General features: G+C 36.8%; 1 pseudogene; it reads left to right on the top strand.

The window, feature by feature from the left end:
- Nucleotides 1–48863: 48863 nt before the first annotated feature.
- On the top strand, nucleotides 48864–52327 carry LOC113928465 (annotated as a pseudogene).
- The last annotated feature ends 19762 nt before the right edge of the window (nucleotides 52328–72089 follow it).

Here is a 72089-nt window from a genome sequence, read left to right on the forward strand (position 1 = left end):
TGATTACCAAGTCAAGGAGCTTGGATTTGATCATGAAGACAATGGGGACCCTTTAAAGGCATTTAAGCAGACATCTGATATGGTTAGATTTGCCTAAGGCTGGCCTGTGCTGAGGAAATACAGAAACTTGGAATGATTTTTATTTTTTAAATTTTGGGGGGAATGATTTTTAAATATCATCATTGCTGTATTCCATTCAGAAGCATCAAACCAATAATAGGAAAATTTGAAGGTCTAAATCTAACTCTTAAAAATCAATTTTTTTAAAGTGTAAGTTTTTCTTGTCATTTATGATATTATAAAACAGCATGGAGACACTGTTATGAATATATCGATTTGATCTTAGACATTCCAGTTATATTAAAAAAGGTAAGTTACAAATAAAAAGCATTACAACTGCTGAAAACTAAATCAGTAGAAATAACTAAAGTTAGGAAATGGAAGAGCTAACTTTGCAGTGAAGTATTATATGTAACTGAATTGATTCTAAGGCTTCAGAATAGATGTCCATAGTCAAAAGTCATGTAAACCATAAATGTTGTGTAAACATTCTGTATATCTGTAGTCAGTTTCTTCTGTATCAAATTCTCAAAATAAGTATTTTGTAGATATACTGTTTTTCTTACTTAAGATAATGCAAATTATAATACCTATATATCAAGTGTAGGCAACTTTGAATAATATTTTTTATGTTAATATGCCATGCTTTTCAGTTTGCAAAGTTCTTTTCTATCTATGTTTGCTACTCCCAACATCCCTGTGATACAGACTCTGCAGCTTACTTTATAGATGAGAACACTGAGGCTCAAAGATGATGGTAGTAACATCCTCAAGGGCACAGAGGGAAGCTGGCCACGTTGGGATTTGCATCTGTGTCTGAATCTAAAGCCCAGGACTTTCTGGTTTGTCTTTGCTTCAAATGCTGTATCCCTTGCTTTTCAAGGCAGCCTAACAGATGACCCAGGACAGCCAGCTAGCTAAGTCAGGACTTAGATCTAGCCTGTACCATGGGTGCATAGGATGGGTCTGGCACAGTCTCGTAGAACCAGTGCCTTCTGCAGGCTTTTGATTCCATTTCCTCTGCTATTTCACTTCCCTGAAAGAGAGTAATTTTGCCCTTGACTTTCTTATCTCTCTACTTCTCCTTGCCAAACCAGGTAACAATTGGAATCTTATTCTAGTAGTAATGTGACTAAAAGTCCAGTTCAGATGAGTGACTGCATTCCTTCCAATGGGCTGATTACCAGGTATTGCTACTCTCCACCCAACTTGAGGCATTTCTCCCTGACTGATCTCTTGCTGTAGACTTGGTGAGGTAAGAAGGCCAGCCCGCATCTGCATGGGGCCACATGGCCTTTTGGATGCTGCATTTTCAATTAATGACCATGCCTTCAGGGATGAGTATGGAGCTCTACTGACAGGTGGATTGCTTGGAGCTCCCAGATTCCCCCCATGTCTTGCTCGTGTTGGTGCCAGCAGGACCTTTCCTCCGTTTTACCTGGCAAATTCCTACTCCTTCTCTTCTCAGCTCTTGCATCTCCTCCCCCAAACCTTTCCAGACAGCATTAGGTTTAGATTCCAGACGGATGTAGGTTTCTTTTCCATGAGTTCCCAGTTATGTTACTGGGTTTCTGCATTGTACTGTAAATGTCTCTTTCTCAGAATCAGCACCTTCTTAGATGGAGGGCCTGTGTTTTCATCTTTCCAGCTCCATTGCCAGCAACAAGGAGTCTGGAACCAGTGGAGGCTTGTCCAGCTCAAAACTGACTGAATGAACGAAAGCAATGGGTCTTTGAAATAATGAAAGTACAAATCCCTAAATATATATCTTCCATGCATAGGTATTTTCTGTGAATGACCTCTGCTTTTGGTCTTACTTTAAAATTGTTGGAAGAGTCTCAGTTGGAAGTGTCCTAGGAAATACTGTGGCCATTCAGTAAAAGAAAATCAAGAGAAGTGGCCTAATATTTATTAAGGACCACATCCTAGGACTGACTAGGACTGGCTTATGTATGTGTTATTCCATTTAATCTTTACAGCAATTCCATAGGCAAATATATTTTATCTTCATTTTGTGGATGAATAAGCTAGGTTTTAAAGTTGAGTTACCTTCAGAAAATCTAACATTTAGGAAAGAGTGAAAATAGGACAGAAATCCCAGGAAACAAAGGGCTCAAAAGTCTGTTAGATTTAAGTTTAAATGCTCACTCTGCAATTAAATATGTCTAAAATGTTGGTCAAGTATTTATTCTTCCTAAACTCTTCTGTGTATGTGCACATCTGTGTGAAGAGGCGCATCTGTGTGCAGGAACCGTGGAGCCTGAGAATGCCTGATCATATGCTTTTTGCAAGGATAAATGAGCAAATACACATAAAGTGTGTAGCAAAGTGCCAGGTATTAATAGCCTGGATGATGATTGTTCTGCTTTCATAGCCTAATAATTACTGAGTATACAGTCTTCTCTCTTATCACCTTACTATGCTCCCATTAGAACAAGCAAATCACTGTCATATTGTAGATATCAGTAAACAGTATATGGCTCCTAGCTAGCTGCAAAGTGGGCACAGAAACATCTTAAAGAGAAATTTTACTACTAAGATATTCCTTAAGGAATGACAGGAATCCAAGCAGACCTAGAAATGAGGTCCTGTCTGTAATGTTCCCTGGTAGATCCAACCCTGGTAGATTCTTATCCGCAGTAGTCTGACATTTGGGGCATCTGACTGCCTTGGATCATATTTGAATTATCTTTATTATGGTCTCTGCATGTTGGGAATCATTTGAAGTATTTGGAATTCTCCAGAGCAGAGGATTCAGCAAGGTATTTTCTAAGCATTCCCAAGCATAAGTAGATGCTTTCTTATCTTGTAAGTTCAGAGTTCACATTGAGATAGGCCTCAGGGACTGTGTCTTTATTTTTGGAGGGTAAGGATCAAGGCTGGGTTTGGGTTATTCTCTGCTGTTTCTTTAGCTTCCCTCAAACACAGGGTACCAGCTGACTAACTCACTAAGGCAATTTGCAAAAAAAGAAGAGGAAAAAAAAATGCCTACCTAGTACATATGGCATGCCAATACTACCTACATGTGGAAAAAGTTAAAAAATGTGACAAAGTAATAAAGTCGTTTATTTTTGTAAATTGGAGAAGATTCATCAGACACAGTTAAGGGGAAAAAAATCAAGGGAGATAAAAATATTTCTCTATCTATAGTGGCTGTCAGAGCATTGTGCTTACGGATGCTACATTAACTTCTTAAGGCAGTAGAATCTTTCAGGGCCAAGTAGAGCTGCACTTCACAGTTCCTCTTAATGAAGTCAGTGAGAGCCCTCTGAATAAAAATGCCTCAAAGGATGTGGAATGGAATGAGAATCAGGTTCATCAAAAATGATTAAAAAAAAAAACATACAGATTAAGTAAAAGAAATTTTACCTCAGAGCATTGACAAGGATTGTCTCGGCTCCTTGGGGAGCTCAGTCCTGTGTCAGCAGCATTCACGGTAGAATTTCCTTTCTGAAACTTGGCTTTTAAAAAGCTGCTGTAACTTGAATCAAAGGGTCTTGTGAAAACAGAAGTTGACATTTTTTTTTTAAACTTTCTGAGTTATTAGGGAAGCCCCTTCAAATGAAATTAACTTTAGATCATGGAAAACAGTGTTTTGCGTATGAAACACAAGTCATGCACTTCAGATGAGCTAAAATACAGTATTTTATCCATTGAGTGGGTGGGGAGGGTTTAGGAATTACTTTAAAAAGAACTAAAACAGTTCAAAGCTATTTCTTAAAAATATCTTATTTCATTGTAGAAAGATCTCTCACTGCTCTTATTGAAGATTTGGTTCTGTTAGTAATGATTTCTTACCCTTGCCTACAAATTCTATGATTCATTTCTTTTATAACATTCTCTGTTTTATGAAAAGGTTTTTTTTTTCTTTTTTAAATCCAATCTTACCTGTGATTAGTCCTGCCCTACTTTCCCATGTCACCTTCAACAAAGTGATAAAGCCCGAGTTTCCTCCAAAAATAGACATTATTTGAGTCTCCTTGTTCTTTAGCTGTGGTGTCATTAGGGACTTATGTGGCAGTGCAGAGATGAAGAAGAAATATGTCATTCGGTTCTGAGGTCAGCCTCTTCTGGGGAGGAAGGAGCAATTTGGTGGTGAAACACCCCACAAACTAATATCTCTGATTCAGTTCGCAGGAAGCTCACTGGGATTCAGAGATACCAGCAACATTTTTTTCCCGGTAAAGAGACCCGTATCTATGTGACCTAGATTATTGACCATTAAAAGTAGATATGCATCCTCTGCAAAGTACAATCATAAATTTGAGGGACTAAGAAGCACCTTAACAGCTTTCCATTGCAACTCTTCCAGTTCTTGAATCTGTCTTCAATAGCTTCTCCAGTGGTTCTCTAGTCTTTCTAGTTACATTCCCTAACAGGAAAACTCATACTTGAGATTGTGAGCTCTTTGAGGGCATGGGCACTGGGTTTTTGTCGTCATTGTTGTTGTTTCTGCCTTCACTATCTCCTGAGTCTAAATAGTGGCTAATACTTATTAAAAGCTCACTAAAGTTTCGCTGAATAAATTAATGAATGAAGAGCCACTTTAAAGTACCCTTAACATAACTGTATACTAATTGTGACATGAAAACATATCTATGACCTACCTTCTTTCTACTCCTTCTCTCTCCATCTCTTCTTCCCTTCCTCCTCCTTGTGGCACCCATGCTGGAAATGAGAATCTAACATTTAGCTCTTTGTACACTGAAGGTAACTTACCTGTTCTTATCATTAATGTGATTGAAGGAGGCCTCATTTAATGCATGTTAAGGGTTTACTAGCTAGGTGACCGTTTTACTTAAGTTCCACACATCTCAGTTTTTCCATCTATCAAATGGAGATGATAATTGCATCTACCTGAGATGATGATGTGAAGACCCAATACAATCTTGTATATAAAGTACTTCAGAACAGTATCTGACCTATAGTTAAGCACTCAGTACACATTGAAAAATTGATGCCTTTTGAAAAAACCTTTTCTACATGTATTCATCTTTGATTATTCTGGTTATCTCCTGCTGCATAACTGCATCATTGTCTTTCATTTTTTCTCACATTGACCGAGCTCACATGTGTGATTGTCACTTGGATTCCTCACATGTGTGAGTAGGAACCCAGAGACATCTGAATATTTGCCCTAGTTGGATGCCCAAGAAGGCACACACCAAGGCTAGGAGTTGAAGCTGGATATTCCCTGGGAGCTCAGCTGAAGAGTCTCAACTAGAGTGTCTACATTTAGCCTCACCAGGTGGCTTGAGCTTCTTGCACCATGGTGGCTGGATTATAAGAGGGAGTATCTCAAGAGCAAGCATTGTAGGAAACCCAACTAGAAGCAACAAGGTTATTAAGATCTAGCCTCAGAAGTTACATGGGACGACTCTGCCATACCCTGTTGGCCCTGTAGGTCCAGTCACAGGGCTTGCCTAGATTCAGAGGGGTAGATAAACAGATTCCATCTGTTCAGTGCAAAAACTGGAAAGTTTCATCAGCTATATTGACTATAATAACTTTTTCTTTTATATTTGAGATTAAACTCACTTATGTATTATTTTTCTTCTGAAATGATTAAAGCCATATAGAAAAGTTTAAACCCTCAAATCCCTTTTTCATGGGATAGGCTTTCAAAAGTCAGAAGATTGTTAATTGATTTTAGTGAGTATTTCTCTGAATAAATATTTCTAGATTCTTCAATTTTTCCATAGAAAAACATGGTTTAAAAGTCTTTTGATTTTGTTCTTGGTCTTAGGGATTGGATGTGGTGACTGAAAGAGGTAAAAAAAGTGGTTAAAAGCAATATTATCAGTCATGGTTGGTTTCACTGGGTTGGGTTGAATGGTGTAGCTAGTCATCCATTTCACTCTTTTATCTTCAGATCAGCCAATAAAGGAAGATATGTGCTATGGTGAGCGCTGTGAATTGTGTAAGACTGTTGAATCACAGATCTGTACTTCTGAAACAAATAACACAACATATTTTAAGAAAAAAGAAAAAGAAGAAGATAGCAGGAGAGGAAGAATGAAGGGAGTAAGTCAGAGGGGGAGACGAACCAGGAGATATGATGGACTCTGAAAAACAAACTGAGGTTTCTGGAGGGGAGGAGGGTGGGGGGATGGGTTAACCTGGTGATGGGTATTGAGGAGGGCACATTCTGCATGGAGCACTGGGTGTTATGAACAAACAATGAATCATGGAACAGTACACCAAAACAAATTATGTAATATATGGTGATTAACATAACAATTAAAAAAAAAGGAAATTTGAATCAAAATCATTCATATGGGGCGCCTGGGTGGCTCAGTCGTTAAGCGTCTGCCTTCCGCTCAGGTCGTGATCCCAGGGTCCTGGGATCGAGCCCCGCATCGGGCCCCCTGCTCCGCGGGAAGCCTGCTTCTCCCTCTCCCACTCCCTTTGCTTGTCTTCCTGCTCTCGCTGTCTCTCTCTCTGTCAAATAAATAAATAAAATCTTTAAAAAAATCATTCATACTGTGTATTGCTTGGTTATTCATATTCATATCTCTAGCCTATCATAGTTCCAACATAATAATAAATAATATTTTATAAGTCTCCTTTAGCTCATACAGTATTTTTATATAAAATATTGCATTTGATCTTTATAATACAAGCTGTGTTACCTTGTGTATATTATTTCTGCATTCCCATGAATATATGGAAGCTAAGAGAGTTTAAAACATTTTTCCAATAAGGGGATGAGGATATAGGTATTCACTTTGTGTAAATTCAAAAATATTCATTTATCAAATTTCTTATTCTTTTTCATATAGTCTTCAAAATCAGTAGTATGCCCAACAGTCATTGTCAACATCTTTCCACTTAACACCAGTATAGTATCTAGAAAAGCTGTAATTATTTTCCCAGCTTCCCTTGTAGCTAAGGGCTATCATGTAGCATATTTTTGGCCATTAAGACATAAATGGAAGTCTTCTAGGAGGATTCTGGAAATATTTATTAATTGTTAAAGAGGAAAGATGAAGCTGATACTGTCCTTTGCACTTTCTCTTCCTGCCATGAATGTAGTGAAAATGTCCACATATATTAAACTAATACAGGCTTCTTGGTTTAAGCTGATAATGGTTGCGTATTGTTACCAGCAGCAGAACACACATTTTTAGCTAAAAGTGCCTTTCTGCCTGTCCTTCTCCCTTCCCTTCCCTTCCCTTTCCTTCCCTTCCCTTCCCTTCCCTCTGCTCCTCTCCCTTTCCTCCCTCCTCTCCTCTCCCCTCCCTTCCCTTCCCCCTTTTCTTTTTTCTTTTTTTTCTTTTCTTCCACATGTGATGAGTGTTGAAAAGTGTGAGTGATACTAAAGGAGAAATAAAGCTGTTTTAGAGGAGTTTGATGACTATTGTTAAGAGATTTTACTATAGACCTTTCATTTTTAGGAAAAGAAATCTACAAAAACAAAGCAATTAGAATGATAAAGTACTGAACCTAGACATACTCTAATTGGCTAAGAAATTACAGAAATACTTTTTTATCTTCTTGTCTTATTTACTCAATATGAATATTCAGTATGTTAACTGTTTAATAATTAGTTAGTTATTTACAACACCAATAGTAAATTGGCTACAAGTGAGTCATAAGATTGGGAAAGATATTTGGAAGTATTTTGTTGTTATTTTAAGAAAGCACAAAATGAACCACTGATTCACTGGTCCTTTAGATAAACCATGCTGTTGTACCCAAAATATTAATGTCTGTAAAACAACCAAGAGGAAGCGTATGTTCTGATAAAGATGGACAATGCGTTCATCTCAGTTGGTTACATCTCTTTCCATTACCCTTTTCCTGTCTACACTTCAGCTCAGGGCATGTAGAGTTTTTTACTGGACACTTGCTCAGTGAAGTTTCCTTTGCCTGAGATGTATTTTCTTTTTTCATTGGTTAGGTTCTTTTAATTCTGCAAATCTCAGTTAAGGCTTACTTCCTCTGGGAAGATTTCCCTGATACATAAGTTTAGCTAGTTTTTCCATATGGTTCCATAGGGCCTTGACTTTCCTTTATCATAACTCACAGTTGCTTGTTTATTTGTCCATTTTTGCCATCATGACAGAAAGAATAATCTTTTTTTTCACTCTTTTTTATATTTAATACAGACTCCTGTCTAATTTTCCAATTTCTTCTTTGACATTCTTTATATGCCAGAGAGCTATCAGTCTTCTCATTTTCCAAATCCTTGTTTGCCAAGTATGAATGTTCAAAGCCAGAATAATTTCCACATAACATATACTGCATTTTCCTACCTAAAAGATCAAAGAAAGACACTATGCTTGACATGATTTATTTTTGACAAATATGTGTAGCCTGCTTTAATATGTGAAGACATTATTCATTAGGTTCCCGAGGGGGAGAATTATGTCTCACTGGATATATAGCTCCATTTTAACAAAGCGTTTCTCTTTCCAATTTTGTTTTGTTTTGTTTTATCACCTCGTATCTCAAAAGAATACATATTCTTAAGTATAAATGTTCCTGAGATGGATTTCACAGTATGTAATATAGGTGATTTTAAAACTTCTAACACAGTGAAGTTACTTAAATCTAATTTGAGATTCATTCTTGGGTTTTCTTTTGCAAGATTTTTGTAAGAGTTGCATAACATTAACTAATAGCCAAACCGGTATTCTAAAACTCAAATTTCCTTTATTCACCTTCCAAAGTAGCTAATTGACCTATATTTTCCTTTGTTAATGTCATATTTTTCAGTTCATTTACACAGTTATTTTCATTTTATTTTTGTGTTCTATTTTGCGTTGTGGCATCTCTGACATTATTCTTCATATTATTTTTATGACATCTTGCACAATTGTGAGTCTTCAATTATTCAGCTCTTAGAAAAATTCAAAATTGAAACTCATTAGCCTGCTTGCTTCTTTTTATCATATTTTTAGGGAATATATGATGATATATATCTCCTTTTCCCCCAGTACTCCTTTGCTAACAAAGAGCATCAGACACCATCGGGTTGCTTAAGCAATAGTTGGAGAGCATTTATTTTTTTTTAATCCGTACCTTTCATTAACTCTCCATATGAAATAAATCTCAAAATACTCTCCATATGCTTCCTCAATATCTCTTGTATTAGTCTATCTTTCCTCCCCATTGCTACTGTCCCACTGGGCTTTTGTCATTTCTCATCTAACTTAGTGAGAAGATCTCCCAACCATTCCTTCTTTCCCATCCCATCGTATCTCCTCCGAAGTGATCTTTCCAGAGATCACCTTGGAAACTTCATGTTTTAGTTCTTTGTATGCAATCACAAATTATTTACAATTCTGTGGGAAATAAAGTTGCTTAATGTGTGATTAGGCTCCAGTCCTACTGAATTTGTCTTTGTGTTTTCAAACAAATCTTACTCTTCTGCCTTCCTGATCTCCTGACCTTTGGCATATAATGGTTCCTTTGGCTGAAAAACTCTCATCCCTAACCCCCCTGCCCCACCCACTTTCTGTTTCTTCCCAAGGCTAACTCATCCTCAGGTCTCAACTTCAAAAAGCCTTTGAAGCCCACCCTCTCCTTCCAAGTAGGAGGTTCAGTGTTTTCTCTTGATGTCCCATACTTTCTTTCTCCTTCCTCTTACCCCACTGAACTCATATGGTCCCTTGTGCCTTCCACCTTACTGGAAATTCTGTGAGACCATTTATATATTTTTTCCTGCCTTGTCTCTGATTCAGAGCACGTAATTGTTACTTATGAAATTTGTTAATTCATGAAAGTTATTTCCTGAATAGTTTTGATTGTTTTCTCTTTTCCCCTTGGGAACATCTCTCAGAGAGAAACCATTCCTTTAAGGAAATAAAATGCTGTAATTTTTTTCTTCTATCAGTGTTATGAGCTTTCTAAAATTATGAATTTGAAGTCTATATTTTTTTAATCTTTCTCACCCCTCTCTTAGTATTTCAAACTCCACAACCTTATGATCACTATCTTCCAAATTGTCTTTCTTGAGAAAAATGAGTCACTGTTTGATTTTTATGTGCACTGACTGTGACCTTAAATTGTTACTTTATTATGTATAACTCATAGTGCCTTAGATTTATTTAATTGGAAAAGTCCAATTGTGTGGTTTCTAATTCTGCTACTGTAATGCTGTTGGGCCAAGGGGAGGTATAGAGAAGTTTTTAAATTACTTGCTATTTCTATTAATTAATAATTGGTTCAGTTCTCCTTAGTAAAATGTAATATCCCTTTAATTGTACTAAGATCCCTCTATTATGGAGTGAAAATAAGGTAAAAAGCTATATGATGTGCCGTTTTACAGATAAAGCCTTGCACAAAACGATCTAGAAAATTAGTAACTGGTGCTTTGTCAAGACATGAAATGATTACTAACTCTCTAATCTAATAGAGAATATTTTATATGATAAGAAAGTGAGATTAAATAATTGCCTCCTCAAATACAAGTTTTTCTTGACTTGGAACTACCAGTATGAGGGAGAAGAGAAGTAAATTTAAATTGTATAGCATTAAAGACAATAATTTATGGTAACAATATTTTTTAGAGTTTCATAACTCTTTAGACTTTCATAATCCATAAGAACATGAAATAGGATGCTTACCTTTCTTTCCAACTTTAAATCCTTCAGGATGATGAATTTGAATTTATTGACCCTGAATTCATTTACCAATAGCGACTCATAGATGCATGAAAAAATATTAAGACATTGAATTCCAATATCTAACCATGAAGTGGCTTCTTAGGATTGTTTGGCAAGCAACTCACTCATCTCCTCAAATTCTTTCCTTTGTCCAGCTAACTAACCACACACTAACTATCAACTCTAGTCTTTTAGTACTTACCCATTAATCAAACTTTGCCTACCTAAGTCATCATATCCATGTCGTACACACCTATTCCGATATCATCATCAGGGCATATCTTTTCTGCTCCCCAAGAGTAGGCCCTAGATAGCCATGTTTCTGCTGTGTAGCCCTGCTCAACCACGCTCATGGCCATGACATGCCTGCATGCTACGTTGAACCTCAATATATCCAATACTTACTTCAATCACTGTACACGGTAGATGCTCAATTCTTTTCAATGAGTGCATAAATGAATGATTGGGTGCCTGACTCAAGCTGGACTCCTCAAATCCTCTCACTTGAAAATTACAAGTGAGAAACTTGGAACTGGGGATTGGTGGCTTGATCCCATTAATCACAGAGCTCGAGAGGGAAAAATCTACAAGTTGCTGATTCAAAGTTAGTCTATTCCACTGAAGTATGGTTCCTACTCCACTGAAGTATGGTTGCCCAGCTCTACTTTAGAGTATATATTGGGTAATCTATTGTGTGAGTTATGTTTCTTACAATTGCTAATTCACGTACTCTGAGGAATCATTTTGATTTTCTGAAAGTGTTTGTGTGTGTGTGTGTGGATAGGAATAGATTGCACATATGCACGTATATATGAGTATGTATTGTGTTCCTCTAATTATAGCAGACAGAAAGGAAATACGTCAGTTGGGTATTTGTGAATTATATCTGTGAATGTGTGCTGTTATCGACCTGAAATTACATATAGATCATTACTTTTTGTATGTTTTTCTCAGCATCAGATATGTATATATCTGGACATAAAAGTTTGGGAAGGCATATGTTTAAAATTAGTATGAGTTATGTACATACAAATAGATGTATTTAGGACAATGTGTGATTTTACTGTAACTTACCATTTTTTATATGTTCTCATGGATTGAAAGCCACCAGGCCCTCTTTTATCTTTTTCATATTATGGAGGGATTTTATTACTCTGTTTATTTTGTGTCTCTGTGTTGTTTTTATTAATTTAAAGATCAATCTATTCTTTTAAAAGTTCTGACTAAAAAACAACAAAAAACAAGAAGGAAATCAAGGCATTTCTTAGCTACTTATTCTTTGTGTCGTCCTCTTTCTCCTCCTCCATTTGCCACATTTGTTCTGGTTCATTGGTCAAAGTAGGCATCTTATGAGAAAGATGTTTCTATTTAGAGTTTCTTACACTTGAGAGATGAAAGTATTAAATAATGTCTAATTTTGAGGTTTCCATTTCCTTTTTATTATATTCTTTCATATTGAAGGATTGTAGCCATTTTTACTGATACCATTTTGATTAATCTTTCTTTAACATCAAAGACTGTTTTAAAAACAGAATATTCAGTTTGCTGATTATAAAATGATATTTGGAACTCTAATTTCTGTTTATTTTTCATAAGCTGGAAATAATGAAGAGATAACATATTACTCTAAATTTGTACTTGCTTCTGAAACAGAAACTTAAAACATTTCTTAATAATTATGAATATGAATGGATGTTTTCTTGATATGAAGCGGTGTTTTTAAGATGCATAGATGAGAAACTCAGGATTCACTGATTTCTTGCAGGAGGTCCCATTCCAGGCTTGGTAATAATCCTTTAATGGAGAGAAGCTCCAAGTGTCTGGATCCCATATGACTTAGAATTCTAATTGCATTGTTGTGTTTTATTTTACATGAGTGATGAAATGACTGCATGTGAATAGTTTGATGTTTTATGCTAGAATTTTTCCCATCTCTAGTGTCAGAAACAGTGTAGGATGTTCATTTTTCCCCAAACCTTAACATATTTTGGAGATGATTTCAATGGGGGTAGGGATAGGAGTCATTCAAAGGGAACTGGCTTATACTTTATTTTGGTGTGAGGAATAGTGTTGTTGAGGTCACTTGGTAAGTAGTTTTAATATTGGCAATTTCTTTATTTGAGTCTTTTCTCATCTTTCAAATTACATTCATTACTTCATAAGGGGTCTTTAAAGGATGGTGAGGCAATACAGAGGGTCACAGTGTCAGATTAGACCCAGGGCAATCGTTAAGACACAGGCAATTCCTTCTTCCTTTGGGGAAGTCTGTCCCCACCAACTCAGCTCTGAAAATGTCCTTCATCTCTAGCATTGTTAAAGCCAGTCACACCCCACTAAATCCATGCATTCCATGTTTTTCTTTTATAAGTAACCTTGAAAAATCAAGTGTATCCCTCTAAAAGTATTTCATAGATAATTAGTCTAGTTAAGAGTCATATTTACACTGGCATTTGACTGGGGTCATTCTTTGTGGTTTTATCATTTTAGAAAAGTTTATCTTTCTTGGTTTAAGTTGGTTTATTATAGTAGTCTATCTTGTTTTGTTGTCTTTTAGGGTATTCCAAGATGGGCCAGGAATTCAGGGTCTTCAAGGTTAACATGGCAGTCTGAAAGTATGAGGGTACATTTCAAATGAGGTAAGACTGATTTAGGTGCTAAATCATGGTAGTCTGTGATGTAGTTTTGATCTGTCACTGTGTATGCTATCCTGTGCCATCATAGAGTAAAGGCAAAGTTCATTATATAATGGAGATGACTGTATCAGAAATATGTAAGAAATTCTGTTTCTACTTAAAAATATTCTTCTTGAAGTTTTAAGACTGTTTTCAAGGAAATTTTTTTCTAAAGAAACAGGCCTTTATTGAAACACCTGGGAATAATGTCAATAAATTGAGAAAAATGCCACAAGCCTATTTTTATTGATCGTATTTCCATGGATTTAAATGTAGTTTTTAATTAGTGTTATTACCAAAAATATCCTTTTCTATTTATTTTTTAAAATATTAGATCATACTGTGACGCTTTTAACGTGTAGCTGGCGTAACACATCCTGTGAGGAGTTAGAAAAATTCAGTCTATGATCTGCCCTTGACATGATGAGTCAGTTATTTCCTACATAAGTGATAATAAATGTTAAAGAACAGGTTATACAGCTGATGCTTTCTCTCAAATCAAGTATATTAATATTTAATTTACTAAATTGTTAAATTGTACAAAACACATTTGAAAAATCTACTACTATCTTCCCATATTTAATGATGTTGATTTTAGGAAAAGATCATCACATAAACACTAAGATACATTGATGAGTATATGTAAAGTATATTATTGTTATACTTATCCAAATAATTTAGTGCAGTCCTTATCTTTGTTTGATAAACTACAGTAAAAATAGGCTATGAGAAATGTCTAAAATTTTCAGTGGTGCAATTTTTCTTTAATTTCAAAATTCTTTTGTTTCTATTTTTTGTAGTGTGGCAGTGAAATTTTATATGAATCTGGAATTTCAAGATAGTCTGTTGAGTTTTAAATAGTTCAAAGCCTGACAAGTTATTATATAAAAATGTTATATATCTGTTTTGGTGCTGGGCCTGTTTCCCCTCTGATCAATTCTTGTTTGTTTTTGTTTTTGTTTTTTTCCCCCAGAAAGGAAAATCAAAGGCGAATTGCCCCAACAGGAGGTGTTTCCCCTGTGTTAGCTGTCTCCTGGCCTGGTTTATTCAATGAGAGTTATCAGTTGGCAACTGGTGGGCCCTGGAAAGGATTATTTCTCCCATTTGCTCTGCTTCAGTTTCTCAAGCAATAGGTGTATCTCCTCCATGGGTCCACCTTGATCCCAGTCTCCTGGTAATCCAGGGCCCTGGGCCAGATAACATCACCACTCCTTCCTGTTATCTCTCTAGTCTATGGGTAGAAGTGGCTTCATGCTTTTGCTAATCTCAGTGTTGCTTCCTCTCACCTGTCTGGTCATTCAGCAGTTCCATCATATGTATAACCAATTCCCTGCATTAAATTTTATCAATTTCAACTACTTAGTGATTTCAGTTTCCTGGCTAAACATTGGTGGAAACATTATTGATAATAATGTTTTAAAGAATACTCACATATAACCCAAAATCTTTTTTTATTTTTTATTTTTTACCCAAAATCATTATTATAAATTGGAAGATTTCTGGTAGATCAGCACTTAAGAAGTCTGCATAAGGTTAGTTTAGATTAGATAATATAAAACCAAGAAAGCAATTGGGGAATTCATCAATATTCTTTTCTTTTATAACAGATTATTTGTTTCTCCATTACTGTAAAGCCCTGGAACTATTTCTGTACTAGGAATTGCAGTGCTGCTGGTGCTGGTTGTGTGAGAGTTTGGTGTGTTTATGTGTGTACGTGCATGTGTGCCTGTGTGTGTGTGATCACGTTCAGGGAACATTTGTTTAGTGGGCTTTAATGTTATCACAGCTAACATTTGTGTGTGTTTGTTTTCTTTATCTCAGCTCTGGTAAATCCATGAAAAACAGATGAAAGCCAAATCTTTCATTATTCCTAAATCCCTGATTATGACATGTTTCTCCTAAAATGTGTCCCCAAAGAGTGAATGAGGCATCTGTAAGTACGCACAGGTTATGGCGCAGTCCCCTCAGCACCATTTTGTCCATATGGAGCTTAATTCTGTAAACTACCTATCACTAGGTATAAAATTCAGACAGAAAATAGCAATTTATCACAAGTGACCAGCTGGTTTCTTCTTCTAAGTGGTTATTTCCTGATCTGAAATCCAGCCCATTCACTGCCCACTTACGTTTTTGAGCTATAAAATCAATAATAAATAGCAAGAACATTCCCTGGAGAGATCAGCCATGCATTCCAACTGGGAAGAACAAATGAAGGGCAATGCCATAGCACTTAGTGCTTGGATTTTAATGTAAAAAATAGAATGTGGAAACATGGGAGTGCTCTTTTAATCAAGTTGATCAAGAATGCAATGTAAGATTAAATTTAAAATTCCCCTAAATCTCGAAATGCTCCTTAAAAGCAAATTTTTAGAGAAATATGCTTTCAATTAGTATAATCTTACAAATTATTTTTGTGTATTTTACTGACTTATTGATTTACCTTTAATATAATTGAAACTGATCAGTTCAAAATATACATTTTGAGCTCGCTTCAAATTGAAGTCTTGAAATGCCCCTTAAAATGTTGATAGATTGCCCTCTGAGGAAGTGCATCATTACTTCTAAATGCAAATCCAACAGAACTGTGCTGTCCAGAAATACTTCAACCCAAGATAATCAGTTTCTTATCTGGCTTAATTATTTTTGTGTATGTGTATATACAGATGTTTGAGAGTGTATTTTTGTTTATATAAATCTATATATACAAGTATACATGTACATTTATATATATACTATCTATAAACTTAAATACACACATATACAAAAGTACATGCATACATGCACATGCACATAAAATTTATCTTAAATTATTTAATGATAGGATATTATCTTTCTAACATGTTCTTATTTCTTTGGTTTACTCTTTCCCATAAGTGTATTATAGGAAAATGAAATAAATGATCTATTGTTAAATAAATGTTTCCCATAATTCTACTTTTTATAACAGTATATGAAATAAAATATGATGAAACTCTTGTTCTTAAAGGCTTGCAAACTAGGTGGTAAACATAAACATATAGAAAAATGTAGGATTGTAGCAAAATCATAGTCGATAAGTACTGATGCTATTTCACTGAATTCTTACCATCACACTAGGAAATAGTTATTACTAATTTCACTTTAGAGATAAGGAAATTCATTCAGAAATTAATTTAACCAAAATCACATGGCTAGTGTATATGGAAATTTGAACACAAGTATGACCAATTCGAAAGCCCTATTCTTTTCAGCATATAACACTGACCTTCATAATAAAAAATTGATACAATAAAATGAAATATATTAGAAGGTAGCCTGTAATTAAAAGACAATCAAATACAATAGAAAATAAACTAGCCATATTCAGAATAGCTTGTGAAATTTTCATAAAAGAGAAGTTTCATTATATCTTAAAAATTAGGTTAGGCTGTAAAGAAGAGAGCAGCATTAATGTGAAAAATGTGGAAAGTGGGAAGGCACAAGATATGTGGAAAGGAGCCAAGAAGAAAAATTTAGCTAGAGTGTAAGATCCAAGAGGGTCAGAGTTCAGAGATATTATTGAAAATGTTGATTACAGCCAAATTCAGAATGATGTGAATTCCAGTTCATGAGGTTTAAATAATATCTTGGCACATAAGAAACACTCAATAGATGTTTTCTAGATTGAATTAATTTATTTATCCTATAGGCAAGAGGGAGTGTTGATGCTTCTCAGTGTAGAAGCATGGCATGATGACAGTATTCCTTCATAGTGATTAATCTCGTGGCATTATTCAGCATGGGCAAAACTAAGTTAAGGGACTTTTAAGTATGAGATAAAGTCAGAAGAATTTTAAGGAATGGGTGGATAAAGGACACATTTAGAAGTTATATCAGGAAGTCAAATGTTCTGAGTCTCTGGAAATGGAATAGTTTATTAAGTACTATTTAAAAACATGTACTGAATACCTACTAGGTGCTATGTAAACAAAAGGGAACAGAGTAATGAACAATGTGGGAAAGGTACAGGAACATAAGAGGTGAAGTGATTCACTATGACATTAAGAGTAATAGATAAGTCATAAGGGACAGCTGGTTTTAATAAACTTGACCTTTACTGAATATTGAACTTGTTCAAAGGATGCGTAGTGCATAGTAGGAAACATCTGCCTTCCCATAGTACACAGTTTTCTTGTAACAAAATCATTGTGATAAGATGAAAACACTGTAAAGCAATGCTGTTTATATAATTAGACATATATGTGTGTGATTATTTGTAGATACTATGAAATGCAGTCTGTTAGCCATTTGTAAATTCTTTGAAAAGGAGAATTTGTTTTATTTTCAATTTCTATACTGGAATCCATAAAAACCTTAATCTATGTAGGAATATATTTTATATGTTTATGTACATTAATATTTGTATAGTAATATATAATATTCATATAATACATATTATATAAATAGGTACTAGTTATATATAATATTTATATAATCTGTATTATATAAGTAATAGCTATATATAGTATTTATATAATATACATTGTAGAAATAAGTATAACCTTGAATAAATTATATAAATAACTTTATTTTATTTTATTTATTTATTTTTATTATGTTATGCTAGTCACCATACAGTACATCATTAGTTTTTGATGTAGTGTTCCATGATTCATTGTCTGTGTATAACACCCAGTGCTCCATGCAGTACGTGCCCTCCTTAATACCCATCACCGGGCTAACCCACCTCCCCACCCTCCACCCCTCTAGAACCCCCAATTTCTCGGAGTCCATAGTCTCTCATGGTTCATCTCCCCCTCCAATTCCGCCCCCTTCATTTTTCCCTTCCTTCTCCTAATGTCCTCCATGCAATTCCTTATGTTCCACAAATAAGTGAAACCGTATGATAATTGACTTTCTCTGCTTGACTTATTTCACCTAGCATAATCTAGTGTATCTTCGGATTCCGTGAATTCAAAATTTTGATCTGTGATGCTTTGGAGTATGTAGTTTATATATATAAACACTGTTCTTATACATAGAAATATAAATGCATTATATAGTATATAGTATCTATAATAAAATAACACCTATTGCATATTAGGTCTGTTAATATGTGGAGAAGGAGCTGTCATTAGAAGAGTAAATATATGAATTTATTTTGGGATTTAATTCAATTTAGAATTTCATTCACTGAACATTTAATGAATTCAAGTATGAATTCAAACAAAATATGATTGTAATTCTTTGAAATCAATATTCATAACCTCTCTTTTGTTAGAAGGTCCGTGATGTTTGACATTTGTTTCTACATTGATAACTTTCTAGAAAACTACATTCTAACACTAAAAATGTCACCAGCATAATACTGTAAAAACCACATTTCAAATGTAACAACATGGCACATGTCATTCAAACATAATTGCTAGATATGATTAAGAACATTTATCCTTTCAGGGAATGGAAGTGGCAAACATTTTTCTTTTACAGAGGTGTCCCCTTTGTTCTTGTGAACAAATAGAGTGAATGTCTAATGAAGTAGTTTGTGTGTATTGTCAAGTAATAGTGTTCCTTAAACCTGCCTCTAAATTTCTGAATTGGATTATAAATGTGGCATGGTGATTTTCAGATGCTTCTGCTTAGTTAATAAGGAATTCTACTTATAAATTTTTCAGCTTACTGTTGAGAGAACTTAGAATTCTCAGTAAGATGCTCCATTCTCATTCTATAATCAAAGGCTATTAAACAAGTTGATAGAAATGTATGGAGAACAATGAAATCTGGCCTAGAATCTTTTTTTTTTTTTTTTTTTGGTAGAAGTTGATGAAATTTCTCCTGTATTTCTTTGCTTAAGTGAATAATTTAAGAAAACCAAGCATTGACATATTTGAAGGGTTGACAAGGGAGTAACTGGAAGGTGAATATGATAGTGGTAATCCCGCCGTGTTAGATGATGTGGACCATATTTGCTTTCATAGGGTGATGTTATAGTCCTTCAAATTTTGTGCAAAGTGCTTGAACACTGGCCATTTTTATCTCATACAATCTGAAAAGACCAATTTGCTATCAATGAATACAACATGAAAATAGAGGGAGGGTGCCCACCTTTATTCAATAAGTAAGATTGTGAACAAATTTCTTTATATTTATTTGTCAGGATATTTCTGAAAGTATAATATAAAGCTATTACAGGAAGTGTTCATTTAAAAGGAAACCCTCTTGGGCAGAGCAAGATGGCGGAGGAGTAGGAGACCTGGATTTCATCTGGTCTCAGGAATTCAGCTGGATAGGGATGAAACCATTCTGAACACCTACGAACTCAACAGGAGATCGAAGAGGAGAGTAGCAACAACTCTCTGAACAGAAAAGCGACCACTTTCTGGAAGGTAGGACGTGCGGAGAAGTGAATCCGAGGCGATATTTGGGAGGATAGACGGCGGGGGAGGGGGCCTCCATCAGCCGCTCCCAGCAAACGATAGAGCCGCGGAGCACAAAATTGGAACTTTTAGAAGTCTGCTCCACTGAGGGATGTCGCTCCAGTGGCTAAGCGGGGGGTGGAAACTTCGCGGGCCAGTGTGGTCTCAGGACCTTCGGGATCACAGAAAGACCGGGGGTGCCTGAGTGCAGCAGAGCTCCCAGGTATCGGAGCGGGGAAGCCGGCTGCAGAGACGGAGCCGAGGCGCAGGCTCTCAGCTCAGGGTTGCCATAAACCGTGATCCCCGGCACAGTCAGACCACTGCTCCTCCAGCAGGGACCCAACAAGCGGCAGATCCAGGGAGACTCCCCTTCCTCCCCCGGGAGGACCAGCGCGGGAGCGCACTGCAGGGATCTGCTGGGTTTGGAGACTCCACACGGGGTCAGGTGCCAGAGATAGAAACGCTTGGTCACAGGCCGGCTGAGCACGGAGTGCAGCCGGAGACTGGAGACGGGAGTGGTTGACTGCTTTTCTCTGGGGGCACACTGAGGAGCGGGGCCCAGAGTTCTCGGCTCCTCTGGGCGGAGATTGGGAGGCCGCCATTTTCACTCTCATCCTCCAAAGCTGTACCGAAAGCTTGCAGGGAACAAAATCTCCAGAGAGCAAACCCGAGCAGATTACTTAGCCCGGACCAGGCAAGGGTGGGGCCATTCCGCCTCTAGCAAAGACATTTGGGAACCATGGCAACAGGCCCCTCCCCCAGAAGATCAGCAAGAACAGTCAGCCAAGACCAAGTTTACCGATCAATGAGAACGGCAGAACTCCAACCCTAGGGGAATACTGCACATAGAATCCATGGCTTTTTTTACCATGATCCTTTAGTCTTTCAAAGTTAATTGTTTTAACTGTCTTTTTTTTTAATTTTTCTTTTTCCCTTTTTCAACCATCTTATCAACCCCTTTTTTAAAAAAACATTTTTATTTTTCATTTTTAGAGTCATATTCTATCCCTTCATAGTAGTTGTCCTTATTTTTGTAATATATATATAAGTTGTTCTCTCTTTAAAATTTTGAGATACAGTTTCTTCTAACAGATCAAAATATACCCTAAATCTCTAGTGTATGGCTTTGTTCTAGTCTCCTGCCTGATCACATTCTCTCCCTTTTTTTTTTCTTTTTTTTTTAAATCCTCTTGTTTCTTTTTTCAAACAACTTATCAATTCCTTTTATAAAATTTTTTATAATTTTCATCTTTACAGTCATATTCTATCCCTTCATCATATCAACCCTTATTTTTGTACGTATGTAAGTTTTTCTTTCTTTAAAATTTTGGGAGGCACTTTCTTCTAACAGACGAAAATACACCCAAAGTCTAGTGTGTGGCACTGATCTATGCACCAGCCTGATCATATTTGATCATATTCTGTTTTTTTGTTTTGTTTTGTTTTGTTTTTGTTTGTTTTTATCTTTTTCTTTTTCTTTTTTTTCTCTTTCTTTTTTCTTTCTTTCCTTTCTTTTCCCCTGGTTTCAGGTCTTTTCTGATTTGTTTAGAGTATATTTTCTGGGGACATTGTTACCCTGTTAGCATTTTGTTCTCTCATTCATCTGTTCTCCTCTGGACAAAATGACAAGATGAAAAAAAATCACCTCAACAAAAAGAACAAGAGGCAGTACTGACTGACAGGGACCTCCTCAATACGGACATTAGTACAATGTCGGACTTAGAGTTCAGAATCATGATTTTAAAGATACTAGCTGGGCTTGAACAAAGCATGGAAGTTATTAGAGAAACCCTTTCTGGAGAAATAAAAGAACTAAAATCTAATCAAGTCGAAATCGAAAAGCTATTAATGAAGTGTGATAAAAAATGGCACTAACTGCTAGGATAAATGAGGCAGAAGAGAGAATCAGTGATATAGAAGACAAAATGATGGAGAATAAAGAAGCTGAGAAAAAGAGAGATAAACAACTACTGGATCACGAAGGCAGAATTTGAGAGATAAGCGATACCATAAGAAGAAACAACATTAGAATAATTGGGATCCCAGAAGAAGAAGAAAGAGAGAGAGGTGCAGAAGGTATATTGGAGCAAATTATAACAGAGAACTTCCCTAATGTGGGGAAGGAAACAGGCCTCAAAATCCAGGAGGCACAGAGAACCCCTCTCAAAATCAATAAAAATAGGTCAACACCCCGACATCTAATAGTAAAACTTACGAGTCTCAGAGACAAAGAGAAAATCCTGAAAGCAGCTCAGGAGAAGAGATATGTAACCTACAATGGTGGAAACATTAGATTGGCAACAGACCTATCCACAGATACATGGCAGGCCAGAAAGGCCTGGCATGATATCTTCAGAGCATTAAATGAGAAAAATATGTAGCCAAGAATACTATATCCAGCTAGGCTGTCATTGAAAATTGAAGGAGAGATAAAAAGCTTCCAGGACAAACAAAAACTAAAGGAATTTGCAAACATGAAACCAGCCCTACAAGAAATATTGAAAGGGGAAAGCGGTCCTCTAAGCAAAGAGAGAGCCTAAAAGCAGCATAGACCAGAAAGGAACACAGATAATATACAGTAACAGTCACCTTACAGGCAATACAATGGCACTAAATTCATATCTTTCAATAGTTACCCTGAATGTAAATGGGCTAAATGCCCCAATCAAAAGACACAGGATATCAGACTGGATACAAAAAATAAGACCCATCGATATGCTATCTGCAAGAGACTCATTTTAGACCCAAAGACACTCCCAGATTGAAAGTGTGGGAGTGGAAAACCATTTACCATGCTAATGGACACCAAAAGAAAGCTGGGGTGGCAATCCTTGTATCAGACAAATTAGATTTTAAACCGTAGGCTATAATAAGAGATGAGGAAGGACACTATATCCTATTTAAAGGGTCTATCCAACAAGAAGATCTAAAAATTGTAAATATCTATGCCCCTAACATGGGAGCAGCCAATTATATAAGCCAATTAATAACAAAAGCAAAGAAACACAACGACAACAATGCAATAATAGTGGGGGACTTTAACACCCCCCTCACTGAAATGGAGAGATCATCTAAGCAAAAGATCAACAGGGAAATAAAGACTTTAAATGACACCCTGGAACAAATGGACTTCACAGAAACATTCACAACATTCTATCCCAAAGCAACGGAATACACATTCTTCTCTAGTGCCGATGGAATATTCTCCAGAATAGATCACATCCTAGGTCACTAATCAGGTCTCAACCGGTACCAAAAGTTTGGGATTATTTCCTGCATATTTTCAGACCACAATGTTATGAAACTAGAACTCAATCACAAGAGGAAAGTTGGAAAGAACTCAAATACATGGAGGCTACAGAGCATCCTAAAGAATGAGTGGGTCAACCAGGAAATTAAAGAAGAATTAAAAAAATTCATGGAAATCAATGAAAATGAAAACACAACTGTTCAAAATCTTTGGGATGCAGCAAAGGTGGTCCTAAGAGCAAAGTATACAGCAATACAAGCCTTTCTCAAGAAACAAGAAAGCTCTCAAATACACAACCTAACCCTACACCTAAAGGAGCTAGAGAAAAAACAGCAAATAAAGCCTAAACCCAGCAGGAGAAGAGAAATAATAAAGATCAGAGCAGAAATCAATGAAATAGAAACCAAAAGAACAGTAGAACAGATCAATGAAACTAGGAGCTTGTTCTTTGAAAAACTTAGTAAGATTGATAAACCCCTGGCCAGACTTATCAAAAAGAAAACTGAAATGACCCAAATAAATAAAATCATGAATGAAAGAGAAGAGATCACAACCAACACCAAAGAAATACAATTATAGAACATATTATGAGCAAATTAGATAACCTGGAAGAAATGGATGCATTCCTTGAGGTGTATCAACTACCAAAACTGACCAGGAAGAAGTAGAAAACCTGAAGAGACCTATGACCACTAAGGAAATTGAAGCAGCCATCAAAAATCTCCCAACAAACAAAAGCTCAGGGCCAGGTAGCTTCCCAGGGGAATCCTACCAAACATTTAAAGAAGAATTATACCTATTCTCCTGAAACTGTTCCAAAAAATAGACATGGAAGGAAAACTTCCAAAGTTATTTATGAGGCCACCATTACCTTGATCCCCAAACCAGATAAAGACCCCATGAAAGGAGAATTACAGACCAATATCCTTGATGAACATGGATGCAAAAATTCTCACCAAAATACTAGCCAATAGGATCCAACAGTACATTAAAAGGATTATTCACCACGACCAAGTGGGATTTATCCCTGGACTGCAAGGCTGGTTCAACATCTGCAAATCAATCAACGTGATACAAAAATTAACAAAACAAAGAACAAGAATCATATGATCCTCTCAATAGATGCAGAAAAAGCATTTGACAAAGTACAGCAACCTTTCTTGACCAAAACTGTTCAGAGTATAGGGATAGAGGGTACATACCTGAATATCATAAAAGCCATCTATGAAAAACCTACAGCGAATATCATTCTCAATAGGGAAAAACTGAGAGCTTTCCCCCTAAGGTCAGGAACGCAGCAGGGATGTCCACTCTCACCACTGCTATTCAACATAGTATTAGAAGTCCTAGCCACAGCAATCAGACAACAAAAAGAAATCAAAGGCCTCCGAATCGGCAAAGAAGAAGTCAAACTATCACTGTTTGCAGATGATATGATTCTTTATGTGGAAAACCCAAAAGACTCCACCCCAAAACTGCTAGAACTCATACAGGAATTCAGTAAAGTGGCAGGATATAAAATCAATGCACAGAATCAGTGGCATTCCTATACACCAACAACAAGACAGAAGAGAGAGAAATTAAGGAGTCAATCCCATTTACAATTGAACTCAAAACCATAAGATACCTAGGAATAAATCTAACCAAAGAGGCAAAGGATCTGTACTCAGAAAACTATAGAATACTCATGAAAGAAATTGAGGACGACACAAAGAAATGGAAAAACGTTCCATGCTCATGGATTGGAAGAACAAATATTGTGAAGATGTCAATGGTACCTAGAGCAATCTACACATTAAGTGCAATCCCCATCAAAATACCATCCATTTTTTTCAAAGAAATGGAACAAATAATCCTAAAATTTGTATGGAACCAGAAAAGACCCCGAATAGCCAGAGGAATATTGAAAAAGAAGAGCAAAGCTGGTGGCATCACAATTCCGGACTTCCAGCTCTATTACAAAGATGTCATCATCAAGACAGTATGGTACTGGCACAAAAACAGACACATAGATCAATGGAACAGAATAGAGAGCCCAGAAATGCACCCTCAACTGTATGGTCAACTAATCTTTGACAAAGCAGGAAAGAATGTCCAATGGAAAAAAGACAGTCTCTTCAACAAATGGTGTTGGGAAAATTGGACAACTATATGCAGAAGAATGAAACTGGACCATTTCCTTATACCACACACAAAAATAGACTCAAAATGGTTGAAAGACTTAAATGTGAGACAGGAGTCCATCCAAATCCTAAAGGAGAACACAGGCAGCAACCTCTTCGACCTCAGCGGCAGCAACTTCTTCCTAGAAACATCGCCAAAGGCAAGGGAAGCAAGGGCAAAAATGAACTATTGGGACCTCATCAAGATAAAAAGCTTTTGCACAGAAAAGAAACAGTCAACAAAACCAAAAGACAACCGACAGAATGGGAGAAAATAATTGCAAATGACATATCAGATAAAGGGCTAGTATCCAAAATCTCTAAAGAACTTATCAGACTCAACACCCAAAGAACAAATGATCCAATCAAGAAATGGGCAGAAGACATGAACATTTTTCCAAAGAAGACATCCAAATGGCCACAGACACATGAAAAAGTGCTCAACATCGCTTGGCATCAGGGAAATCCAATCAAAACCTCAATGAGATACCACCTCACACCAGTCAGAATGGCTAAAAGTAACAAGTCAGGACACAACAGATGTTGGCAGGGATTTGGAGAAAGGGGAACGCTCCCACACTGTTGGTGGGAATGCAAGCTCGTGAAACCACTCTGGAGAACAGGATGGAGGTTCCTCAAAAATTTGAAAATAGAGCTACCCTATGACCCAGCAATTGCACTACTGGGTATTTACCCCAAAGATACAAATGTAGGGATCCGAAGGGGTACGTGCACCCCGATGTTTATAGCAGCAATGTCCACAGTAGCCAAACTGTGAAAAGAGCCAAGATGTCCATTGACAGATGAATGGATAAAGAAGAAGTGGTATATATATACAATGGAATATTATGCAGCCATCAAAAGGAATGAAATCTTGCCATTTGCAATGACATGGATGGAACTGGAGGGTGTTATGCTGAGTGAAATAAGTCAATCAGAGAAAGACATGTATCATATGACCTCACTGATACGAGGAGTTCTTAATCTCAGGGAACAAACTGAGGGTTGCTGAGTGGGGGTGTGGTGGGAGTGATGGGGTGGCTGGGTGATAGACATTGGGGAGGGTATGTGCTATGGTGAGCGCTGTGAATTGTGCAAGACTGTTGAATATCAGATCTGTACCTCTGAAACAAATGATGCAATATATGTTAAGAAAAAAAAAAGAAGATAGCAGGAGGGGAGGAATGAAGGGGGGTACATCGGAGGGGGAGATGAACCATGAGAGACAATGGACTCTGAAAAACAAACTGAGGGTTCTAGAGGGGAGGGGGTTCGGTCGATGGGTATTAAAGAGGGCACGTTCTGCGTGGAATACTGGGTGTTATGCACAAACAATGAATCATGGAACACTACATTAAAAACTAATGATGTATGGTGATTAACATAACAATAAAAAATTTAAAGAAAAAAATAAAAGGAAACCCTATTTACTGAAACTTTTGGAAAAAAAATATTTTCTCAAACTGGCCCATTAGAGATTGCACTGTAGAATAATAAGTAACACAAAAAATAAAATCTGAGCAGAAAATCAGTAAGGGCAACAGGAGTGAAATACTCTTCCCCTCAAAGAAGCGATTTCTCTTTTAGAAAAGATTTTGTTTTGGCATTTTAATGATGCTATATCTTGGGAGTATCTGAGAAAGTTTTACTTCCAATACTAAAAGAATGCAGTAGTTTCAAATATGGATCCCAAGCTCCAATGTTGCCTGAAAGTTAATAGTAACAAATAAGAGGTAGGAGTATGGACATTAACCTTTTTTTTTTTCGTATTAACAAATGATCCATGGACTATTTACAATCAAGATTTTGAAAGATAAAGTTTGAAAGTTAAATTGTTTCATCCCTTAATCAACCTTTTTATCATATTTTATCATATAACAGGGGTTTCTTATTTATTAAATATTTTGACGACTTAGTAAATGGCAGGCATAATGCTACTTGCTAGGAATTGAAACCCTTAGGAGATGATCCCCAGACATTGAAGGATATAATGAAAGTTCAAAATCCTATTCGATTAAACATTCTCATAAATTAGAAAAGATGGACTTTCATTGCTATCAGGCTTTAGAGAGTGAGAAAGAAGAATACTTATATTTTACTACAAAGGGACAAAAAAAGTTAGCTGAACTAAATCATATGAATTTAATATAGCAAACCTATCACAAACTTCACTTTCTTGGTGAAAATGAGCTTCCAAGGCCTCACTATTTGAGTTTTCCAAGCTTGATTTTTTTATGCTAAATTTGGTATCTTAGTGACAGCATTAAAGGAATGCCGGTGTATGCTTCTAAAATGGGCTGCAGCTACTTCTCAAACTAACTTCTTGGCTTAGTTTCCACATTTTTCTATTTGAACATGAAATAATATTGGAGTCCCAAATACTATTAATCCTCTCCTCCACATATTCGGCAGTTCTAAAATTCTGAATGGCTTGCTTTTAAATTCTTTCACTCACTTCCCATTTGATTAATAATTGTTCCTTTTATGTACCTTAAACAATTTTTTTTCAAATACTTTTTATAAAAGGCAACTCTTCCTACTTAAGTACTTCCATACTGTAGCACTTTGTACATAGCATTTCTATTTCCAAATGTTGGAGGTATGGGAGAAGGAAAAACATGTTTTTAAAGTGATTGAGCCTATATATACTTGTGTGGTTGTTTTTTTCTGTTTTTATGTGGACTTGTCATAAACCTTATCTTCCTGCTTGCATGAACTTTGCCATCTAGAAATGGAAGATAGGTGAAAGAAAGTGCTTAAAGGTTGGTTACTACTCTGAGATCTGAGGAAGCTCAGACAAATTTTACCAATGTTTTTAAGTGGACACCAGAACTGATTATACAAAGGCCATGTATATACTTAAAAGCCAATTATTAGGTCAGTATATTTTTTTAAACCATTGGTTTAAGAGTAAGCCATTTTCCAACAATAAGATAAATATACAACATTTCATAATAATTCCTATATTAAGACATTCAGAGACCAATTTCTCAATTATATGAGCTATAATGCACAAAGAAAATGTGTCTTCTTCAGGTCATTGCAAAAGCATACCTGAGGGTAGAGGAAAACCAGTGATGATATCTGGAGCAGATATCTTTGCATGCCTTATAAAAAGGTATCAGAAATAGTTGAAAATAAGATAGATTTTTTTTTTTTAAAGGTCTATTTATTCGGGGCACTTGGGTGGCTCAGTCAGTTGAGCGCTCAACTCTTGATTTTGGCTCAGGTCATGATCTCAGGGTCCTGGGATTGAACCCTGTGACAGGCTGTGCTCTCAGCATGGAGTCTGCTTGAGGATTCTCTCCCTCTGCCCCTTCCCCCGGTAGTGTTCTCTCTCTCTCTCTCTCTCAAATAAGTAAATACATCTTTAAAAAAGTTCTATTTGTTCTATAATTCTCATATTTGAAAATCTGGTAGAAAATGCAAAGAAATTTATTTGGCTTATTTATTCTAGGAATTCAACATGAGATTAACATTCAAAAATCAATTAGTGTAATTGGCCATGTTAACAGAATTAAGGAGAAATGTATCATATAATAATTATAATAGATGCAGAACAGATATTTGATAAAATCCAACATCTTTTCATGATAATAAGTTTTAACAAACTAGGAATAGAAGGAAACTTCCTCATTTTCATAAAAGGTATCAACCAAAACCTACAGCAAACATATCCTATTTAATGGTTAAATATTGAAAGCTGCCCCTTGAGACAAATGAGATAAGAATGCCACTATCTCTTCTATTCATTGTTTTTCTGAAGATCTTGCCCAATGCAATGGAACTAAATAAATAAAAAGGAAGAGTATTGAAAGAGAAGAACAAAATTGTCATTGTTTGCATATAATTTTTAAAAACTAGTATAAATGAATGAGTAGATTCAGCTTCTGAATATAATGTTTCTGTATATGATATTAACTGTAAACAAAATTTATTTCTAATTATAAGCAAAATTTAAAAAATTATATAATGATAACTTTAAGAATAGCTTTAAAATATATCAAATAACCAGGAATAAATCTAACATAAGATTTGCAAACTCCCTATAAACAAAACTACTAGGTGTGAGAGAAATTAAGGAAGACTAAATAAATGGAAAGATGTACTGTATTCATAGACTGGAAAGATCCAATATTGTAACGATATGAAAGTCACACTAATTGGTCTATAGGTTTAATGGAATTCCAATAAAAATTTTATCTTTTTTTGGTGGAAATTGACAAGCTGAATCTACATTTTATGTGGAGAAGCAGAGGATCAAAAATAGACATGATAATCTTGAAAAAGAATATAGTGAGGAATCTTACATTGTGAAATATCTAGACTTATAAATCTTCAGGTATTCAGTAATTATTCAGTGTATAATGGAGAACAGATAAATAAAACAACATACAACACCAAGTTATAGTTACTTGAATTATGATAAAGTTCCCCTTCAGTGCAATAGGGAAAAGATGTTCTTTTCAATAAATGGTTCTAGGTCAACTGGCTATCCATGAAAACAACAACAACAACAAAAAACAACAAAACAATCTTTAGCCTTACTTCAGATGATTAAAAAAGAAATCATGTCTTAGTGGACCATAGATCTAAATGTAAAGGTAAAACGATACATCTTCTAAAAGATGATGAAGGAGAATGTTTCCGTGATTTGGGAGTTGATAAATATTTCTTGAATTATCTACCTGAAACCATTGCTATAAAAGTAAAAGACTTATAAAATGGACTTTATTAAAATTGACTACTTGTGTTCATTAAAAGTCACCATTAAGAAAGAGAAAAGACAAACCAGAGTGGAAGAAAATGTTGGCAATATAAATATGGCTCCTTTAAATCATTAAGAAAAATACAGATGACTCAATTTTAAAATGATGGGCGAAAGTATTGAAGAAGCATTTCACCAAAGGAGATATTCATATGTCCAATGTGCATATACAGAGCGGCTCAACATCATTAATCATCAGAGAAATTCAAATTAAAACCCAAATGAGATATTAAAAATGAAGCAGAATGAATTAACTTAAAAATGAAAGTTGAGGGTGTCTGGGTGGCTCAGTTGGTTAAGCGACTGCCTTCAGCTCAGGTCATGATCCTGGGGTCCCGGGATTGAGTCCCACATCGGGCTCCCTGCTCAGCAGGGAGTCTGCTTCTCCCTCTGACCCTCTTCCCTCTTGTGCTCTCTCTCATTCTCTCTCTCTCAAATAAATAAATAAAATCTTAAAAAAAATCTTAGACTTTAAAAAAAATGAAAGTTGAAAATTTTAAAAGATGAAAATGAAAATTTTTGATGAAGTTATTGAGCAACTGGAACTCTTGCATTCAGATGGTGGTTTTGTAAAATGAGTCAGCCACTTTGGAAAATTGTACAGAAATATCTACTGAAGCTGGATATGCACAAATGCTGTAACCTGGTGTTCTACCATAGGCGTATACGTAACAGAAGTGAAAACCTGTGTGCATCAAATGACATGTACAGCAAGGTGCATAACAGCAGCCTACAATCTGCTATGAGCAAATAAATTGTGGCATATTCCCATCAAGTGTTGCCATAAATAATGTCAGCTGCGGCACTACTGCTACACAGAGCATAATGGATGAATTCCACAAACACAAGGTGGACCAAAAGAAGAGTCATAAAAAGACTAGTCATAGTGTAGACCTATTTTCCATGTAGGTCAAAACCAGTTAATAAGAGACGGCCATAGAAGGCAGCATATTGGCTACCTTTTTGGAAGTAATGTAATAACCTGAGCAGACAAGAAGGAGGTTTCTGTGAGGCTGGAATTGTTCAATTTATTTATCAGAATGAGATTACATGGGTGTGCTCACTTCGTGGTAATTCATCAAGCTGTACATGTACACTCTGCTCACCTTGTGTGTGGAAGAGGTTTCAATAAAAAGTTTATTTTATTAAAAAAGAAAAGATATTTGGCATTTCTATAGAGAAGAAGTCACTGAATTATTTCCTGAAAGTATATAAAGGAAAAAAATGCATTTCAAACCAAAGCGGTGGTGTCCTTGGGTAAACATTGGATTGTGGGGGGAGGATTATGTGAATTACTTGGTAGATAAATAGAATCTGTAGTTTGTACAACTGAAAGTAATTTCTCTGGTGTCAGAAACAATTCTTGCTCCTTGTTCACAGACGCTAAAATAAAACTATAAATGGGTTACACAACTTACTAATCATCACAAGCAGGGGAATATGCAAAAAAGGAGACAGAATTTTTAAAATCCTACAAGCATTCTCTGTTCAGTCAGAAACTCTGTTGGCAGGTTCTTTCCTCTTTTAATTGACATTACACTATTTTTTTAAATTCTAATTTTGAAGGAGACAATGGCACTAGATAATTCTCCCAAATATGAGAGCAAATTTCCATAGATCAACCTGTAGGCATTTTGCAGTTGGTAAATTGATGTTGCTTTTTAAACTGATTTTGAACTTCAGAAGATGAACTACAGAAAAGAAAACTTCTGTAATATCACATTACAGGGAGAATGGCAAAAAGGACCCTTTTCCTTCAACAGGCCATTGTGCTCTGTGTTCTTTAGCTGTTCTGGGCTGTGAACTTTATGTGGTTTTAATTATTATTGTTTACAATGATGATGTCTTAATTGTTGATGTGGCACCCTGAGCTTCTTGGTGGAAACTTCATAGTAATTAAAGATTCCTGGAAAGTAAAGAAATAGCCAGGGCTCCTTAGGTAGGTTCTTGTGGGAGCTAATTGCACAAAGAATCAACATTTTCTATGGGACAGTAGGAGGTAGTTTTAAAAAGCACTTTTTTTTTTTTTTTTTTTTTGCTGCCCGCAGCCCAGTCCCTGCTGCTCCCACTGCCTTTGTGACTAACAAGGTTTACTTGTTTGTTTTTGTTTTCATTTTAATTTGGTCACTCACAGTGTCACCCTATTTATCCCGAAGCCTTGATGCCATTATCTCAGCCTGGGCAATACATGAAACATGTACTAAACATGCATGTTTCAATGGAAACATTTCTTTTTGATGAGCATTTTAGTTTTTTGCAATGTCTATTACAATGAAAAAAATGGAACTTGTTTATTAATATATTTAATGGAGGAAAGAGTTTTACGAAAATGTGAGCATTTCTGTGCACTGTGGTTTGTTCATTGTTATTATTGAGCATCATGTCATAGTAGTTTCCATTGCTATGAAAGTGATTTTAATTGAGGGGTACCTGGGTAGTACAGTTGGTTAAGTGTCTGACTCTTTATTTTGGCTCAGGTCATGATCTCCGGCTCTTGAGATCGAGCCCCACCTGTGTCCATCTCTGCACTGAGCACTGAACATGGAGCCTGCTTAAGATTTTCTCTCTCCCTCTTCCTCTGCCTCTCCCCTACTCTCTCTCAAAAAAAAAAGTGATTCTAATTGAAATTTTCATTTTTTGAAAGGTAATAGTTTATTTGTGCTTTTGTTCATGCTTTTTTTTTTTTGAACAAGAAAATAGTGGTTGTTCTGGGGGAAAGCATGATGAGTGAGTATATTATTTCAAATGTCTTTCTGTTCTTTATATTAAAGTGCAGGCATTATTTAATGATTTCAAAAACTTTATCTGACCATATAGGTTAAATAATTCTTGTGTTCCTTCTGTTATTAAATTAATGACCATGCACTGGATATGATCATATGTAGACCAAAACTCTTATTCTTAGGATTGGATTTTATGATGTCTGCCATAAGGAAAAGATCTATCTAATATTTATTTATTGACTTTATTTCTTACAGGAAATAGAATATGAACTATTCCAACTGATCAATTTTTCAGGAAGATGAGAATATAAAATAGAATTTCATGCTTTTTAGAGATTTTAAACTATAAATAACCACATCAATCTCAACTTGAGAATCCTGTGAACCAGCAAACAAATGTTCTGTTACTAGCCTTTGGATGTCTGACAACTAAAAATGATTTAATTCTACTGATGGTTACTTTAAAACAAAAATGTACCACAAAATAGAATTTACATATCTGAGAACATGAAAATCATCAAAAACTTTTTAATAGAAAGCATTAGCAATTCTTACCGTAGTGCTACAATTTTATCCTGAATTTGTTTGAAGGATTAGAGATGAGGAGCTATAGCACCAAGATGTGTTTCACAGAGAATATTTAATATATAATATTTTAAATTTTATATTGATGAAATAATTTGAAAATATGCTTTTTAAAAGAGAATAACTTTAAAGGAGAATAAATATACAAAAATTAATCTCCTAAGCATAATTCTAGCAGGTGAAAATGTACAGAATGCATACATTTCATTGACTTCCTTCTAAAGTGAACATAGCCATTAACCATTCACTGGAAAGATTGACTTTATTACATTCTGTCGGGGAAGTAAAACACAATGGTGAGGAGACTATGGGAGTGTCTGGAAGAGACAGTAGGAACCAGGTATTTGTCTTTATTTTCCTGATTGAGATCAACATTTTGCAAACTGTGAATTCACCTGGATAGGGGCAAGGGTAAAGTTCTGAATATCCTATTTTGGACATTATTCTATATCTTCCGAGCTTCAGTTTAATGACACACATTTTAGCTACATCTGAAATTCTTTTAGTGGTACTCCAGGAATTTTTGAGCTATAGAAACGGCCACTCCCTCTCCCCAGTTAGAAGTGACCATTCCTTTGTTCTCCTGTGGTATCCGTTTTTACAGTGCCTATCACATGTTGTACCCATTGGTTTATGTATTTTTCTCTCTTCCCCAGATTGTAATGTGATTAAGCTGTGTCTTACAGCCTCAGGCTTATCACACTGCCTCACCACAAATGTGTGTTCAGTGATTGTAAATGATTATGTGGATGAATAAAAGCTTTAGTAAACCATACCTCATTGACCCGGAAATGTGTATATAACACCTTAGTGGCAACTCGGGAAGCTATTGTAGAGGATTATCCAAGAATTAAGTATAATCAGTTAGCTTCTGGGTAGTTGGAAAGGAACTCAGAAGGCAACCCTGTCTAAGCAATAAGTTACTGAGAGCATGTATGCAACACCAATCGGGAATTAATGAACCGCCATATGTTTTGGCTTTGAGTGTGTCAAATGAGGAGTAACTGTGCTTAGAGCCACAGAGGTTTAATGAATACAGATTCTACACAAAGTCTGTAAAATTGAACCAGTGGCTGTCAGACAAACTAAGACTGTTATGAAAATATGTATCAATACAAATATAAGGAAATGCCTGGCATGCTGTGGCTTGATGTTGGTCATAGTTAATAGCTTTACAGTGATGCAAAACAACCAGGAAACTTACATGAGACAAGCATCTTGAGAGAACCAAGATAGAGGCATCTCCTACAGCTGAGAGTTGTACCGATTCTGCAGGACTAAGGCACTAGCCTTGATGTAGGAACTTCACTCTACACATGTTTTCCACTAGAGCTCCAACTAATGATACTTTTGTTTTGGAACTTTGATATGTGACACTGGGAGGGTTTCTTATGATACTGATGCAATTTTAATATTTCTCTTTTCTGTACTAAGCCAATTATGTCTTTCTAGATCTTGCATGACAGTTAAAGGAACAATTCATTAGTGTGGTGGTTAGTAGGAGAAGAGTCAGGAATAACCACATTCTTCAGAAGTAGAGTTGGAGCATATCACAGTGGGCACAGGATCAAGGCTGCTGTGCACCAACCCTTAATGGGTGTTTTGGGTACATGATGGTAGGATTGGGGCTGATTATTTGGACCATTTGGACATCTGCGTCTGCCATACGGTATTGCTTTTTTGGCAGAAGCTGCCAGAGCTACTTTCCAAGTTTGCACCTGATTACGGACAGGAGTCTGCTTCTTGTTCTTTTATGTCTTACCTCTTTGTGCCCTATTAATTGCACTCTGGATAAATGCTTTCTCTAGATTCTGTGAGCTAAACCCTTTACTGCCCAATACTGAAAATTAACGATGGGATTGTACCTAGTCCCTAACTCTCTACTGCATCCTTTAATTCTCTCACAGTTTTCTTGTAACAAATTATGCAAGATACAAATGCAGAATGATAAAAACTGTGGTAAAGGGGAGAAGTTACACATATTAGACAAATGGAACCCAGACCACTTCTAATTTCCTGCACTCGTGTATTTCTTTTCATTCTCATTTTTGATACTTTCCCTACATTTCATTTCACTTTTGTACTTTGGCAAGCATACACATTCAGCTGCAGATATTTTTTCGTTTGACCTTAATAAGAGTGAATCCCAAATTTTTATTCAAATGAAAGCAGAATTTCCAAATATAGGGGTTGGAGTCAGTTATGAACACACAAAGTATAATGAAATGAATAAAATGAGAATAAAAAGTAGACAGGAAATGAGGACAGAAAAAAACCCTACAAAATTAATGAAACAAAATGTGAAAGCATATGATAAAGTAATAAGTGATGGTAGCATGTTCATTGTAAATTAGGTGGCATTTCTTCTCATGTCTGCATCTTTCTCATCTCTGAACCTGTTACAGATACACAGGTTCAGTTTATGCTACTCATTGTGGTAAGCTGATTAAGAGCTCTGAAACCCCATCCATCACTAACCATCGCGATGTATTATTAAAACAACAGAATGACTTTTCCTCCAGGCAGACAATAAAACAAACTGCAACAACTTCCTGCTGTGTCTATACAACGGAGAACGAATGGAAGTTTCTCACTCTCCACTTATTTTGATCAATGTGCATCAGTAAATGAGAGAGCTGGAGCCACTTGTTTACTTTGTGGCCTGAAGAACCTGCATAGTTGTCATCTTGATCAGATCAGAGCACTAAGGGTAAAAATTTTTTGGTTGCTTTTGTTTTGCCCCAATTATGTATTTCAGAGAGATTTTAGGTTTTTTAAAATCTGTTATCTCTTCTTTAAATACACGGACCCATGAAATAATGTGACAGAGGAAAATTGGGTATGTTTGAATGGAGGGAATGTGAAGAAATAATATGTTCAGAGATTCTTAGATCGGATGGTGAAAAATATGTGGAAGAATTAGAGCACTTTGGGATCTGCTTTCTGCGTCTCCATTATTTGTTCATTTATAAAACATGAATAATACTAGGTACCTTCCAGGTACTTCTGCAGATACATATAGAAACTATAGTCCCTTCTATCAGGAAACTTGTAAACCCAAAGAGAGAGAGAGAGAGAGACAGAAAAAAAAAATGATTGCTTACAATATAACGGGAAGGAATAATGAATGAGTCGTAAGACACTGTAAGATAAAATGGGGGTGGACTTAGGATTCAGAGGTTTCCCACTGAGGTTAACAATGACAATTATCATGAATGTTCACTATGTATTAGGCACTGGATTAAATTTTTGCATGCATTAATTCATTTAATCTTCAACAAAATTTTGAGGTCAGTACTGTCAGTGTTTTCATTTCACACATAAGTAAACATGTTTAGAGAGACCTTTCCCCGCAAAACCCTAAGTTGAAAAACATAATTTGAATCTAGGTCTGTCTGTTACAGTAGCCCCTGCAAACCTCACTTTCCATATACACAAATTCCCTAGAGTCTCACTTTTCCTAACGCCCACTAACTAGAAAGTATATAATCCTCATCACAATCACAAATGCAGCTCTTTTGCCCATGGGTCCTGTTCCTGTGCTTTAATAAAAGCACATTTTTCAGTGTGAAAAAAAAACTAAACTAAATACTGAAGGATGGCCTGTGATTAATTTTCTACCAGGAATTGCAATTCTAGGTGTATACATTAGGGGGGTTCTCCCTTGTCTACATAAAGAGCTTGAGATAAGGAAGTTTACTGCAGCAATGTTTATTTAAAAAAAAGACTTTGAATAAGCTGATTGTCTACTAATGAGGGAATATTTTTCAGGAATGTTAGGTATTTATAAAGAATCCCATGAAATACTGTAGAGAAGAATCAGGGCATCTGGATTCAAAAGCTAGCTCTGCTGTCTCCTTACAGTGTGACCTTGGGGAAGTAGCTAAACTTTTCTGTGACTTTATTTTCTCATCTGTAAAATGACATTTAACTTATCTGTGAGAATTAAAGGAAACAAACAAAACACCAAGAGTGTCTTGCACATAAGTGTCCAATAAATATCAGCTAGTATTATGTAAGAGACCTTCTTCATAGTTAGGAGGAGCAGATATAAGTCCTCAAAAGGGAAAGAAAGTTCTTAAAGACATATTTCTAAACATAAATAAGCAAGTTTCAGACAGTTGACACAACATGATATTTATAAACTATATATTTGCATAGATACATATTATGTATAAAAGCACATTTAGCAGAGGACACCTGACAAAATCTCTGCCCTCCCCCACCCCCCAACAGTCCTTCAAAGCATCAGTAGGACTCTTATAACCATCTAGGTCATTACTAATTGTGTCTATGCATCTGTCAGGGAAAAAAAGTGACTTGGGTGAGGTAGGGGGGAGGAATATCTGTTAAAGTTACACTTTTCATTTGCTTTGACATAAACATGTACATACATGAATATGTGTGTGCCTTTCTAAAACTGGAGAAAGGCCAAGTTCTGTTGTTCCATTGAGAACAAAAATACATTCTGGAAAGATTTCAAATGTGCTTCTGCCAAGTATGGCTTTCATCCTATTTTCAAACAAACATTGATGTCTTTTGCTAGCAGGATTCTTTAAAAGAGTAATGATGTATAAATGTTTTCCTATCACTAAAATTATGTGCCTCTTTGGGAGATGTTTAGATTTTCTTAAGTTCCTTGGGATTTCTTAGCATTCATGATTTTGGTGGGTATTTTTGAGTAATAGGGCTGCTTCTTTAAATTCCTTCATCTGTGTGGGTATAATTGTTACCATCATTTGCCCTTTGCCAGGATGCATGTTTTGTATACCCTTCTTAGGCATTAGAGCAGGACCATGTTTTGATTGCTCTTGCAGGAGGATATAGGCAGCCTAGCACCATTGCTTCTAGTGCATTCTTTCTCCACCATGCCAGTCATTTTCCTTAGTCTAGAAAAATCTCAGCAAGGTTTATGAAAAGCATAGGCTCTCTAAAAGTGTGGGGAATGACCAAGTTCCTGGAATGTCATGAGAAAAAGATTTTGGGGAAAACAAAGAAATTCTGGTATTATCTAAACTTTTAGAGGTTCAAGCAAATGAACATCTGTGTCTTGATGCTAAATTCATTGCTTCTTGGTTAAGGAATGCAGCATTCTATTTTCAATTACCTGCTTTCCAGATTTCAAAAATTATTTTGGCAGAGAACGTGCACACTCATATATATATACACAAAAATGTATAAATGAAAGTGTCTATCTATCTGAATGCCAAACCTGACATATATTTAATATATATATATATTTAAAGGATAGCAACAGAGATAGCGAGAGAGAGCACAAACGGTGAGGAGAGGGAGAAGCAGGCTCACCACTGAGCAGGAAGCCCGACATAGGGCTAGATCCCAGGACCCTGAGATTATGACCTAAGCCGAAGATTGGTGCTTAACTGACTGAGCCACCTAGGTGCCCCGACATTTTTTTTAAAGGCCAGGAATACATTCCTTTTAATTTTAGAAGTTGATTATTTTTAAAGGGGAGTGACTTTTCTTTCTTTCTTTCTTTTTTTTAAAGAGTATCTTCCAACCAGAAAGTACGTAGCTAGTCTACTGCATTTAGGACATTGCATTATTTGAGAGTTACTATTTGAGGTCCTAGGTAAAAAAAGAAAATATTCCACTTAAATATTTTTAATATAATTAGAAGCAAGAAAAATCTTGAATACACAACCTAACTTTACACTGAAAGCAGCTAAAAAAGGAACAACAAATGAAGCCTAAAGCCAGCAGAAGGAGGGAAATAATAAAGATTCGAGCAAAAATAAATGATATAGAAACAAACAAACAGAAAAACAGTAGACCCAATCAATGAAACTAGGAGCTGGTTCTTTGAAAGAATTAATAAATTTGATAAACCCCTAGTCAGACTTATCAAAAAGAAAAGAGAAAGGACCCAAATAAATAAAATCACAAATGAGAGAGAAGAGATCATAACCAACACCATAGAAATACAAACAATTATGAGAATATTATATATTTATATAAATTGGGCAATCTAGAAGAAATGGATAAATTCCTAGAAACATATAAATGACCAAAAGTGAAACAGGAAGAAAGAGAAAACTTGCACAGACCAATAATCAGGAAAGAAATTGAATCAGTAATCAAAAATTTCCCAACAGACAAAAGTCTAGGGCCAGATGGCTTCTTAGGTGAATTCTACCAGACACTTAAAGAAGAGTTAATACCTAATCTTTTCAAACTATTCCAAAAAATAGAAATGGAAGGAAAGCTTCCAAACTCATTCTATGAGGCCAGCATTACCTTGATTCTAAAACCAGACAAAGACCCCACTGAAAAAGAGAGGCCAATATCCTTGATGAACATGGATGCATAAATTCTCAAAAAAATACTAGCAAATTGAATCCAACATTAAAAGAATCATTCACCATGATCAAGTGGGACTTATTCCTGGGCTGCCAGGGTGGTTCAGTATTCACAAGTCAATCAATGTGATATACCACATTATTAAAAGAAAGGGTAAGAACCGTATGATCATCTCAATAGATGCAGAAAAAGCATTTGACTAAGTACAGTATCTATTCTTGATAAAACCCTCAAACAAGTAGGGATAGAGGGAACATACCTCAACATCTTAAATGATTTATACAAAAGACCCACAGCGAACATCTTCCTCAGTGGAGAAAAACTGAGAGCTTTTCCTGTATGGGCACGAACAAGACAGGGATGTCCACTCTCACTATTGATATTTAACATAGTACTGGAAGTCCTGGCCACAGCAGTCAGACAACAAAAAGAAATAAAAGGCATCCAAATCAGCAAGGAAGAAGTCAAACTTTCACTCTTCGCAGCTGACATGGTACTTTGTGTAGAAAACCCAAAAGACTCCACCAAAAAATTGCTAGAACTGATAGATGAATTCAGTAAAGTTGCAGGACACAAATCAATGTACAGAAATATGTCTCATTTCTATACACCAATAATGAAGCAGCAGAAAGAGAAATCAAGGAATCGATCTGCTTTATGATTGCACCAAAAGCCATAAGATACCGAGGAATAAAGCTAAGAGGTAAAAGACCTGCACTCTGAAAACTATAGAACACTAATGAAAGAAATTGAAGATGCCACAAAGAAATGGAAAAACATGCTAATGGATCGAAAGAACAAATATTGTTAAAATGTCTATGTTACCCAAAGCAATCTACACATTTAAGGCAATTTCTATCAAAATACCACTGGCATTTTTCAGAGCTAGAACAAACAATCCTAAGATTTGTATGGAAGCACAAAAGACTCTGAACAGCCGAAGCAATCCTGAAAAAGCAAAGCAAAGCTGGAGGCGCACAATTCCAGACTTCAAGGCATATTACAAAGCTGTAGTGATCAAGACAGTATAGTACTGGCTCAAAAACAGACACATAGATCAATGGAACAAAATAGAAAACCCAGAAATGGACTCACAACTGTATAGTAACTAATCTTCAACAAAGCAGGAAAGAATATCCATTGGAAAGAAGACAGTCTCTTCAACAGATGGTGTTGGGAAAACTGGACAGCGACATGCAGAAGAATGAAACTGGACCACTTTCTTATACCATACACAAAAATAAATTCAAAATGAAAGGCCTAAATTTGAGACAGGAAACCATCAAAATCCTAGAGAAGAACACAGGCAGTAACCTCTTTGACCTCAGCTGTAGCAACTTCTTGCTAGACATGTTTCCTGAGGCAAGGGACACAAAAGCAAAAATGAACTATTGGGACTTCATCAGGATAAAAAGCTTCTGCACGATGAGGTAAACAATCAACAAAACTTTAAGGCAGCCTTCGGAATTGGAGAAGATATTTGCAAATGATATAGCCAATAAAGGTTTAGTATCCAAAATCTATAAAGAACTTACCAAACTCAATACCAAAAAAAACAAAAAAACAAAAACAAAAACCCAAAAAACAAACCCAAATAATCCAGTTAAGAAATGGGCAGAAGACATGAAAAGACATTTCTCCAAAGAAGACATTCAAATGGCTAACAGACACGTGAAAAAAATACTCAACATCACTCATCATGAGGGAAATACAAATTAAAACTACAATGAGATACCACCTCGCACCTGTCAGAATGGTAAAATTAACAAGTCAGGAAACAATAGATGTTGATGAGAATGCAGAGAAAGGGGAACCCTCTTACACTGTTGGTGGGAATGCAAACTGGTGATGCCACTCTGGAAAACAGTATGGATGGTCCTCAAAAAGTTAAAAATAGAACTACTCTATGACCCAGTAATTGCACTACTAGGTGTTTACCCAAAGGATACAAAAATACTAATTCAAAGGAATACATGCACCCCAGTGTTTATAGCAGCATTAGCAACAATAATAGCCAAATTATGGAAAGATCCTAAATGTGTATCAGCTGATGAATGGGTAAAGAATATACATACATACATACATACAATGTATACATAAATGAAATACATGTAATGGAATATTCCTCAGCCATAAAAAAGAATAAAATCTTGCCATTTGTGACGATGTGGATGGAGTGTATTAGGCTAAGCGAAATAAGTCAGAAAAAGACAACATATGATCTCATTCATATGTAGAATTTAAGGAACAAAACAAATGAACATACAGAAAAAAAAAAAGAGAAAGGGAGACAAACCATAAAACAGACTCTTAACTATAGAGGACAAACAAGGTTGATGCAGGGGTGGGCGGGGGATGGACTAGAAGGGTGATGGGTATTAAGGAGGGCACTTGTGATGAGCACTGGGTGATGATCACTAAATTCTACTACTGAAACTAATATCACACTGTATGTTAACTAAGTAGAATTTAAATACAAACTTGAAACAAACAAATTAAAATTAAATCATTGCTTTCCTTATAACGATGTTACTTTGAGCAGAAGCCTTTTAGGTTTACATAGACCTGTAAAGAACGCTAGCTTTGGAACAAGAAGATTTGCCTTATTTTTCTACCACTAGCTGTAGACTTTGCAAATTAGTATAACAACATTACATTTCATTTAAAATCTTTTTCAATTATAAATTTTTCAAATTCTTTTTCTTTTTTTGATAATTTTTTTGTCATAGATTTTTCAGTCATCTTTTTGGAATCTATTTAAAAATAACATTTATTTTTTTCTGATTTTTATGTCAAAAATACAAATCTAGCTTTTTTCTTAGAAGATTTATAAATTATAGAATGATATAATGCAAGAGAAAATAAGTCAGAATTTTACCATCTAGAATAAAAAAAAGTTAATATTTTGGTTTATGTATTTCCAGATTTGTATATAGATACGGTTTTAAAACACAGGTGCTATGCAGAGTGTTTTATAACCCATGTTTTCAAATAATATATTGTAAGTATTTTCTAGGTCATTAGGTGCATTTTAAAATACGACTTTAAAATTTCATGGCATTTTCTGGTATGCCTGTATCAAAGTTATTTTATTTATTCCCTATTCCTTATCATTTAGATTGCTTGCTAATTTTGCTTTTAAAATTAGTGCTAAAATAAACATCTTTATACTTTCATCTTTTCCCACTTGCCTAATGTGTTTTTCTATAAGACAAATCTGGAGAAGTGTCAACTGAAATAAAGACTTAACATCCTGAAAAGGCACATTCAGCATATGGCCATGTTGTTTCCCCAGAAAGACTACTAATTTACACTGTCACCAGTGGATTTATTTTTAATTTTTTTATTTGAGTATAGTTGCCACACAATGTTACATTATTTTCAGGTGTACAACATAGTGATTCAACTTCTTTTTATATAATACTGTGCTTACCACAAGTATAGCTACCATCTGCCACCATACAATGCTATTGTAGTGTCATTGACTATATTCCCTATGCTGTGCCTTTTAGTCCTTACTTATTCATTCCATAACTAAAAACCTGTATCTCCCACTCCCCTTCACCCATTTTGCTCATCTCCCTCATTCCTCTCCCCTCTGGTAGCCATCAGTTTGTTTTCTGTATTTACAGTTTGTTTTCTGTATTTACAGTTTGTTTTCTGTATTTGCTTTTTGTTTGTATATTTATTTGTTTTATTTTTTAGATTCCACATATGAGTGAAATCATATGGTATTTGTGTTTTTCAGTTTGACTTACTTCACTTAGCATAATACTCTCTAAGTCCATCCTTGTTGCAAATGGAGAGATCTCATCTTTTTTATGGATGCATAATATTCCTGTGAGTGAGTGAGTGAGTGAGTTAGTGAGAGTGTGTGTGTGTGTGTGTGTGTGTGTGTACCACATCTTCCTTATCCATTTGTCTATTGATGGTCATTTAGATTGCTTCCATATCTTGGCTATTGTAAATAATGCTGCAGTAAACATAGGTGTGCATATATCTTTTCAAATTAGTGTTTTCATTTTCTTTGGGTAAATACCCAGTAGTGGAATTACTGGATCCTGTGGCATTTCTATTTTTAATTTTTTGAGAAACTTCCATATTGTTTTCCACAGTGGCTGTGCCAGTTTACATTCCCACCAACAATACATGAGGATTTCTTTTCCTCCACATCCTTGTTAACACTTGTTATGTCTTGTCTTTTTTATTTTAGCCATTTTGAACAGGTGTAAGGTGATATCTAATTGTGGTTTTTGATTTGCATTTCCCTGATATTGAGTGACATTGAGCATCATTTTATGTTGCTCTGTTGGTCTGTTGGCCATTTGTATGTCTTCTTTAAAAAAATGTCTATTCAGTTATTTGCTTATTTTTTAATAAATTTTTTTTTCGCTTTTTTGGTGTTGAGTTGTAGAAGTTCTTTACATATTTTGGATATTAACCCTTTATCTGATATGTCATTTGCAAATATCATTTTCCATTTAGTAGGTTGCCTTTTAATTTTTTTGATGATTTCCTTCACTGTGCAAAAATCTTCCTAGTTTAATGTAGTCCCAACAGCTAATTTTGCTTTTGTTTCCCTTGCCTTAGGAGACATATCTAGAAAAATATTGCTATGGCTGATGTCAGAGGAATTACTACCTGTCTTCTCAGATTCTTATGGTTTCAGGTCTCACGTTTAGGTCTTTAATCCATTTTGAGTTTACGTATGGTGTCACCAACAAATTAAGTACTAGTCTGCACTCACTCACGCCTACACTGGCATAAACATATTTTCAAAAATCTTTGCCAATTTTTAAGTGAATAATTGAGAAGCATTGCTACTTTAATTATACTTCTTTGATTCCTATTGAGGTATAGTATAACTAACATGAGAATTATGTCTTCTTCACTATTGCAAAAGTTAGACTCATTCTATTTGGTATTTTGGTTGGTGTAAATTTTGAAGTATGTATTGGTACAGGAGAAAGAAAAAGGTGAATTTCACAAGAAAGTAACAAGTTGCATTAAATTATAGGTAGAATTGATGAATCTGGAGGGAATGTAGTGTGATAGCTGGTGTCCTCAGGAACATGAATAAATGTGATGGATGTCCTGAATGGATAAATAAATATTGGAAAACATGAGGAATTTGTCATCTGAGAAAGAGGAAATTATTATTTTTTTTTTAGAGAAAAAGCACTTTTAAATTGGAATGATCACCTCATGTGACATCTCAGTAAAGTAGAGGTGAAAGCGTCTTCAAAAGGAAAGATGTGGATCTGAGGAAAGTAAAAGTTGCACTAGACTTTCAGGTTGAGAAGTTCAAAAGCAAGTACTTCCACAGTGCTACAGAAATTCTACAACAGTAAATTTTGCAACAGTAAAATATGACAGGAAGCGGGTTGATGATAGTGGGGAACACAAAGAAAGTACAACGATAATCCTTAAGTTATTTAATGTGGGTTTTTTTTTTTTTTTTTTTTACAGATCTGACAAGGACTTGATGAAAGCTGTGAATCCTTTTCTCAGATAAATGCATGTTCATAATATTTTCCAAAGAGTTTTAGCTAGTGAGATATTCTCCTACACTGAATTAAGAATCTTTACTTATTAAGGGGATATTTTTTAAAGGCCATTACTCATTAAGGGTATATATATATAAGACTTTCTCCCTGTAATCTGTTCCCAACCTGGGGCTGCTGTCTATCTAGATGGAAAAATGGAATCTTTGGAAACATGGTAATGTCACCACTGTGCTGTGTAGGTTTAAATATTTTTTAAAAAGTGAGAACAAATGGAAAGGCATAGAGACTCATTTACTTTCTTTGATTATTTGTTCTGCTTCTGCTGCTCAGACTTCTCTTTGGGTGGGCCTTCTTTCTCTTCCTTCATATCTAAACTTCTAATGTATGTAGGTATGTTCCTTTACTGTATTTGCCTTTACCCTTGAAGGCTAAGCATGAACTAGGTAGGACCCTAAGAAAATGAGAGATGGAATAGTTTTTTTGAGGGTAGCTTCTACCTCAGAGCTAAAACTAAAAGTCCAAAAATGGGTTGTTCCGTTTCATCCATGATCCCACCCTTGTATCTATAACGGGAATACAAGCAGACATACTGCAACGAGTGAAGGGAATACACGTGACTCATATATACTTACTTTAGTTTGTGAAGATTGCACTGAGAATTGGTAAAGAACATGACTCATAATGGGAATTCCATTCGTAATAAATCCCTTCTCTTCATAAAGAACTGAAGGAAAATTAACTCATCATAGTATTTACTGAAAATGTTTCTGTCTTCTCTAAGGTCATGTCTGTCTGACTGGAAAAGAGCAGACTATATCATTTTCTGCTATAGTAATGCCAGTGTTAATGTCAGTGTGGAGTTTTTCATGGTAGATTATCATTTCTTTGGAGATGGGCCATTCTTATAAAATGACAACAGACAAGTGGAATCAATTGTAGTGTATTGACAAGATTTATTATCTTCTCAGAAATAATTTGAAAAGACAGACATGTGAATTTCACTTAGGAGAAAACTGACTTTGGTTGTAAAATTTCTTATGATCTTTGAATCACCTGCCAGAAACATTTGTATCATTAAGACCATAGTTTAGGTATAATGTGATTAAGGTGTTACATATGTTGTAGAAATCCAGATAAAAGTGGAGCTATTTGAGATAATAAAAGTAGTAAAAAGAAAACAAACGTATGAAATGATAATTTCAAAAAAGTTATAACAGATAATTTTGACTATTTAGGCACTCTTTTGTCTCTAGATGTTTAGTGCTGAATTGTGTGAAGATTGTATTTTGACAGAAACTAACACAACCAGATGAAATTCCATTGAAAATTCAAATGCAGGTAAAGTCACCTGTCTCAAGCCTTTATGCAGAGATGAATATAACAATAGGAAAAAAAGGTAGTACAGAGAAACTGATGGAATGACTGAGGCTTGCGGTGCATCTATAGAAAGGGTATCTGGGGATGATCCAACAAGAAGATAAAACAACTTTATATATTTATGCACCCAACATGAGAGAACCCAAATACATAAAACAGTTAATAACAAGAAACTCATCAATAGTTTAGGAGCTCATCAATAGTAATACAATAATAGTAGGGAACTTGAACACCCCACTTACTTCAATGGAGAGATTATCTAAACAGAAAATCAAAATCAAGAAGGAAACTGGCTTTGAATGACACACTGGACCAGATGGATTTGACAGATATATTCAGAACATTCTATCCTTAAAACAGCAGAATACATGTTCTTTTCAAGTGCACCCAGAACATTCTCCAGAATCGATCACATATTAGGCCACAAAACAAGTTTCAACAAATTAAAAAAAATTGAAGTCATACCATGCATCTTTTCTGACCACAACACTATGAAACTAGAAATCAACCACAAGAAAAAATCTAGAAAGAGCACAAATATATGGAGGTTAAATAACATGTTACTAAACAATGAATGGGTCAACCAAGAAACTGAAGAAATAAAAAATTACGTGAAGAAAAATGAAAATGAAACACAATGGTCCAGAATCTTTGGGATGCAGCAAAAGAGGTTCTAAGAGGGAAATGTATAGTAATACAGGCCTAACTTAATTTTGATTTCTTCTTTGATATTTACAATTGTTATATCTTCTTGTTGGATTGTCCCCTTTATTAATATATTGTATCCTTCTTTGTCTCTTGTTACAGTCTTCATTTTAAAGTCTATTTTTTCCAATATAAGTATTACTACCCTGTTTTCTTTTGACACCATTTGCATGATAAATGTTTCTCTCTCTCCTCACTTTCGATCTGCATGTGTCTTTATGTCTGAAATGAATCTCTTATAGGATTCATCCATGAATCCATCCATTTGGATGGATCTTTTTTTTTTTTTTTAATTCATGCTGTCATCCTATGTCTTTTGATTGGAGCATTTAGTCGATTTATATCCAAAGTAATTATTGGTAGATATGTATTTACTGCCATTTTATTACTTATTTTGTGGCTGTTTTTGTAGTTTTACTCTGATCCTTTCTTCTCTTGCCCTCTTTCATAATTCACTGGCTTTCTTTAGTGGTATACTTGGATTCCTTTCTCTTTATTCTTTGCATATCTATTACTGCTTTTTGATTTATGGTTACCACTAGGTTTGTATATAACATCTCTGCATATAGCAGTCTGTATTAAGTTGATGGTCACTTAAGTTTAAACCCATTCTTTACTCCTCTCCCCTCCATGTCTTAGGTAAATGGTATCATATTTTACATCCTTTTATTTTGTGATCCCTTGACTGATTTTTACAGATATAGTTGTTTTTACTGCTTTTGTGTTTCTTGCTTTTCATACTCTTAGGATCTTTTCTTTCCACTCAAAGAGTCCCCTTTAACATTTCTTAGTGGGCACAAACTCCTTTAGCCTTTGTTTGTCTGAGAAACTATGTCTTCTATTCTGAATGATAGCCTTACTGGATAGAGTATTCTTGCCCAGAATTTCCCTATTCAGCACTTTGAATATATCATTCCACTCCTTTCTGGCCTGCAAAGTTTCTGCTGAAACACCTGCTGATTGCCTTGTGGGGTTTTCCTCTTATATAACTGTCTTATTTTTTTCTTGCTTCTTTTATTTTTTTTTGTTATTTCATTTTTATTTTTATTCCAGTATAGTTAACATACAGCTGCTTTTAAATTTTTTTTAAATTGTCTCTTTATCACTACTTTTTGCCATTTTACTTACTATATGTCTTAGTGTGGACCTCCTTGGGTTGATTTTGTCAGGGAATCTCTGTGCCTCCTGGATCTGGATATATTTCCTTCCCTAGATTAGGGAGGTTTTCAGCTATTATTCAAATGAATTTTCTGCCCCCTTTTCTCTCTCTTCTCCTTCTGAGATCTTTGTAATGAAAATGTCATTACACTTGATGGGGTTGCTGAGTTCCCTAAGTCTGTTCTCATTTTCCGTATTTTTTTTTTTCTCTCACCTGCTCGGCCTGATTACTTTCCATTACTCTGTCTTCTGGGTCACTAATTTATTCCTTTGCTTCCTGTAGCTGCTATTTATTCCATCTAATGTATTTTTACTTTCATTTATTGTATTTTTCATCTCTGATTGGTTCTTTTTTAATCTCTTTGTTATGTTATGGGTCTCACTGATGTCCTCTACTCTTTTTTTCAAGTCCAGAGAGTATCTCCATGATCATTACTTTAAATTCTCTATCAGGCCTGTTATTTATACCTGTTTCACTTAGATCTCTGTCTGTGGCCTTTTCCTGTTATTTCATTTGAGACAAATTACTCTGCCTTCTCATTTTGTCTAAGTCTCTGTGCATGCTTCTCTGTGTCAGGAAAGTCAACGATGTCTCCTACTCTTGAAAGTAATGGCCTTATGAAGAATAGGTCCTGTAGTGCCCTGCAGTGCAGTATTCCCTGTTCCCCAGAATGTGGTATTTCAGGGGGTGTCTCCTATGTGTCTTACATGAACCTTGCTGTTTTGTCCTGGCCACTTTTTCCTTCAGTTCAGACCTCTTTAGAAGTTCTCTTTACCCACTGTGGGCAGTGTTTGGTCCCTGGCCAAGGTGGGTTGTGCAGTTGTAACAATGTGTGAGCAGGTATGCATGCGAAATGAGATGTGCCATAGCCGCTGCTAGGACCTGGGCCGTGTAGGCAGGGTGTGCGCTTTTAACAAGGTGTACTCATCCTTCTGCGGGGCCCGCCCCCACCGCTGGCAGGACTGAGGCCCTGCAAAACACAAAGGTGGGGAAACACAGTGTTGGCAAGGTTTGTGCCAGTCTTCTGGGTGAGGGAACACAGAGAGCTGGAACTGAGGCAAGCAGGGCAGATCCACCAAAGTGCAGCGGGTGGAGCTTGGTGTAAGCGAGTTAGACGGCACGTTGGCACTGTGCTGGTTCCCTCGGGTGGCTATGTGTTTGTGCTGGGGGGAAGGGGAGAGAAATGGCCCCTGAAAGCTCCTTTGTTTCTGGAGGAGTCTCTCTCTGGGACATACTTTGGAATGAATAGACTACTCTCCCTCCCTTGTGTCCCAGGTATTTTTCAAACTGCTGTTTCTACACTGTATTTCCTAGGGTTGTTTTTTGTGCTGTCCCTTTAAGGGTGGGACTTGCCTTCCTATTGCTGTCTGGGTTCTCCCAGAACAGAGTGCACTGATTTGTAAAATTCCAGGCTTTAAGTCCCTCTGGTTGTAGGAACTCAGGAAATTTGGCCCCTCTCACTCTCAGTGCCAAATGCTATGTGGATTTGTGTCCCCCTTGTGGGCTCCAGTGTGATAGTATGTTTCTTGCCTTTCCCCACACCTGTGGCTCCCTCCCTACTCCACGCTCCGTGGATGGCCACAGGCCCTATCCTCCCTACCACATCCCTGCTCTTCCTACCCTCTTGGATGTGGCCTCTTCTCTACCTTTAGTTATGGAGTTTGTTCTGTCAATCTTTGGGTCATTTTCTGGGTTATTTATGCTGATGTGTTATCTAGTTGAATGCATGGAATGAAGTGAACTTAGGTTTCTCTTACTTTGCCATCTTCCCAGCCTCTAACTCAAGAGTACACTTATCTTGATGAGCATTGAGTAATATATGGAACTACTGAATCATTATATTAAAAGAAAAGAGGGTTGCCTGGCTGGCTCAGTCAGTAGAGTATGTGACTCTTAATCTTGGAGTCGTGAGTTCAAGCCCCACATTGTATGTAGAGATTAAAAAAAAATTGAAAACCCAAATGATATCTGCCTTGATGTAATGCCATGGAAGAGTGACTAATTTTTTTACTGCAAAGATTATGTGTTTTAATTATGCCCAACTTTTTTTTAAAGATTTTATTTATTTATTAGAGAGCGCGCGCGAGAGAGAAACAGCATGAGGGGGAGAGGGTCAGAGGGAGAAGCAGGCTCCCCGCTGAGCTGGGAGCCCGATGTGGGACTCGATCCCAGGACCCTGGGATCATGACCTGAGCCGAAGGCAGTTGCTTAACCAACTGAGCCACCCAGGCGCCCCTATGCTTAACTTATAACTGAAAACATATATTATTTAAAAAAAATCACTTATAATCCCCACCCCACATGGATTCATCTAGTATTCTCAACATAACAATTTGGAGGTAATAATTTAATTATAAGTCATTTATATAATGTCTTTGGAATTTCTGAGGACTTCAAGGACAAATTAAAATAAAAGTTTAGAACAATAGAATATAGGGATTGTGGCACTGACACAAACATAGGAAGATAAAGAAGGGAGCTATAAATTTAAGATAGATATAAGGCCTCTACATTCTTTTGCTTGCTTTTAAGTTTCAGTGAAACATTTTAACTCGGTAGCTTAATTAACAATCAAAGAAAGTATATTTGCTCCATGAGAAACATACACTATAGAGACTGAAGGAATCTAAGGCAGGCCCAATATTGGGAAATGCAGGACTCCTCTGATGGGCAGCTTTGGCTTGAGAATCTGCAACAACTTTGCCAAACTTTCTTAAAACCCTCATGCTGTCTACTACCCTTGTACCCAGCTTTTCTTTTTCCTTTTCCCTTGCAAGGGGCTTCTTTTTGAGTTTCCCTCACAGATGTTTCCCCTAATAAATTTTTGCACAGCTAATTCTATCTTAGTATCATGTGTTTCTCAGAGTATCCAGATAACACAAGTGGTATCAGGAGTTATCCAACAAAACAAGCAATAAGACAGGGACTTAGGACTGGCTTACTCATTGCCTGGTGAGTGAAGAGGACATTGTTCTGCTTGGCGGACAGGGCAACAGTACTCCTTTATACAATCAGTGTTAATTGCTCGGGATTACGCTGATGGTGAATTTCATTGGTGGTGACAGGAAAATGTCTGGGTGGAGGTCAATGCAGTGGCAGGATTTAAGGATTCAGGCATTGGAAGTTTTGGGTTAACAGTGCCTACAAAGGTAGTGGAGTTGGCTGGTTACTTCCAAGTTGTATTGATGCCCTCCAGAGGGATAATAAGGGACTATAGGCTGTCAGCAAGCTTTGGTATCTTATGAAGAGATCCTTATCTCTTGTACTGAAAGCACAGACAGCACTGTGTGGCAGGCTGAGGATCTAATAGAGTTGCAAACTCCAGAGATAGTTGAGGGATCACCCAATGCTCTGCTTTGTTATACCAGGGCCAAGGTGCTGGTTGGAAAACACGGGGGCCTTGAAACATGAGATGGGACTGTCTTGACGGAGGACCCTGAGGATGTGTCTACATTTGCTTATGAACATTTTGGGATTCAGAGGTAGACTGCCTTTCCTGAGAAAAAGCTATCATTTATACTGTAGGCCTTGTAGTGGGCTGTGGGGTAAGTGGCACAGCACTGCTCTCCTCCACCAGCAGCCGGGTGGTCAAGTGGTGGCTGGTGGGAGGCACTGTGTTCTCCCTGCTGGCCCTGCTGGTTCTGGTTAAGCAGGTGATGAGCTCAGCCCTGCAGGACATGAACTGCATATGCCAGCCCCACTATGTGGCCCTAATATGCAGTGGTGGAGGTGCCAGTGCCCTCAGGACGCTGCTCAGTGGTCCTGTGCTGCTGGTCACTGGACTAAGGCTGGACTGGCTGGTCAATGCCCATGCTCAGCCATTGGCTGCCATGCTGTTTATGGGCACAGCGTGGCTGCCTCAGGTTTGCTCTTGCTGCTGGGTTTGCTGCTGTACCAGGGGGGTGTGACTGGACACTGCCTTCCCATCCATGCAGCCATTCCCTCCACCCACAGTGACCATGGTGGCAATGGCAGAGTCTTCAGCATTTCAAGATGGTTGTCTGCCCATTAGTGTCATGAGGCCACGTCTAGCATCTCCATCCTCATCTGACCCAGCGAGAGCCTCTTTCCCACCACCTGCCTCAATGTCCACATAACTGTGCCCAGGCATGAATGAGTGTGTGTGTGTGTGTGTTTGTGAATGTGTGTGCACATATGATCATGCATGGGCATGAAGGGAATAGTGAGTACGAGTGTGTACACATTCCCAGAACTGTATAGCTCTTCTGTGGGATTCAGTGATGTGTGATTAAGAGCCTATGTGTACCCACACAACCACACCATGGGAAGGGAAATGTGTATGTCCTTGGAACTTTGTTTTTGTGTCCACATAACTGTCAGAGTCTGCCTGTTTATATCTGGGGTCTCTAGGCTAAGGAGTATCTAGGATCTTTGAAGATTCTTGCCAGGACCCCTGAAGTCTAAACCCACTCTATAATACCTGTTAGGGATTTCCACAAGAGTGACTCTTGGCCATCCCAGAGACTGCACCAGTGACCCTTCACTGAAGAGAATAACTGGTAGCAAAGTGGAGAGAACATGGGCTCTGGAATGGGACAGATCTGGATTAGGATTCTCCCTCTATTACTTACCAGCTGGGGAACTTGGGCAAGTGATTTAAGCTCTCTGAGCCTCAGTTTCTTGAAGGTCATGGTTGTAGTCATAGTCATGCTAATTGATTGGTGAGGATACAGTGACACCCAGTATGGAAGGACTGGGCACATGGCAGACGTGCAGTAAAAATGGTGGCTGCTGAAACAAAATAAACAAACGGAAAAACTCTTCTCCCAAGGAAACAGGTGATTCCCTCAGGAGCTGCCCTCTTCTTCAGTGTGACTGGACACTGCCTTCCCATCCATGCAGCCATTCCCCCCACCCACAGTGACCATGGTGGCAATGGCAGAGTCTTCAGCATTTCAAGATGGTTGTCTGCTCATTAGTGTCAAGAATACCCTTGTGATGGGACTTTGGGGGCTCTTCATCAAAGAGGCCAGAATGTAAGCCTATGTAAGCAAGTATTCTTGATGTGGGGCCATTGATTTTCTTGAGACAAGGCATATCCTAGCAAAGACCCTAGGAGATGGGACAAACTTCCTGCTGGGGTGACTCTTGGGGGACTTAAAGAAGTGATGGCTGGCACTAAGTGAAGCAGAAATTCCTGGGGTGCCATATCAAATGTTAAAGGCAGGAACAAAGAAGCTGAGGGAAGCAGGCATGCTAGAGTGGATGTATTATGTGAGGATCCGGCAGACAATTATGTTCCACAGGAGGACCCAGAGGTCACATTATTCCCCAAGGCCATCATCAATGTGCTAGTGAGAGAGATACCAGCATCAGAAATTCAGTGGTGGCCTCCTCTGTAGGCCAGGGCTGATAGTAGGGGAAGCAGATACAGTCTTCAGAAGCCAAGCAGCGGATCCAGATGCCAGGAGGCCACAGTTACCGTAAAGATTGGCAGGGTCAAAGGGGTAGTCAAATGAGCTTGACATCTGTGCAATTGTGAACATGATTAAGGGAACATGGTGTTTCTGGGAGCAAGAGTGCTGGTCAATAGTTGTGACAAGAATAACAATGCAAGGGCAGGAATGGAAACTGAGGATGACTGCCTCAATAAAAAGTAACAGTCTCTGGCTCATTTCCCACATTTGAGCCAATTTTCAGGTACAGAACATCCAGGGGACATGACTGCCTGTCGTGTGAAAGGAGTGAAACAGTTGACCATGAGATCCACTGGTTATGTCACATAGTGCATCATCTAGAACCAGCCAGCCTCATAGAACTCTGGAATAGCCTCTAAAAATTCAGCTCAAGAGCCAGCCTGGAGCAATGCTCTGGAATTATGTGGTGTATGCATTAAATTAGCAACTTCTATGTGATGCTGTGTCCCCACGGGGAAGAATATATAGACCTCCGAACCATGGAGTAAAAGCAAGTGTATCTGTACATTGCTGCCAATGGCCAGCTAGGGATTTTATCCCTCTATACTCCTGTTGACCTTAAAAAACAAAAGAGCCAGTTATTTTACCAGCAAAATGGGTTTTGTGAATAGCCGAGGAATTGCAATTCAGGACAAGCAAACTATGGTGAACCATAGGCAAGTCTGGAGAACAGAAGAAGGGGCTTGTTTTTATAGGGGAAAGGAGGAAGCTGGGAGAGGCTGTTTCACCGAGTTCTTGTTGGCTGGACTGTAGATGGGCAAGGAGAAAATCTTCCTTCTTCTTGTTGGGGTATGTAAAGTATGCTTCTTCCTATTGGTGGGGTGGGAGGTAGGCTTCTTAGGGCAAGTGGTAGTGCCTGGGAGTTCCCCTGTCAGAGCTTCCTAACTCCATTTTAAATGAGGCTTCCTTTATTTATTTTCACACACCGTACTTAGAGTTTTGCAGAGTTGGAGGTCCTGGTGAACAAAAGGGACATACTCTGGCCAGGGGACATAGAAGAGGTTCCACTGAAGTGCATGTTACTCCTGCTGCCTGAGTACTTTGGGCCACTTGTACCCGAGACCATCAGGGTAGAAGGGGACCATGGGTACCATGGTTAAGCCACTACCCCATCTGTGAGGAAAAGTGTATCTGTGTGATGTGGGAGGCAGCCTGTAGCAGTCACTATGAGACTGTATTTCTCAGAGTTCCAACTGAGGGGAGCATAACTGAGCAATGTCTCCAGCCGCTGCATTTAGAAATCCATTACTACTATGGCACCAGGGCTGCCCGTCCCAATCACTTTTCCCAGCCAATGCTGGGTGCCCCAGCAGGGCAGGGCATCCTGGGAGATGGGGAACTCCTCTGATGGACTGCTTTGGCTCCATCCCTCCCATTGACCATTGACCTTGCCAAACTTTCTTAGAACTGTCTTCTTCCAATCAGCCTTCTCTGCTCTCCTTCTCCAGAGTCAAGTAAACATCTTTGGTGAGGGCTCTCCAAGACCTTCTTGGTTCCCTCCCAATCTTCTCTCATAGGCATTGTGCCTAATAAATCTCTCACCCTGTCTTAATCCTGTGCTAGCATCTCTTTCAAAGAGAACCTGTGGTATGCATCAGCATTGACTGAAAACATGATTCAACTTGTGGCATTTAAGGACAGTGTATCCTAAATCTAGGCTGCTTTGTAACCTAATAAGGCCATGGGTATTTCTTCCTTCTTGTATATACCAACTAGTTTTCTTTCATTCACTAAGGAGAGTCTGTACTCTTAATCCATTGAGCATCCTTTCAATTCTTTCTCACTAAATATACTCCAGGGAGGATCAGCCAACAAGACAGTAAGAATATGTAGTTTCCCCACAATTACTAGAAAAGCATCTCAACACATGTGCCCTTCTGAAAACAGAATACTTCTCGGACAGGATCTATATTAGAGAGTGAAGTAGGGATACGTAGGAGGCAAAAATAATGAAAGTCAAGACCTCCACTTGCTTCAACTGTCTGATATGTGTACTTTGTTTAGTCTTTTCAATGGCTTTGGATTCTAATAATTAAGGAAGCTCACAAAATGGTTTGCAGAAAGAATATTAGTGAAAGTCTTATCATATACTTCACGCATAAGTCTGTGGATCAGGAAGCATATATTTTACAGTGCTAACCAACTTATTGAATAAATAGATGCCTGTTATTGGATGAATTAGTACATTCATATTTACATTACTAATATGATCAGCCTAAATATTTTATAGCATCTATTATAGAAGCTTTCAGGCAACTGATGCCTCCAGCATTTCATTGATTGGACGTGAAAAGTATCTTTGAGAAATAGGTTTGATTCAATGCAGGCCATAGAGGTAAAACTGATGAGCTGGTGTGACAGAGAAATAAGTAGGAGCGAGGTGTCATTAAACAGATCCTTCTGGTACCATGAGTGGGAGAAGCACAGCACTGCATGAGTGGCTTAGCCAATGATGAGAACAAGTGACATCCAAAAAGCCTAAATGTTGTTATCACAAAGCAGTTGATAATTTGGAGAAAGGCAAATTTGACGTGTTTGTTTCAGAGTGGAACTCAAGTCAGAGGATTCTACAATGTTCAGTATAATCATGATTTCCAGCTGGTAGGAGGCAAGTTTCTGGCCTTTACAGGTTTGTGACACCCTGAGAAAGAAAAAGTTCTCCAGTTTCATCCCATTTACCACTTTTCCCACAATTGTATCTCACAGTGGAGGTTAAAGGAAGTTAGTTATAGGGAATTTCTGTTAAATATGGTAATAGATAGAGAATAAAAGCGAAATGATAGCATATGCCAGAATTAAGGGGACAATAATCCTTTTACGGATGTGTTCTGAAGAATCCAAACATTTTTGTGACATTTTAGACAGAAAAAGTCATTTTTATACCAAAGTGATGTAGGGTTTGTGCAAACCTTCATATCAGTTGATAAAGAAAAATATTACTTTCATAGGTTCACACAAGAAGTTCAAGTATTTCATCTCAGCTTCGATTTTTAAGCCATTTTCCTGCAAACTGGCAAATTTCTGCCTACAGCAAACTGATGAAAATTCATGGGTGTTTTCATTCCTCTAGTTAAGGGAGGAATAGTAAAACTTTTGCCATAGATCAAACTTTTGAACAGTTGAGGGGGAGAAAAAAAAACACATCACTTCTCAAATGTGAATACCCAAAGTGAAATGTGGCCGTTTCTTACATTTTTAGATGCCTGGAAGTTTTCCACAAACTTCTATAACAGTCACTCTGCAGGCTTCTGCTATAAATGTTTCAGGAACTATCTAGGGAAATATTCTATTGAGAGGGAGAGGGAAGGCAGGATTATCTAGCAGATAGAGCGTGGAATTTGGACTTAGACAACCATCTGAGACCTGCACCTGCCTCTTTCATTGCCTTATGGTGCAGCACTGTATAAATGATTCAGACTCTCTTTGCTTATATTTTTCCCTGTGGCAATAGAGGGAAATGGGCTAAGCATTAGCCCCTTCTCAACAACCAGAGAATACCATAACGGTAAATACGACATTGTCTGTAAAGTGCTATGACCTGTAATCCAGAAAAACAGTGCAGAGATGTGAGGGCACAGAGTTTGTAGAGATTATAGCATCCTCGCATGGAGACCTGTCTAGCCTGCCCCTCACTTTTGTGTTTAGCCGGGGGTCCCTGTGACACAGTTGACAGTAAGTTATTGCCAGTTGCTAATTCCTTCAACACACACCTTTCTTTCAGCATCTGGAGCATATTAACATTCCTCTCACAAAGTCAGTGAAGGGAGACAACCCATAACATCAATCAACTTGCATCTATTGATTGTCTAATATGCAAAATGCATTCTACTAAGTATTAGACTTTTAATGAGAGTCTATTAGAACAATAACAATTTATCAGGTGGTGTTGCTGTTCTCAAAATGTTTGTAATCATGATCTAGTTATAAAGGAGGTAATTCTGGAGTGTTAAAAATCATATAAAAGGGGGATGCCTGGGTGGCTCAGTCGTTAAGCATCTGCCTTCGGCTCAGGTTATGATCCCAGCATCCTGGGATTGAGCCCCTCATCGGGCTCCCTGCTCCGCGGGAAGCCTGCTTCTCCCTCTTCCCCTGCTTGTGTTCCCACTCTCACTGTCTCTCTCTCTGTCAAATAAATAAAGTCTTAAAAAAAAAAAAAACCATACAAAAGGGACATAGATGACATTTGATAGAAATAATGATTCTAAGGAGTTTAGAGGAGGAAAGGTATGAGGGTTCAAGGTGACTCCTTTGCATATGATTTTAATTTGTAATTAGGAGAAACAGAATACACGAACCTAGAAAGAAAAATGTATACGCACTCAGAAGTATAAAAAATTATATTATAGCTTGGCAGTTATCATGATAAAAAAGTGATTCCTTAATATCAATGGCTGCCATCATATGTTTCACTGTTCTCACTGAATTTAAGCAAATTTGTTCTGTCTTATTGATTATTTCTTTCGTTTGCTGTTTGAGAAATGTCGATGGCTTGTTTGAAACTCAGTTCTGTTAGTTAATGTGAATGTGTCTTATGAAATAAATTCAGAGTCACGTGCTACAACAGGAATGAAGATCGCAGTGATCACTGTGACCAGTGGGCACTCAACCTCTCAAGTCATCCGTGGGTTCATTTGTAAAATAAAAGAGTTGAGCTAAATTTCATAGGCCAGTTCTAAAATCTTCTGCAAAGAAATGCTGCTTAAAAGTTCTGCATTTCCTTGTGTTGCTAGGGAGCTCATCTTGCTTGTCTGGATCCACAACCATTTTTTTGTCATTAAGATCAATATCTCAGTTTCATAGACCGCAGAGGCTGCTGATAGAGGAGGAACACATGGTAATACAGTGCTCTCCAAAGCTGCTCTAACTGTAATTCTTAATTTAATCCCATTTAGGCTGGACATTCCCAAGATCTATTAAATTTTAATACTCAACTCCAGAGAGCTTTGGTCTTGCCTGTAAGTACTAACTTAAATGAAGAGGCTGGCTCTTGGTAATAGAACTTGTGTGTCAGCAAGCAAGGCATCTGTAAGACAGAACCCAGTACTCGTGCTGGGGGTATATTGCCATGCAGTTCTATTTCAAAGAATATTGGCAAAATATTTGTAAATACAATAATGCGTATCACCAAAAGGACTGACAATGTCAAAACATCCAGTCAATTCAGAGAAAATAGTAACCTAATTTTAAATGAAGTATGAGAAATGTCATTTAGGTAAGTGCAAAATTGGAAATTTTATTTTTTTTTAGACTGGCATGTTTTAATGTGTCGTGTTTACAGCCTATGAAAAAAACTAAAATTTATTCATCCTGCATGGTGTAAATAATGCACATGATGTTGTATATGGATTAAAAGGTCAGCTTTGTTGAGCATAAAAGAGAAAAATCTCTTCTCCAAGAAATTTTCTAGACTTATAAAAATATGGTTTTAAATAGCTAACATTATAAACTGTCAATAAATAACTGTGGCCAAAAAAAACCACATCTATTTTAACATATTTTGGAATGGGTTCACTTATTCATATGAGGGACTTCAGTGAAAGTGTACGATGTGTCGTGTTCAGTCTGGGTCAGCACTGTCCAATAGCAGTATAATGCAAGTCACATGTGCAATTTTAAATTTTGTAGTTTCCACACTGAGAGAAGTAGAAAGACACAGGTAAATTTCATTCTTTTGGTAAATTTTAACACAATGTATGTACAATATTATCATCTCAACATAAAAATTACTGAGCTACTGTAATTTTTTTTTTTTAACTAAGCCTTCAAAATTCAGTGTGTATGTGGCTTATAGCACAAGTCATTTTGGATTGGCCACATTTCAAGTTTATGATAACCGTATGTGGCTAGTGACTCGGGCCAGGTAGTGGGATGGGTACAGTAATAAGCAACACAGGCATGACCACTACTTACAGAGAGTTCATAGTCTAGTATGGAAAACGGACTCTGAACAATAAATCGAAGTGTAAAATTTTATACTTTTTACAGTGTCTAAAAAGTTTTACATAAAATTAATATTGTTAAAATAGGTATTTAATGCATTTTCACTTTACGTATGTTATAGATAATGTGTTCCCTATATTGGTGAGATCATTCTTGTCATTTTTTAGGAATGCATCTAAATTATCACTCTTTTGTAGTCCATTAATATGATTTTGTATTTGTGCTTCCCATTTTTCCTCCATCAGTATTGCACTATAAGTTTGAAGTTAAAGAATCATGAGCCAGGAGCATAATAATACTTTAGTATCATTATCTATGGTTAAAAAATAGAGTGGCTAGGTACAAAATAAAGATAGGCTATCAGAGAGAACTTTATGAGGACAAAAAAGTCCTAATAAAGGACTAACATTTTTTTCCATGCCCTTCCTTGGAGGCTTTATAATTTCTGTGATTTCTGCTGACATGTGTTTGCAAAGGCTTTCTACTATTAAGTCTATAACTTAAGTCTATAAACCTTCTCTAGGTTTATTATATAAGTGGTTCATTCCATATGAAATCTTGCAATTATACCTGATTTATACATGAAAACTGATATGAATAAAATAATTAGGCATTAAAATAATAAGAGTATAAAACAATTAAAAATATAAAAAGAATAGTTTATACATAACACAAACTCCATGTTGCTTAAAGATTTGCCTTAATAGATTCCATGTAGCTCAGGCTTAATTATGGACGGTGCTGAGGATGGTTATATATTTACTGAGATTTGAAGAATGCCAGAAAGCACAGATGAACTAGAAGTGTAATGTTCACGCATTTAACTAAAAATACATCTTTTCCCTTGTTACTTCCTAACTAAAATTGCTATAGAATGTCAGACAGAGAAGATTGTATGGACTGGAAGAGTCAATTCCATGAGAGAAACTTCCCTTAGCTGAAACTTAATGACTGGATAGTGCTGGATTTTTCAGGAAGATGTAGGCAGGTCTTTCTCACTTGGAAAAGCAACATAAATAAAGTAAGAGAGTTGACATTGGCAAGAGCTGTTGATAGAATAAAGCAGATGGCTAAGTTTGAGAAATTACAGTGCAAGTTAAAAAAGGATGAGCAATCTAAGGCTAGTTAATGGAGACTTAGAATCTTAAACTTGATCCAATAGGTGATATGGTACCAATATAGTTTTAAATCAGGGAAGTGGCATAATGAAAGTGGCATTTTTGGAAGATTCATCTAGCAGAGGTGATGCGATTGATTTAAAGAGGCCGAGGGGAAATATCAAGAAGGTAGAGTTGAGAGACCAGATCCAATAATAGATTTGGAAGATTTAAAACAGGCCTTCTTAAAATGGGAGACTCATGCTTTTTTGACAGTATAGGAGATGGAACTGGTAAAAAGGGAGAGTAAGAGAAGGCTGAGGAAAAATAGAATAAATGCATGATTAAGTGTATTCAGAAAGTAGGCTATAAAGTAGGATTCAGGGCTCTGGTTGTAGAGGGGGGTGGACATAAAAAGAACAAAAGACAAACAGACAATACAGCAGAAAGCAGTGATATTTTGAACTGTAGAGGTGAGTTTTCTTAAGTTTCTCTTGTCCAGCATAAGATCTAGTGGGTTTACATTTTATATTATTAGTCTTAGACCTCATTCCTCAGAGCTGAAGTAAATTAAAAGTTGGTTGAAAAATTACCAAGTGAACTATGGTCATACCTCCATCTCCTTTCTAAAAACATACATATTTTGGGTTGAATTATTTAGGAAGTTATACAGCAAAACAGGATTTATGTTTGCTTTATTTTGACATATGGTTTACATTTTGAAAACTTTGCCCTGGGATGGCATTGGATAAAATTTTGATGATAAAATCGGGCATGGTGAAAACAAAAATCACAAAATTCAGACCAGTAATAGACTTTACAAATCATATAATTACATGGGTAGAAAAACAACAAACATTTATTGACTATCTATCAGGTGCCAAGCCTATTGAGGACATTGAAAAAATATATATATGTAGAAAAAAAAAAGAAACCAAAAATCCCCAAAAACCAGATTCTCTACAATCTGGTAAAGGAAATGGTCGTTAAACAAATGAATGAACACATATATAATTATACATTTTGAAAAGTGCGTGTTATGGGGCTCCTGGGTGGCTCAGCCATTTGGTGTCTGCCTTCGGCTCAGGTCGTGATCCCAGGGTCCTGGATTCGAGCCCCGCATCGGGCTCCTTGCTCGGCGGGGAGGCCCACTTCTCCCTCTCCCTCTCCCCCTGCTTGTGTTCCCTCTCTCGCTCTCTCTCTCTCTCTGTCAAAAAATAAATAACAATCTTAAAAAAAAGAAAAGTGCATGTTATGAGTTGAACTGTGTTCCCTCCCAAAATTCATATGTTTAAGTTCTAATTCCCAGGATCTCAGGATGTGACCTTTTTTTGGTAATAGGTTTGTTGCAGATGTAATTACCTTCAGAGGAGGTTATAATGGAATAGTGTGGGCCCCTAATTCAATATGACTGATGTCCTTATAAAAGGGGAAATCTGGATACAGACATGAACACAGGGAGAACGCCATATAAAGATGAAGGTAGATATCAGGGTGATGTTTCCATAAGCCAGGCATGCCAAAGATTGCTAGCAAACCACCAAAAACTAGAAAATAAAAGACAAAACAGATTCTTCCTCACAGCCCTCAGAAGGAATCAATTCTGCTGACACTTTGATCTTGGATCCAGAACTGTGAAACAATACCTGTTTGTTGTGAAAGTCACCCCATTTGTGATATCTTGTTATGGCAGCCCTAGCGAAATAATATGGTCTTGCAAAGAAGAATTATTGGTGACACTGGGGGTGAGTAAGGAGATAGAGGCTTACTTTGGATTGGATGGGCAATGGGGGCCTCTTTGAAGAAGTTATATTTAGTCCATACCTGAAAAGGGGGAGTGAACCAGCCATGTGAGGTCATGTGGGAAGAACAATCTGGAAAGAAGAAAGAATATATGCAAAGAAAAGAACTTGGCCCAAGTAAGACCGTGTGTTGGAAGCATAGCCACTGAAGGTGATAGCAGCAAAAGTGAGACCAGATGGACCTTGGTAAGGAATTGGAATTTTATTCTAACAGCAATAAGGAGATGTCATGGGCTTTGAGTCGGTGGTGACATGATCCAATTTACATTTTTTTTTAAAGACTTTATTTATTTGAGAGAGAAGCACAGAGGGAGAGGGAGAAGCAGACTCCCTGCTGAGCAGAAAAACTATGCAGGGCTCGATTCCAGGACTGTGAGATCATGACCTGAGCCAAGTGCAGATGCTTAACCAACTGAGCCACCCAGGTGCCCCTAACTTATATTTTTAAATAAATTCTAAATACTAGGTAAAGAATGGTATGGAAGGGGAGGTGGAGAACATAATTAGAAAATGACAGCATCAGACCAGATATTCAGCCTTGAAATAGGTTTGTGGCAGCAGTATATAGATGATGTTTGGCCACCAAACAAAGGTCTAAGAAAAAGGCAGAAAAAGGGAAGTTAAGTGAAGTGCACGGTGACCACAGTGTATCAAACATTTTCTTTTCTTTTGTTTTTACTAACATATAATGAATTATTTGTTTCAGGGGTACAGGTCTGTGATTCATCAGTCTTACACAATTAGTTCTCACCATAGCACATACCTTCCCCAATGTCCATCACCCAGCCACCCCATCCCTCCCACCTCCCACCACTCCAGCAACCCTCAGTTTGTTTCCTGAGATTAAGAGTCTCTTGTGGTTTATCTCCCTCTGGTTTCATCTTGTTTCATCTTTCCCTCCCTAACTGATCCTCTGTCTTGTTTCTCAAATTCCTCATATCAGTGAGATCATATGATAATTGTTTTTCTCTGATTGACTCATTTTGCTTAGCATAATACCCTCCAGTTCCATCCACGTCGTTGCAAATGGCAAGATTTCATTTTTGATGGCTACATAATATTCCTGTGTGTGTGTGTGTGTGTGTGTGTGTGTGTGTGTGTGTGTGTGTGTATCTCCTTTATCCATTCATCTGTTGATGAACATCTAGGCTCTTTCCATAATTTGGCTGTTGTGGACATTGCTGCTATAAACATTGGGGTGCACGTGCCCCTTTGGATCACTACGTTTGTATCTTTGGGGTAAGGGTAAATACCCAGTAGTGAAATTGCTGGGTCGTATGGTAGCTCTATTTTCAACTTTTTGAGGAACCTCCGTACTGTTTTCCAGAGTGGCTGTACCAGCTTGCATTCCCACCACCAGTGTAGGAGGGTTCCCCTTTCTCCACATCCTCACCAACATCTGTCATTTCCTGACTTGTTAATTTTAGCCATTCTGACTGGTGAGAGGTGGTATCTCATTGAGGTTTTGATTTGTATTTCCCTGATGCTGAGTGATGTTGAGCACTTTTTCATGTGTCTATGGCCATTTGGATGTCTTCTTTGCGAAAATATCTATTCATGTCTTCTGCCCATTTCTTGATTGGATTATTTGTTCTTTGGGTGTTGAGTTTGGTAAGTTCTTTATAGATTTTGGATACTAGCCCTTTATCTGATATGTCATTTGCAAATATCTTCTCCCATTCTGTCGGTTGTCTTTTGGTTTTGTTGACTGTTTCCTTTGCTGTGCAAAAGCTTTTAATCTCGATAAAATCCCAATAGTTCATTTTTGCCCTTGCTTCCCTTGCCTTTGGCGATGTGTCTAGGAAGAAGTTGCTGCCGCTGAGGTCGAAGAGGTTGCTGCCTGTGTTCTCCTTTAGGATTTTGATGGATTCCTGTCTCACAATGAGGTCTTTCAACCATTTTGAGTCTATTTTTGTGTGTGGTGTAAGGAAATGGTCCAGTTTCATTCTTCTGCATATGGCTGTCCAATTTTCCCAACACCATTTGTTGAAGAGACTGTCTTTTTTCCATTGGACATTCTTTCCTGCTTTGTCGAAGATTAGTTGACCATATAGTTGTGGGTCAATTTCTGAGCTCTCTATTCTGTTCCATTGATTTATGTGTCTGTTTTTGTTCCAGTACCATACTGCCTTGATGATTACAGCTTTGTAATAGAGCTTGAAGTCTGGAATTGTGATGCCCCCAGCTTTGGTTTTCTTTTTAACATTCCTCTGGCTATTTGGGTCTTTTCTGGTTCCATACACATTTTAGGATTATTTGTTCCATTTCTTTGAAAAAAGTGGACGGTATTTTGATACGGATTGCTTTAAATGTGTAGATTGCTCTAGGTAGTGTAGACATCTTCACAATATTTGTTCTTCCAATCCATGAGCATGGAATGTTTTTCCATTTCTTTGTGGTTTCCTCAATTTCTTTCATGAGTATTCTATAGTTTTCTGAATACATATTCTTTGCCTCTTTGGTTAGATTTATTCCTAGGTATCTTATGGTTTTGGGTGCAATTGTAAATGGGATCGACTTCTTAATTTCTCTCTCTTCTGTCTCATTGTTAATGTATAGAAATGCCACTGATTTCTGTGCATTTTTATATTCTGCCACTTTACTGAATTCCTGTATGAGTTCTAGCAGTTTTGGGGTGGAGTCTTTTGGGTTTTCCACATAAAGTATCATATCATCTGCAAAGAGTGAGAGTTTTACTTCTTCTTTGCCAATTCAGATGCCTTTTATTTCTTTTTGTTGTCTGATTGCTGTGGCTAGGACTTCTAATACTATGTTGAATAGCAGTGGTGAGAGTGGACATCCCTGCCGTGTTCCCAGCCTTAGGGGAAAAGCTCTCAGTTTTTTCCCATTGAGTATGATATTCGCTGTGGGTTTTTCATAGATGGCTTTTATGATGGCTTTTAGGAAATCCTCTATCCCTACACTGTGAAGAATTTTAATCAAGAAATGATGCTGTACTTTGTCAAATACTTTTTCTGCATCGATTGAGAGGATCAGATGGTTCTTGTTCTTTCTTTTATTAATGTATTGTATCACATTGATTAATTTGCGGATGTTGAACCAACCTTGCAGCCCAGGGATAAATCCCACTTGGTCATGGTGAATAATCCTTTTAATGTACTGTTGGATCCTATTGGCTAGTATTTTGGTGAGAATTTTTGCATCCTTATTCATCAGGGATATTGGTCTGTAGTTCTCCTTTTTGATGGGGTCTTTGCTTTTGGGATCAAGGTAATGTTGGCCTCATAAAATGAGTTTGGAAGTTTTCCTTCCATTTCTATTTTTTGGAACAGTTTCAGGAGAATAGGTATTAATTCTTCTTGAAATGTTTGGTAGAATTCCCCTGGGAAGCCATCTGGCCCTTGGCTCTTGTTTGTTTGGAGGTTTTTGATGACTGCTTCAATTTCCTTAGTGGTTATAGGTGTTTTCAGGTTTTTTATTTCTTCCTGGTTCAGTTTTGGTAGTTTATACGTCTCTAGGAATGCATCCATTTCTTCCAGATTATCTAATTTGCTGGCATATTGTTGCTCATAATATGTTCTTATAATTGTTTGTATTTCTTTGGTGTTGGTTATGATCTCTCCTCTTTCATTCATGATTTTATTTATTTGGGTCATTTCTCTTTTCTTTTTGATAAGTCTGGCCAGCGGTTTATCAATCTTACTAATTCTTTCAAAGAACCAGTTCCTAGTTTCGTTGATCTGTTCTGATCAGTGTTCTACTGTTCTTTTGGTTTCTAGTTCATTGATTTCTGCTCTGATCTTTATTATTTCTCTTCTCCTGCTGGGTTTAGGCTTTATTTGCTGTTCTTTCTCCAGCTCCTTTAGCTGTAGGGTTAGGCTGTGTATTGAGACCTTTCTTGTTTCTTGAGGAAGGCTTGTATTGCTATATACTTTCCTCTTAGGACTGCCTTTGCTGCATCCCAAAGATTTTGAACAGTTGTGTTTTCATTTTCATTGGTTTCCATGAATTTTTTTTTAATTCTTCTTTAATTTCCTGACTGACCCATTCATTCTTTAGTAGGGTGCTCTTTAGCCTCCATGTATTTGAGTTCTTTCTGACTTTTCTCTTGTGATTGAGTTCCAGTTTCAAAGCATTGTGGTCTGAAAATATGCAGGGAATTATCCCAATCTTTTGGTAACAGTTGAGACGTGATTTGTGACCTATGATGTGATCTATTCTGGAGAATGTTCCATGGGCACTAGAGAAGAATGTGTATTCTGTCACTTTGGGATGGAATGTTCTGAATATATCTGTGAAGTCCATCTGTTCCAGGGTGTCATTTAAAGTCTTTATTTCCTTGTTGATCTTTTGCTTAGATGATCTGTCCATTTCAGTGAGGGGGGTGTTAAAGTCCCCCACTATTATTGTATTATTGTTGATGTGTTTCTTTGATTTTGTTATTAATTGGCTTATATAATTGGCTGCTCCCATGTTAGGGGCATAGATATTTACAGTTGTTAGATCTTCTTGGTGGATAGACCCTTTAAGTAGGATATAGTGTCCTTCCTCATCTCTTATTATAGTCTTTGGTTTAAAATCTAATTTGTCTGATAGGGATTGCCACCCCAGCTTTCTTTTGATGTCCATTAGCATGGTAAATGGTTTTCCACCCCCTCACTTTCAATCTGGAAGTGTCTTTGGGTCTAAAATGAGTCTCTTGCGACAGCATATCTATGGGTCTTATTTTTTTATCCAGTCTGATACCCTGTGTTTTTTGATTGGGGCATTTAGCCCATTCACATTCAGGGTAGCTATTGAGAGATACAAATTTAGTGCCATTGTATTGCCTGTAAGGTGACTGTTACTGTATGTTGTCTCTGTTCCTTTCTGGTCTGTGTTACATTTACGCTCTCTCTTTGCTTAGAAGACTCCTTTCAATATTTCTTGTAGGGTTGGTTTGGTTTTTGCAAATATTTTTAGTTTTGTCCTGGAAGCTTTTTATCTCTCCTTCTATTTTCAGTGACAGCCTAGCTGGATATAGTATTCTTGGCTGCATATTTTTCTCGTTTAGTTCCCTGAATATATCATGCCAGTCCTTTCTGACCTGCCAGGTCTCTGTGAATAGGTCTGCTGCCAATCTAATATTTCTACCCTTGTAGGTTACAGACCTCTTGTCCTGAGCTGCTTTCCGGATTTTCTCTTTTTCTCTGAGTTTTACAATTAGATGTCGGGTTGTTGACCTATTTTTATTGATTTTGAGGGGGGTTCTCTCTGCCTTCTGGATTTTGATGCCTATTTCCTTTCCCAAATTAGGGAAGTTCTCTGTTATAATTTGCTCCAATATATTACCTTTTTCCCCCCTCTCTCTCTCTTCTTCTTCTGGGATCCCAATTATTTTAATATTGTTTCGTCTTATGGTATCACTTATCTCTTGAATTCTCCCCTCGTGATCCAGTAGTTGTTTATCTCTCATTTTCTCAGCTTTATTCTCCATTATTTGGTCTTCTATATCACTAATTCTCTCTTCTGCCTCATTTATCCTAGCAGTTAGAGCCTCCATTTTTGATTCCACCTCATTAATAGCCTTTTTGATTTTGACTTGGTTAGATTTTAGTTCTTTTATGTCTCCAGAAAGGGATTCTCTAGTACCTTCTATGCTTTTTTAAAGCCCAGCTAGTGTCTTTATAATCGTCATTCTGAACTCTAGTTCTGACATCTTACTAATGTCTGTATTAATTAGGTCTCTGGCAGTCGGTACTGCCTCTTGTTCTTTTTCTGAGGTGAGTTTTTCCATCTTGTCATTTTGTCCAGGGAAGAATAGATGAATGAGAGAACAAAATGCTAAAAGTGTAACAATGACCCCAGAAAAACATACACTAAACAAATCAGAAGAGACCTGAAACTGGTGGGAAAAGAAAGAGGGGAAAAAAAAAAAAAGAATATGATTAGGCTGGTGAATAGAACAGAGCCACACACTAGCTTTTGGGTGTTTTTTGGTCTGTTAGAAGAAACTGCCTTCCAAAATTTTAAAGAAAGAAAAACATATATATTTATATAAATAAGGGTAAGTATGATGAAAAGTTGGAATATGACTGTAATGAAAATTAAGAAAGATTTTTTAAAAAGGAATTGATAAGATGTTGGTTGAAAGAAGAAAGAAAAATTAAAAAAAAAAAAGGAGAGAATGTGATCAGGTGGGAGACTAGAACAAAGCCATACACTATATTTAGGGTATATTTTGGTCTGTTGGAAGAAACTGTCCCAAAATTTTAAAGAAAGAAAAACATATATATACAAAAAATAAGGTTAAATCCATTGAAGGGATAGAATATGATTGTAAAAATGAGAATTAAAAAAGATTTTTAAAAAGGAATTGGTAAGATAAGATGTTGGTTGGAAAAAGAAAGAAGAATTAAAAAATAACAGAAAAATCAAAAAATAAGGAAAATTAAAAAAATTAATTTTGAAAGACTAAAGAATCATGGGAAAAGAGCCATGATTTCTATGTGCTGTATTCCCCTAGCGCTGGGATTTGCCATTCTCATTGGTCGGTAAACTTGGTCTTGGCTGATGTTCTTGCTGATCTTCCCTGGGGAGGGGCCTGTTGCCGTAATTCTCAAATATCTTTGCCGAGGTGGAATTGCACCGCCCTTGCCAGGGGCCAGGCTAAGTAATCTGCTCAGATTTGCTCATGGTAGCTTTTGTTCCATGAAAGCTTTCCATAGGGCTTTGGAGGACGAGAGTGAAAATGGCGGCCTCCCAATCTCTGGCCCCGGAGGAGTTGAGAGCTTGGGCCCCACTCCTCAGCAAGCCCTCAGAGAGAAGTAGTCAATCACTCCTGTCTCCCTGGTCTCGGCCACACTCCATGCTCACCTGGCCTGTGACAGGGCGTTTCTATCTCTGGCATACGACCCTGTTTGGAGTCTCCAAATCCAGTAGATTCCTGTGGTACAGTGTATCAGACATTAATAACACTTGGTCCTGTGTCCTTTGCAACCTGCAAATGTGCAGTCAATTACTTTATAGTATTATTTGAAGTAGGTAGTAAGGGGCTACTTTCATGGGTTGTATTGCGAATAAATGCACAAGCACTGTATCGTATGTAAAAAGGCCAAAATGGATGGAAAGTAGTGACACAATGTCAAGAGCACAGAAATTAGTTCCTTTCTTGGAATCTACTTTTGGACTTGCCACTATTTGTTAATTGTGCCTCAGAAAAAGGAGTTCATGGGTCAGATAATTTCTAAGATGCCTATTAATTTTAAAATTTGATCTCCCCAGTAATTGCACTTGTGGGTGCAGGGCCTAATAATATTCTTGTATATATGTGCACAAGGGGACGTATATAAGGATCTGCCCTAAAAACATTGTTTAAAACAGCAAATATAAAGGAAATTAAGCGTGCACCAACAAAAAGAAATAAAATATGCTATGTTTATATAACACAATTCTATTTAGCTGTTTAAAAGAATGAACTAGATCTATCTATATATATAAAATCACAGATACAGAATGTTGAATGCAAAAAGAAGTAGGTCTTAGAATGATACTTGAAAACGTTTACCTTTTATAGAAGCACATGTATGTAAAAATGCTAAAAGTAGCTAGGAAAGAAGCAATTCTGGTTAATTATTGGGCTGGAGAAGAAAACGGAGTGGAGATAGACTATAAAGAAAGCTTTTCAATGGGATGCCTGGGTGGTTCAGTCATTTAAATGTCTGCGCTTCAGCTCAGGTTATGATCCCAGGGTCCTGGGATCAAGTCCTTCATTGAGCTCAGCAGGGAGCCTGCTTCTTCTTCTCCCTCTGCTGCTCCCCCTGCTTATGCTCTCTCTCTCTTTTTCTCTCTGACAAATAAATAAATAAAATATTTATAAAAAAGCTTTTCAAGTTAATGTTTTATATAAACTATTATTTAAACTACATATAACTGTGTTTAAAAAGTTTATAATACTATTCTTTGTATATTTAAATTAAATTAATTTTATGACTCCATAAGTAAATTAATTTTAATAATAATACCATTAATTTACTAAGATTAGAGAAATCATTATATAACTTCCACTTATATCTTTCATAACTCCTTAAAGTTGATGTATCATTCAGTTAATATGTAGTTTAGATATATTAAACACAATGCTCACATATTTTGCCTATAAATGCTGTAAAAATTTTAGAAATACACATTAGTAAGTGAAGGAGAATAAATAACATTAGCTATTCCATTTTTTTTAATCATTGAAAAACTAATTTCCATGTTATGCTCTGGTTCAGTTTTTTCTGAATATCTTTATAGCTATTACAGTTTTATTCCCCTTTTTTGGAAACTTAATAGAATGTGATCTCTTTTTATGTTAAAATGGACAGATTTTGCTGTATTAAGGAACAGAAGTGTTTTGCTGTTATGGAGGGTGTAACTCTATTGTTTGATTTTTTATAAAAAAAGAAAAAGTATAAGACAACTTCGAAAAAAAAACTGCCATATATTTGACAAGAGGTTCACAAATGTAACTTTACAGTCTTTTAAATGTTTGCTTCTCTCTTTCTTGTCTTCTCAGCCCATTGTCCCCATTCCTCATCTTACAGTTTTTGTTATGCTTGAATGATGAGCTCAAAGCATGAAAAGCTGTTGTTCTCAACCTTTATTAATGTTTCCCAACTTATTTCCCTGTTTGCCTGTTGACAGCCTGCCAAAATCACCCTCAGGTGAATTGTAAGGAGATTGGGGTAGCAGTCCTGGGACCCAAAATGTGTTGCAGATAATTAGTAGATCAGATCTTTGTCACAGCAGATACTTGGCTACCCACACATCTCTATTTTTAAGCCTTGTGTGTCACACAATGTGGATTCATTGTCTGCTTTAGTGTGAAGAGCACATCTCTGCATTGTATATAATAGAGCTGCATTGAATGAGAAATGCTATTATTCTTCTGTCGTTTTGTACTGTCACTGGTTAATACGTAAGATATACATATTTGGTGAATAATTGAAACCACCTTTGGCTTTTAAGTAGCTTTAGAAAAGGGGAATTATCTATTTTGCTCCTCCTGAAGTAATCCAACCACTACAGTCTTTGTTTTCCAATAAAGGCAGGAAACAAAAAAATCTCCTTAGATGATCACATTTGTTTTCATGCTAATTAGTTCTGACTAATTTGATTGGCAAGAATAGGAGGTCAGGAGATTAGTTCTTGAATCACACAGAATAGAAGAGCTTTTTTCAGTGTAAGATACGAGGTGATAAATTGAGGTAGAAAGAAGAAATTAGATTTTAGGATGATGAAAATGCCAAGGTTATCAGCAGGCTTTCACCAGAATCGATTGCAGAATAGCAGGTCATGAATTATTACCTAGGGATGTATTCCCTTTAAATACTGTCTAATGGCACAAACCTCTGTTTGCGTGTGTGTGTGTGTGTGTGTGTTATATTAAAGAGTTGCACTTAACACTTGCCCCATTTTATTGTTCTCTTCGTTTGCCAACCTGTGTTTCAGTAGCAAAGGAAATTTTTCAGTTTATGTAGTATCAATGGTTTCAAGGTATGATGGTTATGCAGTATGATATAACCAATTAGTTGCTATAATATAACCAGAAA

This window comes from Zalophus californianus, chromosome 5, assembly GCF_009762305.2.
Source record: "Zalophus californianus isolate mZalCal1 chromosome 5, mZalCal1.pri.v2, whole genome shotgun sequence".
Classification (NCBI taxonomy): Eukaryota; Metazoa; Chordata; class Mammalia; order Carnivora; family Otariidae; genus Zalophus; species Zalophus californianus.